At 41.8% G+C, this 71,807-nt stretch overlaps 2 protein-coding genes across 5 annotated transcripts; both read left to right on the forward strand.

Annotated features, from left to right (window-relative positions):
- Positions 1 to 4,875: 4,875 nt before the first annotated feature.
- ZNF615 (zinc finger protein 615) lies at positions 4,876 to 41,675 on the forward strand. Of its 4 annotated transcripts, XM_082862085.1 has the most exons (6): positions 22,866 to 22,933; positions 26,193 to 26,388; positions 27,501 to 27,627; positions 27,905 to 27,997; positions 34,012 to 34,107; positions 39,230 to 41,675. In XM_082862085.1, exons 2-6 carry the CDS (start codon positions 26,374 to 26,376, stop codon positions 41,134 to 41,136), a joined length of 2,238 nt encoding a protein of 745 aa, XP_082718211.1. In that variant the 5' UTR covers positions 22,866 to 22,933; positions 26,193 to 26,373; the 3' UTR covers positions 41,137 to 41,675. The 4 variants fall into 4 exon arrangements, with proteins under 4 accessions (XP_082718212.1, XP_082718213.1, XP_082718214.1 ...); XM_082862086.1 differs by lacking the exons at positions 22,866 to 22,933; positions 26,193 to 26,388; positions 27,501 to 27,627; ... (1 more) ...; positions 34,012 to 34,107; positions 39,230 to 41,675 and adding exons at positions 4,876 to 4,905; positions 5,252 to 5,461; positions 8,292 to 8,418; positions 8,699 to 8,794; positions 12,846 to 16,325; XM_082862087.1 differs by lacking the exons at positions 22,866 to 22,933; positions 26,193 to 26,388; positions 27,501 to 27,627; ... (1 more) ...; positions 34,012 to 34,107; positions 39,230 to 41,675 and adding exons at positions 5,443 to 5,461; positions 8,256 to 8,418; positions 8,699 to 8,794; positions 12,846 to 16,325.
- A 14,226-nt stretch (positions 41,676 to 55,901) lies between these two features.
- On the forward strand, positions 55,902 to 66,624 carry LOC309976901 (zinc finger protein 350-like). Its single transcript, XM_082862727.1, has 4 exons — positions 55,902 to 56,069; positions 57,482 to 57,608; positions 59,413 to 59,505; positions 64,684 to 66,624. Exons 1-4 carry the CDS (start codon positions 56,055 to 56,057, stop codon positions 66,042 to 66,044), a joined length of 1,596 nt encoding a protein of 531 aa, XP_082718853.1. The 5' UTR covers positions 55,902 to 56,054; the 3' UTR covers positions 66,045 to 66,624.
- Positions 66,625 to 71,807: the final 5,183 nt, after the last annotated feature.

A 71,807-nucleotide genomic window follows, 5' to 3' on the forward strand; every position in this document is an offset into this window, starting at 1 on the left:
ATTCAGTTGTCTTTTTGCGACAGAAACGTCTCAGACCCTCGTTGGCCACCGTACCGCGGTGATGAGGGAAGCGACGAAGTTCCGCGAAGTAAGTTCAGCCGTGGATGGGTCGCGATCGTCCCTGGAGGAAGTCAAGTTAGTGGCTGGGTCTCTTCGTGTACAGTGGGGAGGGAGGGCGGGCCTGTCAGCGTCCGCGTTGGGTGATGCGTGTGGAATACAAGCGGGAGGACAGCGTGAATGCGTGTTCTTTTCCAGGGGAGTCCTAAAGTGTGGGTAACAGTGTATGTGTGGTTGGGGTACTTCTGGCTTCAGTCAGGAGATTCTCTTGTGGTTAGTGGTTAAAGATCCCTAGAGGTCAGCGATTTAGTCGCGAGGGCACGTGTTGGGGTCTTTGCCGTTTACTCTCTGTAGGGCTCAGGATTGCGAACTGGAGAGTGGTGTTTGTCCGTGAATGCTGTTTATGATTCGGGTTTTGTTTGGGGCTAAAAGATGGAGTATCTGTTTCGGGGTTAATGGACGGGAGTCTCTGAGATTAACTCGGGTGTTGGTAGTAATCGTTTGGGGGTACAGATGCGTGTATGGGCTGATACTTTGGAGGCCCGAGTACTTTGGCCGCTGCGTGTTGCGTGTTTTGAGCTCCAACCTCGGCCTCTGTAACAGTTGTGATGGACGTTAACGTTACCCTTCTGCCGTTTAGGTCGGTCCGAGTCCTTTCTTCACCACTAGTTTTAAAATCCTCTTTGGCACCCAACATCACCCCTTACTCTTAAACTCTCAGAAATGAAGGTTTTTGGCGAGATGAATGATCCAGAGATCCACCAGATGAATATCTAATAGCAGTATGTTTTACGATATGTAAGATGCAGCTTTTATCCTTTGTCCTACAAGACTCCTGCACATTACTCTTGGATATTTCTTTTCAGATTCTGTCTAAAACCAGTAAAATAACATCCCTGTCACCGTGAGTTCTGTTCCCAAAGGAAAATGCTTATAAAATTTTAGTGTATTTCAGTTTTAGGCGTTTATATTATGTCCTTAATATTCATAATTCAGATAAATTGTGTAAATGGTACTATGATTTTCTCTTTCACTTTATTTCATGGAATATAGATTTACAAATTATTTTAAATGCGTGAACTGGTGGTATTATAAGTAGGTTTATATTCAGTGATTGCATACATCTATATAGAGGTGAAATATTTAAAATACTTAGGTGTCATTTTTTGGAACATTTTATGATTATGCATTTACCTATGGATTTGTTCCCTTGCTTTTCATCTCCAGCCTAGACTACTTATTTTTATTGCAATTGTAAACGTATTATTATTTGCTAACTCCCGTTTCCTTATAATTTTTTACAACATAAAAGAGCAGTTGACTTTATTTATTTTTGGCTGATTTTTAAAAAATTGAAGTATAGTTGATATACAATATCGTGTTTCACATGTGCAGCACATTGATTCAGTTATACATGTATATATAGATATCTTTTTCAGATTCTTTTCCCTTCTAGGTTATTACAAAATACTGAGTATAGCTCCCTGTGCTATACAGTAGGTCCTTGTTGCTTATCTATATTACATATAGTAGTGTGTGTATGTTAATCCCATCCTCCTAATTTATCCTCTCCCCACGCCCCCCAGCAACTAACTTTTTTTTTTTTTTTTTTTTTTTGGCGGTACGCCGGCCTCTCACTGCCGCGGAGCACAAGCTCCGGACGCGCAGGCCCAGCGGCCATGGCTCACGGGCCCAGCCGCTCCGCGGCATGTGGGATCTTCCCGGACCTTCCCAGACCGGGGCACGAACCCGCGTACCCCGCATCGGCAGGAGGACCCCCCAACCACTGCGCCACCAGGGAAGCCCATAATTTTAAATATTTATGTTTGGTCACCTTACTAAATTCTTAAATCTACAATATCTTTCTTTCCACCCAACATTTTAGTGTGAAAATTTTCAGACATACAGAAATATTGAAAGGATTTTATATTAACCACCCATGTACCTACCACTTAGGTTTTATTATTAATAGTACTAGACTTGCTCTACCAGTTAGTTACCTAACCCTCTGTCCATCCTTCTGTTCATGTATCAGTCTTTTGTTGTTGTTGGTTTTGGTATATTTCCAAGTAAGTTGCAGACCTCTACCATTACTTTAAATACTTATTCAATCACATGATTAATTAAAGTTCTACTAACAGCCTTTTACTTGTTTCCTTTCTTTATGTAATGAACAGACATCTTATTTACAAATAATTTTGGCCTGGTGTGGAGTGAAAATTAATTTCGGAGCGAGATGAATCTGGTTTTTCAATCCAAATTCTGCCTCCCGCTCATTGTGCAGTTTGTGTGACCTCTTGTCTGTTTCCGTCTTAGAAAAAAAGAAAAGAAAAGCAATTAAAATCTCTCCCTTAGAGTTATTTTGAAGATTCAAAATACCTTAAATAATGAACTGTGATGGCAGATGCATAACATATCTGAGTAAAAAAGCTGCTAATTTCCCCATATTTGTGGCTTTGTGTTTTGTAAAATTTGTATTTATAACTCATTTTCTCTCTCCCTGCTTTCCTCCTTGTTTTCCCTCTCTATTTTTTTGGAAATAAAACTTCGAAAGCCATGAACTTATATTAATGACCATGCTACAGCAATTTTATTTGAAGTGTAGAATCCTGATATTTCTCTGATATTTTTTTTTCTTCTTTTTTGGCTGCATCAGGTCTTAGTTGTGGCGCAGGCTCTTCGTTGCAGCGTGCAGGATTCTCTCTAGTTGTGGCCTGCGGTTTTTCTCTAAGTTGTGGTGCGCAGGCTCCAGGGCGCCTGGGCTCTGCAGTCTGTGGCACGCGTACTCTAGTTGAGGTGCACGAACTCAGTAGTTGTGGCGCGCCGGTTTAGTTGCTCCGTGGCATGTGGGATCTTAGTTCCCTGACCAGGGATTGATTCCGCATCCCCTGCATTGGAAGGCGGAATCTTTACCACTGGACAACCAGAGAAGTCCCCTTTCTGATTTTTAAAATATACATGCTCTTATGAAAAATATAGTGAAGAAAGTAAAAATGACCTGTCAAGTATCACACCTTTGCCAATATTTCCCTTTCAGAGATTCTTAGAAATGGATTTTTAGGTTACAAGTTGATAGTTTCATTGATAATTTTCGCTTGAATGTTAAATTATTCCCAGGAAACGTTCTTTTTAAACAGACACTTGACCTGTGTGTGCCTTAGAATCGTATAGAATTTTTCCATTTTAATTTTGTAACCAGCCTCCTGACTAAACAGAGGTATAGACATATTAGGCAAATACAATTTGCCTCTCCTTATATTCAAAACTCACCTTTTATTATTATTTTTTCAAATTGCATTGCACTGGGCAATGTATCCAAACTCAGATTCTCAACCCTGCTATTATAGTGTAAAAACAGCCTAAGACAATAGTCAACAGATGCGTCTGGCTGTGTTCCCATAAACCTTGATTTGTAAAAACAGGTGGTCCAGGCCCTGGAGAGTCTGTTACTGACTCTTGATTTAGATGATCATATGGCTTTTCTGCTCCAGTTCAGGGTTGGACACCTGGAGCCCATGGATTAACTCTGTCCCAGTGCCTGTTTTTGTTAATAAAGTTTTATTGGAACCTAGCACACTTATTTTTTTGTTTTTTAAATATGGCTGTTTTTTGGTCACATTGCTTGGCATGTGGAACTTGCCCATCCAGGGATGGAACCCGTGCTCCCTGCAGTGGAAGCATGGACTCATAACCACTGGACCACCAGGGAAGTCCAAAAGTATGACTGCTTTTGAGCTACAGTGGTAGAGTTGAGTAATTACCACAGAAGCCATGTACATTACATTTTCAGTCTCTTTTAACATAGAAATTATGTATGTTTTTAAAAGTTATTAGTTTTATTCTGACACCAGAGATTACAAATAATATACAGCCTTTATTTGTCAAAGTATTACTGTAATTAGTACGTTTATACTCTATCTATACAGAGATCTTAGAACACTCATTCATTTACCCACCTCATAATTTATATGCTATCATGGTAAATTTTAACTCTATTTTTTAAAATTAAATTAATTAATTTATTTATTAATTTTGCCTGCATTGGATCTTCATTGCTACACGCGGGCTTTCTCTAGTTGCGGCGAGTGGGGTCTACTCTTCCTGCGGTGCGTGGGCTTCTCACTGCGGTGGTTTCTCTTGTTGTGCAGCACAGGCTCTAGCCGCGTGAGCCCAGTAGTTGTGGCACACGGGCTCAGTAGTTGTGGCTCGTGGGCTCTACAGAGCGGGCTCAGTAGTTGTGGTGCACAGGCTTAGTTGCTCCGCGGCATGTGGGATCTTCCCGGACCAGGGCACGAACCTGTGTCCCCTGCATTGGCAGGTGGACTCTTAACCACTGTGCCACCAGGGAAGTGGTGGTTAACTGTCTATATTTTTAAAACCTCCTGAGATATGATCATTTTCCCAGCTGGTACTAATTTAGACTTAACTGCTTATTGACCAGTTTAGTTCCTTTTCATTCCTTGGTCCTCTGATAACATTGGAGGACCCTTTCCTTTTGCTTGAAGAACATGTGCATTTGCTGTATTACAGGTCTTCTGATGAAGAATTCTCTCTGGTTTTGCCTGAAAATGTTTTTTTTTTTTAATTGAAGTACAGTTGATTTACAATGTTGTGTTAGTTTCAGGTGTACAGCAAAGTGATTCAGTTGTACGTACATATATATCTATTTTTTTTCAGATTCTTTCCTCCTACAGTTTATTACAAAATATTGAATATAGTTCCCTGTGCTATACAGTACGTCCTTGTTGGTTATCTGTTTTATATATAGTAGTGTGTATATGATAATCCCAAACTCCTAATTTATCCTTCTCCCCCCCGACCCGGGGATGTAAAAAGACTTCTGAAGAGGTACGTGGACGCACGTGGTTTAAAAGAAGAAAAATGTGTATATCCTATCTGTGTGTCCTCTTTCCTAAAGTTGATCTACCTGTGGATTTCCCTGCCAGTGGGGCATTGTGCTGTGCTGGTTCTCCTTCCCACATCCCCTTTCACAGTCTTACTGCTTCCACTTTACAAGAGAAAGATGTACTTCCCAAATATTCGGAATGTTGTGTTTTATTGGCCCAGATGTAAAAGCTTCGTATTAAAAGGACCAATCGACCTTTGGGGGTCTTAATTTAAGATGAGTGGCCAGCAACACTGACAGCATCTAGGCCGAGAGAGAATGTGCCACTCAGAGTAAGTTGCTCTTCAGCCCACAGGTGCTGGCTCCCCAGGAACAAGAGGGATCAAAGGAAAGAAGGAGGAAAAGACTCTGAGACTTAAGTACTGTCAGTTCTGGAGACATCCTTGATTGGAGACTGAGATTTTTGAACAGAAATTTACAGCTGATCCAGAAGAGCTAAAGACAGCATCCCAGTTTGCTGCCATTTCCCAAAGTCCGAAGAAAATGATCCAGGCCCAGGTGACTTTTGGTTTCTTTTATTCTTTCTTTATTCCCCAGTGGCTTTGCCTGTAAAAGTCAGTGCAGTTAAGTAGAAAAGTTTAAATGGATCCTAGCAGGATCTGGAGAAATCTTCGTAAAGTTAGATCAGGAATGTATTATTCATAGGATTCATATGCTGTGACTCGCATTGGGATATAACATGTGAATGTGCAAAATCCTGTGAGTTATATTAGCTGTCAATTTGTATCTAATGTCTCTGACAGCCATCACAAAAGAGTCATAAGTTACATGATAGGCAGTACGACAAACTGTTTCTACTCCCAGCACTTCTGGCACCAAATGTGTGGGTCTTTCCAGACCAACAATCACTTCTCCAACCCTCTAGATACCAGCTGAGCGTCTACAATTTAATTCAATTACGACATTAACTACTGCACTTACTGTCAGTCTCCACAGGTTTAAGGGCTCAATCCCACAGGACTGCCCTCACTTTGGATGCCAAGTATTGGCTTCCCACAGTACCTATACTTCTGACTTGGCTGTAGATCGGGGGTTCCTGAAATCCCTTCCTCAGGTTCCATAAGTTACTGCAACGGTTCACATAACTCAGGAAAAGACTTTGCTTACCTATACTGGTTCATTATGAAGGATACAGCTTGGGAAGAGCCAAATGGAAAGATACTTAGGCAAGATATGAGGGAAGGGACAAGGACCTTCCATGCCCTCTATAGGAGTGTCACACCCCCAGCACCTAGATGTGTTCACCATCCCGGAAATGCTCTGAGCCCTGTAGTTTAGGGGTTTTTTAATGGAGGTCTGATTGGGTAGGTGTGGTAGATTAAATCAGTGGCCATTGTTGATTGGCTCAGTTTCCAGTCCCTCCCCCCTCCCTGGAGGGCTAGAAGTGGGGCTGAAAGTTCCAACCCTCTAATCACAAGGTTGGTTCCCTGGGCAACCAACCCCCAACCTGAAACTCTCTAGAGGTCCACCAAGACTCACTTTGCTAGCATAAACTCAGGTATGTTTGAAAGGGACTTGTTATAAATAACACAGAATGCCCCGTACCTCTATTACTTAAAAAACTCCAAGGGTTTAGGAGAAATTGTGTTAGAAACTGGGGCTGAAGACCAAATACATGTTTCTTATTATATCACATATCATAGGGATCAACTGTGAGGGAAAACCAGACCAGTTCCTTGAGGGATGTTAATGTTTCATGGCACATGGGTCTCAAGTTCACATAAGACTTTGACGGTTCTCCATAGAGGTGATGTGCTGGGTCCTTAACTGCAGTCCTTGACTGTCCTAACTTCTTTTCTTTTTAAATAAATTTATTTATTTTTGTTTATTTATTTTTGGCTGTGTTGGGTCTTCGTTGCCATGCACAGGCTTTCTCTAGTTGCAGCGAGTGGGGGCTACTCTTTATTACGGTGCGCCTGCTTCTCACTGCGGTGGCTTCTTTTGTTGTGAGGCACGGGCTCTAGGGCTTCAGTAGTTGTGGCATGCGGGCTCAGTAGTTGTGGCTTGCGGGCTGTAGAGCACAGGCTCAGTAGTTGTATCACATGGGCTTAGTTGCTCCACAGCATGTGAGATCTTCCCGGATCAGGGATCGAACGTGTGTCCCCTGCATTGGCAGGCATATTCTTAACCACTGTGCTATTGGGGAAGTCCCTGTCCTTTCTTCTTATAAATGTAAAAACGTGTTTCCTACAGCTGTTTCCTCATTTCATCTAATATGGTATTAACCCCGCCTAATGATATACACACATATATGTGCATTGTCTCTGTCTATATATATATATATATATATATATATATATATATATATATATATATATATATATATATATATTCTTTAAAGAATAGTCTTCTTATAAATTTGATCATCTAATAATCTTTTTTTTTGGACTTTTTATTCTTTTTTTGTTTTTTAAATTTTTTATTGAAGTATAGTTGATTTACAATGTTCTGTTAGTTTCTGGTGTATAGCAAAGTAATTCAGTTATATGTATTCATGTTCTTTTTTGTTATGGTTTATTAGAGGATATTTAATAAAGTTCCTGATCATCTAATAATCTTTTATGCTTTATACATGTTTTGTACAGTTTTTTTCTTCTTTTCTTTCTTTACTTTTATTTATTTATTTATTTATTTATTTATGTCCACTTGGCTTGTGGGATCTTAGTTCCCCAACCAGGCATTGAACGCCGGCCACCACAGTGAAAGTGAAAGCACCGAGTCCTAACCACTGGACTGCCAGGGAATTTCCTGTACAGTTTCTCTTATTTTTTTAGTATGTTGACCACTGAAATTAGTATGTATTGTCTTCATCTACTTGTAAGTAGCATATAGTTTGATATTAGTGAATGCTTGTGAGAGATCAGAAAATATGTATTGGTCTCTGCCCCCTGTTCCTGGCACAGAGCTCCTAAAACCCTTGTGATTCCCTAAGTGAAAAGAACACTAGGAACATCTCCTGTTCTAATATTGGTTTTTGACCTCTGTTCCTGACACAGGGCTCCTGAAACTCTTGTCATTTCCTTGGTGACAGGAGTGACTTTGTTCTACCGAGGTGACTCTGAGTGAGCTCCTGGATGAGGGCTGGTAACAGGAAAGACCAAGCCATGATGAGAAGCTTGGCATTTTTAACCCTGCCTTACACATCTATTCCATCTGGAAGACTGTACCATAACATAGTATTTTACTAGGATTCTTATTTTATCACAGCATAATAAGTAAAAACCCCACCAATTTCCTATATGGCAAAAGTGAGCAGAATAAATTCCTTTACATTTTTCCATGTCACCCGAAGAACATCACTTGGCCAAACGTGACTGTGTTATGACAGGAATCCCTGACGTATGACGACGTGACTATGAAGTTCACGTGGGAAGAGTGGCAGCTCCTGGACCCTGATCAGAAGGACCTGTACCGGGATGTGATGCTGGAGAACTATAGCAACCTGCTGTCCATAGGTGAGGATGGCTCCCCTGGGTCCCTCAGAGGGTGCCCGTCAGTGGCCATTCCATTCTCAGCCTCTTAACTCTTCAGACTAACTGCATTCCTCTGCAATGGTCGAGTCTCAGATCCTTCTCTTGCCCCAGACTAGAGGGTATAATAGCCCCTCTCCTGAGAGAAAAGCCTTGAGGTTACAGATGTGAAACCTGTTTATTCCCTCCATGTACCATTATCCCTTTCTGCCGTATCCCAGCCCAGTTCGGTATGTCTAAGTCTTCTATCATTTTTCATGAACAGGGTATCGAGCCAGCAAACCAGATGCTCTCTCCAGGTTGGAACGAGGAGAACAACTGTGGCCAGTAGAAGATGACAGCCACGGTCGAATCTGTCCAGGTGAGTGGGTGAGACCCAGCAAGGTGGGCAGCCAGGGAAGTCGTACTCTGGTCAGGAGAGAAGGCGTCAGAGCTGTGATAGTGTCTGAGGAAACATAAGCAGCCCTACCACGTACCTCTCTTCCGGTGTAAGAACTCTTTTTCTTTGTGGAAGTTAAGAACTTTTTTTCTTTGTGGAAGTCAGAGCTGTGATAGTGTCTGAGGAAACATAAGCAGCCCTACCATGTACCTCTCTTCCGGTGTAAGAACTCTTTTTCTTTGTGGAAGTTAAGAGGAAAATACATCCCTTGTTTTCTTCTGAGATCTGATCCCTGCTTATTTCTAAACCATGAGTGTTGTTTTTTTTTTAATTGTATCTTTATTATTTATTTTCAGTTTTAAATTTTTGGCTGCGTCGGGTCTTAGTTGCGGCATGCAGGATCTTCGTTGTGGCGCACGGGCTCTTCGTTGTGGTGCGCAGCCTTCTCTCTAGTTGTGGCGTGCGGGTTTTCTCTTCTCTAGTTGTGGCGCGCAGGCTACAGGGCATGTGCACTCTGTAATTGTGGTGTGTGGGCTCCAGAGTGAGCGGGCTCTGTAGTTTGCGGCACGCGGGCTCTAGCTGAGGTGTGCAAGCTCAATAGCTGTGGCACTCGGGCTAAGTTGCCCCATGGAACATGAGATCTTAGTTCCCTGACCAGGGATCGAACCCGCTTCCCCTGCAATATAAGGTGGATTCTTTACCACTGGACCACCGGGGGAGTCCCTGATCCCCGCTTATTTCATATGCATCTTATTTTTGTTTGTGTAGTTTTCTTCTTGCTTGGATTTTCAAATCTTCCTCTCCTTCGTTTACCATCACAAGATCTCTGTCTGTGTTACCGCCTCTCTTGCTGTGAAATCCCACTTTCCAGGCCTCTCTGGAAAGAGAACTTTGAGTTCATCATACTCTTCTTACCACTGTACCCTCTTCCTGCCGTATGAGGAAATAACAATTTCCCACCATAACATGCAGCCCCACCTTGGATGCTCTGTCCCCATGATAACCTGGTTTCTGCTGTGCATTTTTGTGGTTCTTTGGTCCCCACACCCTTCCAGGGTTTTCCATACTTTCATTTCCATTTTCTTCTCAGTTCTCATAAGTCTTAAAAGTTTCTTCCATTCCCATGAGTTAAGCTCTTTCTGTTATCTGAAAGAGACGCCCCAAATTGACTTCTCTCTTAATATTGTCTAATGTAAAATTTCTTTCTATGTATTTTATTCTTCATCATGGCAGCTGGCCTGTGACTTCCTAGTTTGTGTGTGAGAACAGAAATCTTCTCTCCATCCTTTTAAAGATTGAGGTTCTCTTTCAGTTCTACACATTTAAAAGAAAAACATGTCTTAGTGTAAAAATTGCTGTAAGGAAAATTAAAGCAGCTAATGGAAGAGTGGGTGTTGGGGCTTGGAACTGCCCTTTTGGAATGGAAGTGGCCCTCTGATAAGGTGCCTTTGAGCACATAGATGAGGGATATGAGTAATCTTCCTGGGTGAGGAGTTTTCCAAATGTGAGACAGTGGGAAGTTGAAAGACCTGAATCTGGAATGTGTTTGAGGAACTTCGGGGAAACTTACATGGGTAGAAGGGAGTGAACAAGAGGGAAAATGACTAGAGTTAAGGGTAACAGGGTAGTAGCTGCGGGTTTTGGTACATAGGTCACAAACTGCCTATCAAGGGCATTCAAGACCTTGATTCTTTTCTGAATAGTTTGAGAAAACAGGATTTTGAGTAGAAGAGTGGCATTATACAATTTTTAAAGTGGATCACTTTGTCTACTTTATAGATGGTAGATATTATTGGGGAGGGGAATGTACTTTTATACTCTTGGTTACAATGTGTGACAATAAAATGATACAGATTAAGGTCATCAAAGATCAAATTATGCATGGGAAAGACTCCAGGAGAGGCTGCACACAAGGTTCCTGGTTGTCCTCTACCAGTGGAGTCATGTGAACAGTGCTAAATTTTCCCAGCAATGATGTTTGAATGTTTGACAACATGTGTGAAGTGCTGCCAACCAGGGAAGCTCACCCAAGCCTGGTGCCTTTAGACCCCAGAATCAGAATGTTACAGTGTTGTGCAAAGCCCCAGGCATACAAAAACGGACATGTACCACAAATCACATTGTTAGCATAAACTCTATGATATGTCCTAAAATCTCATACCTAAAAAGACATTCTCATCAGGTGGGATATTCCAAGGACTCAGAGGTATCCTCTAGGGCCAGTCCTTTCTTTGCAATGTTCAGGGATGGAGTAACTGCATATCATCATTCCCTTTTTGTGTAGGAACATAGGAGAGTATGTTCCAAGTAGAGTATTAGTTGGGAGTGTTTGTTACAGCAGATTTTATCTGTATTTGATGTTAGTGTTAGTGCTTTGCTAGAGTTAGGTAAATGGTGGTCTGCAGAATGAAGAGAGCAAGTTGTTGGAATATGATAAACCTCAGTAGTTTGTCACATTTACCTTGAAATCAGATGCTAAGGAGACACATTCTTATTTGGCATTGTATTTGCTCTATACACCTGGGTCTGCAAGTTTGCACCTGATCACAATTGTCAATGTTTGGTTCTCTTCAATGGGCTTGATTGAATTTTCAAACTCTACATGTTAAAATGGCTAAAGCCTTGGCCCTGTGCCTTGAGCTTTTATGATACATGTTTCCAAACATAGTCTTATCCAGTAATGTCTTTGAATACTCTGGTTTTAAAAAAAATTTTTTTATTTTATATTGGAGTACAGTCGATTTACAATGTTGTGTTAGTTTCAGGTGTACAGCAAAGTGAATCAGTTATATACATATATATACATACATACATATATCTGTTCTTCAATAATCCGTCAATGTTGATGATATCCACATTGCTATTTTCAGATAAGACCTTTTGAAACATTTATATATTCAACCCACTTCTTCATGTTTTGTATGCAGACAAGTAATAACCTCCTTAAGCTTTGTTTCACAATGTGTGCTAGATTTTCTTCTCATTCTGGCCTTCAGTAATATTCTTCACATTATCAAGAGGCATTCCACCTACCCAGTGGCTGAAACCACATAATTCTTGGAATAATCCTTGAGTCTTAACCTCTTCCATGCTTCTCCCATTAAGTCCATCAGTGAACCTTGTCTTTTCTTTGAACATATCCTGATTTCCTCCACCTCTTACATATTCATTGCTCCTTTAACTGTGATTCACAGCCTGCAATTGCCTTCTTTATTTCTTTGCTTCAGTTGTCTATGCCCAGAATTAAACCTGGGTGTCCTACAAATTTAACTCATTTCTGATACTATATATGTGGAAATAGTGTCAGACCCTACAAGTTAAGGGTTCAGTCCCACAAGATTGTCCCCATGTCAGATGTCAGTTGCAACTCCAGATTGTTACCTGTGCTTCTGACCAACTGGCTATAAATTAAAGGTTCTCATGACCCTCTTCTTTGGTTCAATTAATTTGCCAGGGTGGCTCACAGAACTCAAAGAAACATTTACTTATGTTTACCAGTTTACTATAAAGGATACAGATGAATAGCCAGAGGAAGAGGTACATAGGGCAAGGTCTGAAGGATTCCTGACAGAAGAAGAAGCTTCTGTCCCCATGGAACTAGGGAGCACCACCCTCCTCGCACATGGATGTGTTCACCCATCCAAAGGTTGAGCAAATCTTGTTAAGAGTTTTTATAGAGTTTTAATCTCTAGGCCCTCTCTCCTTTCCCAGAGGCTGCAGGGTGGAGCTGAAAGTTCCAACCTTCTAATCACTTAGTCTTTTTGGTGATCAGTCCCATACTGAGGTTATGTAGGAACTCTATGCTAAGTCACCTCATTAGCATAAACTCAGTATTGAAAGATACTCCTGTCACTTAGGAAATTAAAAGGCTTTAGGAGCTCTGTGGAGGAAGAACAAATATATTTCTTATTATATCACACATAGAATTGTCACTAAATAGTTACTTCACATGAAAGCATTTTTTGAAACAGTTTTCTTCCAAATTAAGATTATGAGAGATTGTGGAATGATTCCTTGTTCTCTTCTTTCCTAGAAATCAGGAAAGTTGATGATCCTCTGCAGCATCACTTGCCAAATCACAGCATTCAAAATATTGTGGAACAATGCTGCGAACATAATACACTTGCAAATATTGTTAATCAGAGCAAAAGTCATTTCCTGTTAAAGCAAAATTGTGATATGTTTGACTTATCTGAAAAACCTTTAAATTCAAATTTAAGTTTTGAAAACCAGAAGAGAACCTGTAACTTAGAGAACTCTGCTAATTTTAATGGAGATGGGAAATCCTTTCTCCATGCTAACCACGAGCTATCTTTTACTGAAATTAAATTTCCTGTAAGTGCAAAACCCATCAGCAATAACTCCCTGTCTACTAAGCAACAGAGAACTCACAACATAGAGAAAGCCCATGTATGCAGTGAGTGTGGGAAAGCCTTCTTCAAGATGTCTCAGCTCTTTGATCATCAGAGAGTTCATACTAGAGAAAAACCTCATGGATGCAGTCTATGTGGGAAAGCCTTCTCCAGAAAATCCAGGCTCACTGAACATCAGAGAACTCATACAGGACTGAAACATTATGAGTGCACTGAATGTGATAAAACCTTCTTCGAGAAATCGCAGTTCAACATACATCAGAAAAGTCATATGGGAGAGAAACCTTACACATGTAGTGAATGTGGGAAAGCATTCACCAAAAAGTGTCGGCTCATTTATCATCAGCAAACTCATACGGGAGAGAAGCCCCATGGATGCAGTCTGTGTGGAAAAGCCTTCTCTACAAAGTTCAGTCTCACTACACATCAGAAAACTCATACAGGAGAGAAACCTTACATATGCAGTAAATGTGGAAAAGGATTCATCGAGAAGAGGCGGCTTATTGCACACCATCGAACTCATACAGGTGAGAAACCCTTTATATGCAATGTATGTGGGAAAAGTTTCACCTTGAAGAACAGTCTTATCACTCATCAGCAAACTCACAGAGAAGAGAAACTGTATATGTGCAGTGAATGTGGGAAAGGCTTTTCAATGAAGCACTGTCTCATTGTACATCAGCGAACTCATACTGGAGAGAAACCCTATACATGCAATGAGTGTGGAAAAGGCTTCACCTTGAAGAGCCCTCTCATCAGACATCAGCGGACTCATACAGGGGAGAAACCCTATGTATGTAGTGTGTGTGGAAAAGGCTTCACCATGAAGAGTGATCTTATTGTACATCAGCGAACTCATACTGCAGAGAAACCCTATGTATGCAGCAACTGTGGGAAAGGCTTCACTGTGAAGAGCCGCCTGATTGTACACCAGCGAACTCATACAGGGGAGAAACCCTACGTGTGCAGTGAATGCGGAAAAGGCTTTCCAGCCAAGATCCGGCTGATAGGACATCAGCGAATTCATACAGGAGAGAAACCATATGTATGCAGTGAATGTGGTAAAGGCTTCACAGAGAAGAGTCATCTCAATGTACACCAGCGCACTCACACAGGAGAGAAACCTTATGTATGCAGTGAATGTGGCAAAGGCTTAACTGGGAAAAGCATGCTCATCGCACATCTGCGAACTCATACTGGAGAGAAACCATATATATGCAATGAATGTGGCAAGGGCTTCACCATGAAGAGTACTCTGGGTACACATCAGCAAACTCACACTGGAGAGAAACCATACAAATGCAACGAATGTGGTAAAGCCTTTAGGAAGAAGACATGCCTCATACAACATCAGAGAGTTCACTCAGGAAAAACTTCCTTTGCATGTACTGAATGTGGAAAATTCTCTTTGCGCAAAAATGATCTCATTACCCATCAGAGAATTCACACAGGAGAGAAGCCACATGAATGCAGTGAATGTGGGAAAACCTTCACCACAAAGTCAGGGCTCAATGTTCATCAAAGAAAACATACAGGAGAGAGGCCCTATGGATGCAGCGAGTGTGGGAAAGCTTTTGCCCACTTGTCAATCCTTGTTAAACATAAGAGAATTCACAGGTAGTCACTCTGGGGAAGCCTGTTGCCGGTTGTAGACCCTCAAGATAATAGTATGCAGAGAAGAATCACAATGCAAAGAATGTGGTGTTATCTTTAGTGATCAATTGCCTCATATTTTATGTTGATGAAAAAATTTACAAGACAACTCAGACACAATCAGCCATGGTGAAAATGTTTTAGGACATTTTATTGTCTAAAAAGTGTATACTAAGGGCTTCCCTGGTGGCGCAGTGGTTAAGAGTCCACCTGCCAATGCAGGGAACATGGGTTCGAGCCTTGGTCTGGGAGGATCCCAAATGCTGTGGAGCAACTAAGCCCGTGCACCACAACTACTGCGCCTGCATTCTAGAGCCTGCGAGCCACAACTACTGAGCCCGTGTGCCTAGAACCCATGCTCCACAGCAAGAGAAGCCACCACAATGAGAAGCCCCTGCACTGAAATGAAGAGCAGCCCCCGCTCTCTGCAACTAGAGAAAGCCCACGCACAGCAACGAAGATCCAACGTAGCCAAAAATAAATAAAATTTTTTTAAAAAGTCTATACTGAGATAAAGCCTAAAATGTGAAAGACTAGGAAAGACTTCATTGGTAATAGACTCTATCATATGTGGTCATCATAGATCATGAGTGAATGAATATTTCTAACTGGTAGAAATATAATTGTGGGAAAGCCTTTGCCCAGAAGTAACACCTCAAGAGATGTCAGTTAACACTAGAGAAATACTTTCCTATGGTGATGAATATGGTAGGGTTTGCAGTAATAAATATTGCCTCATCATTTGCCAGGAAATCTGTGCAATAACACATTTAGTATGGTGGCCTTTAACAAAATATCAGACAACTTAATGAAGGAAAGAAGCCTTGGAGAAATGATGAATGAGAACATTGTGTTCCAGGTCTAAACTTAAGGGGTAATACACCTCACAAACAACTGGGGAAAGGATACCTTCAGCCGTATTTCTAGATGCCTTGTCATTGATCTTATAAATTTTACATAGTGGCAGTTACTCTCATCATGGATTAAATTTTAATATATACAGTTCAGGAGTGTTCAATTATTTAATTAGTTTTTGCATTTCTTTGGTTCCAAGTTTAAGTGTTATTTCAGAATATTTGAAGTACTTCAAAATGAAGCAATATATTCATTTCATAAGTATAAGTCAACATATTTGGTGTGTTTAACCAAGTTTATAAGTAGCAGCAGGGGGTTATAAAATTAATATAAATGTGATGTTTTTATAACTTTTAATTTTGAAGTAAGTTTAGAATCACAAAAACTGAAATATTCCAGAGATTTCCTAAATCACCTTCAGTCCACTATTCCCAAAGGTAAAACCTTATATATCCACACAGTTTACTATCAAATAGAGGAAAGTGAAATTGTTACATTGCTGTTAACTACAGGGTTTATTTCTATTGCACCAGTTTTAACGTGGTTTTTAAATACCGCCTTAAACTTTATCACATATGTAGGTTCCTGTAACCAACACCCCAGTGAAAATTCAGAATGCTTTGTCAACACAAACTCCCTCATGCTACATCCTCATTGTCACATCCTTTCTCCAACACTAATACTATAATTTTATCATTTATAGAATATTAGAAAAAGAGAATCGTTTAGGATGTATCCTTTTGAGGTTGACTATTTGAGCTTGTGAAATTGTAGAAAATAGACATATTGGTCTCTGCCCCCGGTTTCTGGCACAGAGCTTCTGAAACCCTTGTAAATTCCTGCATGATAAGAGCATGTGGAGCATCTCTTGTTCTATTGATGGGACTCTGGGTGGGCTCATGAATGGCTCCTGGATGGGTGCTTGTCACCAAAAAAGACTTGGAATTTTCAGCCCACTCCCCATCCTCCAGAGAGGGGAGAGGGACTAGAAAACTAATTGATCAAACTAATTGATCATGCCTAACGTGAGGAAGCTTCCATAAAATCCCAACAATAGTAGGGGCTATGGAGAGCTTCCAGAAGGGTGAACACATTGAAGTACAGGGAGTGTTAACACACCCCCAGCTCTATGGGGACAGAAGCTCCTGTGCCTAGAACACTCCCAGATCTCACTCTGTTTCTCCTCAGCTTGTTGTTCATTTCTGTCCTTTATCGTGTCCTTTAATAAACTAATAAACACAGATAAGTGTTTCCCTGAGTTCTGTGAGATTAATCAAACTCTAGCAGATTAATCAAACCCGACAAGGGGCTCACGCAAACCTCCAATTTCGAGCCAAGTCAGACAAGTTGTAGGTAACTTGGGGACCAGTTATTTGCGATTAGTATCTAAGGTGGGGTGGGAGCAGTTGTGGGACTGAGCTCTTAACTGGTGGGATCTGGCACTATCTCCAAGTAGATAGTGTTAGAATTGAGTTAAAATGTAGGACCCAGCTGACAGGAATTGCTTGGTGTGTGGGAAACCCACACATTTGGTGACCAGAAGTGTTGAAAGTGCGTGCGTGGCAACAGGGTGAGAGTAAAGGAGAAAGACGGGAGGAAGTCTGACTGTAGCTTTTCCCAATACAGACTTCAAGTAAATTCAACCTTAGATCCAACTAGAAACTCTGGGCATCTTCTCTGCCACAGAATATCAGACTGTAATAGAGGCAGGGCAGGTGCGTAGCTGTTAGTGCATGACTGGTAGCCGTCCCACTCAGCCATTGACTGGCATCGCAGTGGGTCCCTTCTCCTTCCCTTCCTCTGTGTAAGCGGAGCCCACATTCATACTGAGGGAAGATGGTTTTTTTGAGACACTAGTCTGCCATCTTGGTCGGCTGGCTTTCCGATTAAAGTCGTTACTCCTTGCCTCAACAGGTCATCTTCCGATTTATTGGCCTGACCTGCGGCAAGCAGAGCAAGTTTGGGCTCTGTCCGTAATAAGACTCCAGGCAAACTGGTAGTACCCAAGGTGTTCCTGCCTAACTGCACAAGGTCACCATCATCTTGTCACTTTTGCCCAAAGTGATGACTAGAATGCATCTCACACCACGTTGGTCTTGGATTTGTTCTGGCCTCTGAAAACTTAAATTAGCTCTGTGACTGAGACTATCTCTTGCAAAGAGAGGAAGGCACTGGGGTGCCCAGAAGACATTTCCATGTCTTCTCACCCAGCAGTCTTAGCAGCTTTTATGGCCACTCCTGTTGTAAGCACCAGAACCTCTAGGAGGTCACAGTGCTGTGTGTCCTCATAGAACCTGTGCAAGTCTTCTGGAATGGAACAAGAGCCCTCAGTGTCTCTAGCAACAGCCAAGGAGGCATTGCGGGGAGAGCGCATCAAAATCAGAAATGGTTTTGGACCAGGTTCAGCCTTTGGCAGCTACTGGAGGAGTCTTCAGAGACTCAATATCTGCTGAGCCTGATTCTGGGCAAGGATCCCCAGTGAGGGGCCTGTGGGGTCAGTGAAGAGGGAATGTGTGTCAGTGACGGCATTTGGGGTTTTATTTGGCTTCAGTCACTGAGGAATGTGGGCGTTGGTGATGGGGCCTTTGATTGAGGCTTAACCTGTAGAGATTAATGATTGAAGGTCTTGTTGGTCAGGGTTTAGGGTCTCTATGTTAGGTCTGCAAGACTCGGTAATTGAAAACTGGATGGAAGGTGTGAAACCAATGAGCACTGCTTCTCCCCTAGGTTAGTTAACGTCCAGCTCATGATCTGGAGAAGCCTGGAATTGGGGGAGGGGTGTCAATGGGCAAGAATGTCTGTGGTAAATTTCAGATTGAATTTGAGGTCAGTGTTGTGTAGGGAGTGCAGAGTTTGTCTGTGTTTGAGACCACAGGAGTCTGGAAGTTTTGAGACCCATAGTCCCAGGCTAGTGGTGTTTAGAGACTTGACCTTTGGATGCTGGAAACATTTCTTTTCAGGTTGTCCAGTCCAAGTCCTTTCTCAAAGTTCTTATTAAAAATTTGTCTCGGGCTTCCCGGGCGGCGCAGTGGTTGAGAGTCCGCCTGCCGATGCAGGGGACACGGGTTCCTGCATCGGTCCGGGAAGATCCCGCATGCCGCGGAGCGGCTGGGCCCGTGAGCCATGACCGCTAAGCCTGCGCGTCCGGAGCCTGTGCTCCGCAACGGGAGAGGCCACAACGGTGAGAGGCCCGTGTACGGCAAAAAAAAAAAAAAAAAAAAAAAAAAAAAAAAATTTGTCTCCTACATACACTCTTATCATTGTATGCACAAAAATCAGAATAATTCACTGTGGTCAAGCGGTATGTATAGGAATAAAGACAGGATTTCTGTTCATCTTACTGCAAAGTTTAGTCTTGGATAGTTCCTTTCAGATTTCTTTGACACAAGTAAGAACAACAATTTTCCTGAGTTCTACTCCTCAGTGAGAGCCATCTCATTAAAAAAACTTTTTTTCAGGCTACCTTTCTAAAACTTGGGATCATCTGTACGAACATACATTCAAGAATCTGCCTATCGTCTAACATGGCTGTATTTCTTCTGCATTGTCTCTGGCAAATAATTGAAATTCCTGTTACTCCACCTTATCACCAGCATTTCATATTTTCAGTTTTTGGATTTCAGCAAGTCTAATACCTGGGTATTTGTATCACACTGCTGCTTTTTAAAAATTATTAGCATTATTCACATTGCTGTTTTAATTTGCATCTCCCTAACAACAAATGATGCAGACCATCTTTTCATATGCTTGTTTGCCATCTGTTATCTTTGATCAAGTGTCTGTTCAAGGTTTGCCTATTTTTGAAATAGGAGTTTCTTGTTGACTTTTCAGAATTCTTTCTATGTTCTGGATACAAGTCCTTTACCAAGTATAGGACTTATAGGATGAATGTGTTGAGATTCTTTTTTTTTTTTTCTGAACAAAGTGTAAAGTTTTTTTTTATTATGTGTAACATAGGCAAAATTATTTAAGTCAATAAAATTTTAAGGAATTTCACATGTTCTGATTCTTTCCACTGCCAATCACCTTAGTTCCTCCAAAGTCATAATCTTCAAGATGAGATAGCCCTTTCAAAAAAGAAGTTTTGCTCAATCCACACAATTCTTTTAGTTGAGCTTCTTTGATCTCCAGTAGAATACAGACACACTTCAAAATTCTCCACCTGTAATCTTTGGGATCCAATTTCCTCAAGCAGTTTACTTTAGGACCATGTTTAGGGTCAGGAGAGAGATCTGCCCGCTTCAGAGTTTGACACCCTCTAAAAATTTATTAAGTTCAAATCATATTCACTCCTAAGCTATCACACCTTAGAACAGTAGAGATCATTGGGATATGCCAATACCTTTTTAAAATCCTGACACTGTGTTCTCAAGATAAAAGCCTAAAAAAAGAAGCCATCTTTGTTTCATGTCAACATTAGAGTATGAACTCGATATAGCTGATAATTTAAAAACTTAATATATAAGGAAAATTATCAGCTCTATAGTCCTGGAAGCAATCTTTATGTTTATCAATACATCCCCATCACTTGAATCTGTTTTAGGTATCATGTCCCTTCTTCCCTGTACCAAAACTCATACTAAACAATGAGTTCTGGGTTGCAAAAGAGGATTTTTGCACCTGTCTATAAGGAGAGTCTTTTGAGATTTTTTTTCTCTTTGTTTTTGTTTGTTTTTTGCCTGTGGACTTCCAAGTGTTCCAGCAGCATCTGCTGAAAAAGTCTATATTTCGCCATTGAATAACCTTTGTATATCTGTCAAACGCTTGAGTATACTTGGCTCATGTGGGTCTTTTTCTGGGATCTTTGCTCTGTTCCATTGATCTATGTGTCCTTTCACCAATACTACTAAAGTTTTATAAGTCTTGAAATCTCTTGGTGTGAGCCCTGTATGATGGTTCCTTTTGGTCAGAAGTTGTTTTGCTATTTTCAGTGGAGAAACCTGGCAAATAATACCTTTGCCAGTAGATCAGTGTTGTCATTTTGATATTCTATACCCATAAATATGTGGTGTCTTTTCCAAAATGCATAAATCCCTGTTTAATGAGGAAAACAGACCAACCTAAAAGAAGGTCAATATACAACATACCTGATCAGTACTCCTCAAAATAATTAAGGACATGAAAAAAAGACTGAGGAATGGTCACGGAACAGAGCAATTCAAGGAAACATGATGTCTAAAGGCAGCATTCTTCCCTGGGTTGAATCCTAAGACAGAAAAAGGACAGTACTGGAAAAATTTATGAAATCCAAATAGAATCTGTAATTTAGTTGAGTGTCATACCAATGTCAATTTCTAAGTTTGACAAATGTACCATGGTTACATAAAATATTCACATGAGAGGAAGTCAAATGAAGGTATATGTGCACTCTTTGTAGTACTTTGTCACTTTCGTGTAAATCTAAAATTTCCCCAAAATAAAAATTTATTTAAAATAGGTATAATCTATGTCAGTTATATCTCGGTAAGGCTGTAAAAAAAAAAAAAGACGTAATCTAATTTTATCACTTACATTCTCATAAACATTTCCATATTATAAAATGTTTTGTATATCTCTATATAATTAATATTAAGTGGCTGTAATAATATCATGGGTGAACTAGTAGAATGGTAACTTGAGTCACATATAAGAGGTATGCATTAAAGTGGGGTATGCTTGAAAAACATAACATATTCAACTATGTTCACTTTTTATTATGATCCTCTCATTATTGAAATTCTCACTCCAAGATTTGTTGTACTGTTTTTCTTATAAGTCCCAGACATCTCCATCTACTTTTAATCCTAGATAGTTTATAATTTTGCAATTATATTTGATGTCTTTAAAAAAATCCATATGCTATAAATTTTGTACACAACAGAAATTCATTTTAACAGCTTTATGGTCATAATTTACATATAACATTTACCAGTAGTAAGCATACAACTCAGTGACATTTAGCAAGTTCATAGAGTTGTGCCACTATCGCCACGATGCAATATTTAGAAAATTTCATAACCCACAAGAAGTAACTGGATAGTTGTTTTGTCATTAAGTTTTGAGAACTCTTGATATATTCTGAATACAAGTCTTTATCAATAGATGTTAAATGTGTCAATATTTTCTCCCAGTCTCTGGCTCTACTCAATACTTTATTAAAGCTGTGCTTAGAAATACAAAAGTTTTTAATTTTAATAAAGTCCAATTTATTATTTTTCCTTTTATGGCTCATATTTTGTCTTGTCACAACTCTCTGGCTAACTTAGGTTGCTCTTCGCTTCTCTAAGTTTCATACTTCTTCTACCTCTTAAATTTAGGTCTGTGATCTATTTCGAGTTAATTTTGTATATGGTTAGAGTTATGGGTCTTAATTTATGTTTTTGCAAATAGGTATACAATTTTTCCAGCATAATTTGCTGAAACAACTAACCCCATGGAATTATCTTAGTGTCTTGACCAAATAGATATTGACCTTAATACTTTTGGACTCCATTCTGGTTGTGCCTTTCTCATTGGTTCCAGACCTTTACTGGCCTCATTTTTAAAGTGGCCTTTCCCCGAGGCTCCAATCCCAATCAAAATGTAGGCTTCATCCCTGCCGCTCTTTTCCTCTTGAACGTGATGGCCTGTTTCACACTGTGCCAGTTTCTCGAAATCTTATTCGGTCCTTAAAAGCCGCTTCCTGCGAGAAATGTTCCTCCAAAGTTTTTGGGGGGATGTCCGATTACCGGATGTACTGCCGTTTCTCATTCCAGGAGTTCGTTCTCTGCTGCTATACCGACACCTGAACCCTTGGTCTTTTTCGAAACCCGCCCCCCTCCTTTTTTAATAAAGGCCTCGGCGATGTTACTTGTCTCCCCAGTGCGTCGAACGCCGTTTAGGTAGCTCCATATTTGCCTCGCAAACCTCGAGTCTCTGAAAATCTGCTAATTTTCTGAAGAATTGAAGTGACAGGCAATGAAATAATTTCAGTGGCTTCTCACCTCCCGGACCATCCAGGGCTCCCGGCCCCAAACCCGCCCCTTGGCCTTCTGTACGTCAGGTGTCCCAACATGGCCGCCCCGTGGGGCCGCGGAGAGCTGGGCGCGGACATATTGCCTTTTAAGGTAATACCAGAAATCCAGTCCGCGTTTCTTCAAACGCTTCAGACCGTCTTCGGCCGCCGTAGACCGACGAAAAATCTGGGCGACAGGGGCAGAAGTAGAAGCGGTTCGTGGAAGTGTTACGTTTTAGGCTCTGCTTGTGGACTGGAGAAAATCGGGTCAGTGTGTGCATTTGTTCCTTGAAGTTTTGTGGTTTTGTCCCATAGGAGGTTTGTCCCTGTGGACGTGTCGTCCACAGGGTGGAATGGTGTAGTGTGGACTTAACGGAATTATTGAGGGTCTGGTGGGAAGCACTGATGTGGAGGTATTTGAGAGGAACCAGGAGCGTTTGTGACGCGCGTACCTGTCGTTGGGGTGCTTTGGGAGCTGTTCGTTAGAACGATTAAGAATCTGTAGAAGGGATTCCCTGGCGGATTCGGCGCTTTCACTGTAGTGGCCCGGGTTCGCTCCCTGGTCAGGGAACTAAGATCCCGCAAGCCACGCGGCGCCCCCCACCCAAAAAAAATCTGTAGAGATCAACGATCGTGACCGGACCGGCCTGATATGGGGGTCTTTGCGGCTCACTCTATTTCTAAATGATGCAGGTGGTATTTACGATGGTAAGAGATTCAGATTACGGGAATCAATATGGCGCTCAGAGATGTTGGGGCCTGGCTGGATGGTCATCATATGAGGGTATCTGGCCCAGGTTTCGGATTAATAAGGAAGTGTGTAGTCAGTGTCTGTGGTACAGAGAGTCTTGTGAGGCCTGAGGCTGGTCCCCTAGGAGGCCTGGCTGGTGGCTGCGTTGAGATTCCAACCTAGTAGGCTGGGAAGGAAGGTGGTGCAGCCCGGGACGGTAGTGTAGTTCTAAACCTTCTGCTTTTTAGGCTTTTATCTGCAGACCGAGGGACTAAGCCAGCCTCCTCTATGTGTTGCGTATCGTGTATCGCTGTTTTCGCACTGCAAAGGCAGAATTGAGTCCTCGTGACAGATCTTAACCCTCAAAGCAGAAATGGATAGTATCTATCCCTTTGTTACCGACCAGGGCTCTTGGCCTCCTTGGTCCATAGAAGTTGATCAAAGGCCAGATAAGAAATTCAGGCCAGGCTTTATTGTGGTCCCTACAGCAGCAGGGGGGAGCGAGAACATGTAAGAGGTTCCCTTGCTTGTTCGCTCTCTGAGGTGGGGTTGGGGGGGGCATCTGGTTCCTTATATGCGGTGAGGGTAGGTGTATGTCCGGGGGTTGGGCCGGAGGGACGGCTTAGATGGTTTGCCCATGCTTTAGGTGGTGTTGTGTGCAAGGGGCATGGCAGTACCTGCTCTTGCTTCGGATCCCCTGCTTTTGCTCTTGGTTCTTCAGAAGTGGCGGTTGGGTTTCTTCATTTCTTTGTATCTTGTTGTCCAGAATTGGACTCCTCTGTGCATACACAAAGTTATTTTTAGTCCCTTATAGTTTCTTTGTATTTTGTTGCTGGAGGAGAGGTGTGTCCAGATGCAAGCGCTGCAGCAAAGTGTTCCAGGTCCCAGCCTGTCTCACCTTTGCAGAAAATGTTTGTCGAGGCTTGCTCTCACCAGCGGCAGTGGACACTTGCTTTTTTGTCTGACATGCGTTCCCACTTTCTTCTTTGCTAACAGAACCGCCGTTTTGTTTAGTTATCCATCCTTCCGACAGGGTGACCCATATCCCAATACTGGTTGGTCTTAGTTAATCCTGGTGGTTCCAGTTCCCGTTGCTAGTGATTGAATTAGTACAAAATGAGCTTAGGTACGTGGTGCAGTTCTAGCCAGCAATATATGTGAAAATCTGCTTGGGGGTTTCTGAGTGAAAAATTTTAAATAAGTATTATAATTCTTTGAATCTCTCTTTCCATGTCAAGGATGATATTCTCTGAATATAACCTTAATTTTCTGTCCAGTTTCTAATGTTTATAATTCATTCCTTTTTTTTTTAATTAGAAAAAAAATGTTTTGGCTGCCACCTAATGGCGTGCAGGAAACTTAGTTTCCGCACCAGGAATTTATCCTGTGCCCCCTGCAGTGGAAGCCTGGAGTCCTAACCACTGGACTCCCAGGGAATTCCCTTGCTGTATATGTTTCAAGGCTATATTGTTAGGTACCTAGAAATGGCAAATTTCTTAAAATGTGGTGAATTGAACCTCTTACTAGTAAGCTTTGTTTCTCTTCTCTGTAGTAATTTTTGGGCTTTCTGGTGCATTTTTTCAGAGAATATAGATTATCTGTGGTTACTCTTTCCATGGTTTATCTTTTTCTAACCTTTTATTCTCCAGCTGTCCATATCACTATGTTTCAGACATGTCACCTAGAGTAGCATGTTCTTGGGTTTTATTTTATTTTATTATTATTGTTTTGGCCACACTGGACAGCATGTGGGATCTTAGTTCCCTGACCAGGGATCAAACCCAGACCCCCTGTATTGGAAGTGTGGAGTCTTAACCACAGGACTGCCGGTGAAGTCCTGGGTTTTAAATTTTAATCCAGTCTGACAGTTTCGAGGCATTTGTATTTGATGTAATTAACTGGAATCTTTGTTCTGTTTATACTGAATATAATTCATTTAAAAAATTTGTTTTATTGGAGTATAGTTGATTTAATATACTTAATATAATTCTTAGTGTTTTGTTTTAAAACAGTCATATAAGTGCGCGGTATTTGCCCCACTTGTTCTCTATTCCTTATTCTCTTTTTTGCCATGTTTTGAATGAATTTCTTCTTATTCTGTTTCCCCCTTCTGTTAGGATGGAAATTATATACTTTAAGATAATTGTTAGTTTTCATCATGACACTAGAGATTACATACAGTATGGAAGCTTTCTTTGTCAAATTCTTATGTTAGTACTTTTACACTCTTCTCTAACAATGCAGGCGTCTTAGAGCATCTCAACTCAATTTACCACTTTCCAATTTATTTACAATATTGTGTGCTTTAAAAAATGTATTTAAAACCTAAGATATCATCGTTATTGTTTATAAGACAGTGCTTCTGGTTTGCCCAGTACATTGGTTTTCAAACTGAAGTGTGTGTACTCACAGGGTGTATAAAAACGCTTGAGGAGGTTCCTGAGTGCACACGGTTTAAAGGAAAGCAGTGCCCAGCGCCTCTCCTCCCATACGCTCCCTTTTGTATAATTGAGCTGCCTGAGAGTCTCCTGCTCCTGAGGCCTACTGCGGGGATGGATCTCGTTTCCCTCATCTCCTTTGACAGTCACCGCACTTCAACTTCATGGAATAAAGGAATACCCCCACCACAGTCAGAATCTTAGGCTTTTTGGGCAGAGGAATAAAGTCGTCTGGGGTAAAAATGGGACACTCGGCCATGCTGTGGGCGTTGGGCTAAGGTGAGCGCCCAGGAGCAGCGTTAGCATCTGGGTCTAGAGGAAATGTACCCTCAGCTTGAATTTTCTCCTCAAACCACAGGTCCTGACTCCCCAGGAGCAAAAGAATCAGTAGAAGGAGGAAGAAGTTACAGGATTTGGTATCAGCATTACTGGGGACATGCTTGATTGAAGACAGGTATCAGAACAGAAATTTAGAGCAGATCCAGAAGACACAGCGACAGAGCCTCCTTGCTGCCAGCTGTTTTCAGAGACGGAAGAAAATGATCCAGGCCCAGGTGACTTTGGTTTGTTTTATTCTTTCCTTTGTTCCCGAATGGGTTTGTTGTCTGAGTCATTCTAGCTAATTATTGCATGTAAGGGTGTCTTGGGGACCCTGGGTGTCTTTGTAGCCTGCTTCTGAAGTGAGGGTGATCCAGGGGACCCTAGAAATTGCAGCCAGTGTCTAAAGCGAGGGCAGTTCTATGGGAACTGTTTCCTCAGGCTTTGCAATATGACTGACTCTTGGTTTCCATGTTCAAATCTGGATTCTTAATCTACCTTTTTTCTTATATTGCTTTTATTTTTGTTCATTACACAGCTGACTTAAGGATATATTTAAAGGCTGAAATCATAACAAAGTACACATATCAAAAAATAAGTTTCTTCTTCATACACTTTAAACATGCTTATTAAACAGTTAGTTTCTTATAATTCTGGCTTCTTGAGTCATTTCCCAGAAGATTCTGATTAACTGGCTATAAAGATTTAGTCATCCCAATTTCATTGACTTATGCGTTAGTCATATATATATATGAATGTGGCGTTTCTAGGTTAACAAGAAGGTTTAACTTTTATACGTTATAGAACGTCTAATGATAAATGGATGGATGACTGACTGCACAATTATATTTAGTTGGATCCTTGTATTTTATTAGGCTTTTGCTTGTTCCCTGTGCCTTAAAAACAAACAAACCGGGGCTTCCCTGGTGGCGCAGTGGTTAAGAATCCGCCTGCCCATGCAGGGGACACTGGTTCGTTCCCTGGTCTGGAAAGATCCCACATGCCGTGGAGCAGCTAAGCCCGTGCACCACAGCTACTGAGCCCGCGTGCCACAACTGTGAGACCCGTGTGCCTGGAGCCCATGCTCTGCAACAGGATAGGCCACCGCAATGAGAAGCCCGCACACCGCAATGAAGAATAACCCCTGCTCGCCGCAACTAGAGGAAGCCCGTGCACAGCAGTGAAGACCCAACGCAGCCAATCAATCAATCAATAAACAACAACAACAAAAACAACCCCCTAGATATATAGATCCAGCCTATAAAGTAGAAATGAGAAGAAAAACTTTTAACATTTCTTCCATATCATCAAAAGGACATCACTTCATTAAACACCACTGTTACTATAGGAAACCCTGACGTTTGACGACGTGACTGTGGACTTCACGTGGGAGGAGTGGCAGCTCCTGACCCCTCCTCAGAAGGACCTGTACCAAGAGGTGATGCTGGAGAACTATAGCAACCTGCTGTCTGTGGGTGAGGACGGCTCCCCTGTGCCCTTCAGAGGGTCCCCAGTCAGTGGTGTTTCCTTTCTCGGCTTCTGAAAGCTCTGGAGTGTCTATGATGCTCTGAAGCGGGAGATTTTCAGTCCCCTCTCTGGCCCATGAGAAGTGGGTATTCTCCCTTCTCCTGAGAGCACAGCATTTACTCTGTAGGTCGTGAAATTGTTTTGTCCTCAGCTGTAGTATTCTGTCTTCACAGACCCCAAGCCCAATTCACTGGGTCTAAATATTCTATCATTTCTGGTGAATAGGTTATCAAGCCAGAAAGCCAAACGTACTCTCTAATTTGGATCACGGAGAACCATGGATGATGGAAGATGAAATCCACTGTCGAACCCATTCAGGTGAGTGAGAGACCAGCAAGGTGACAGGCGTGGAAATCACACTGTAGTTGGTCAGAGAAGAGTCACAGCTGTGGGGGGGTTGGACGCTGGGTGAGCAGTGCCTCCGTGCATCTCTCTCCCGATGTCAGACCTCTTTTTCTTTGTAGGAGTTTAGAGAAAAATATATCCCTTCTTAGGGAAGACTCTTGTCTTTTCCGGGATCTGTTTCTTCTTTATTTTACCCCCATCTTGATTTTTGTTTACATAGTTTTCTTTTCCCTGGATTCTCATATCTTTTCCTTCTTCTTCATACAATTCCACCTCCTTTTCTATGAAACTCCACCTTCCAAGGCCTCTCTCCAAAGAGAAAACTTTGAATTCCTCACTGTGTTCTAGCTGCTGCACCTTTCTGTCCCACTGGTAATGTTGATTTCCTTTGTCACATTCACCCCATGTTGGCTGCCGGCCCCAAAAGTAAACTGGTCTTCACTGTGCCTTGTCCCCACTCTAAGGTTCTCCAAAGGTTTTGTTTTCCATTTTCTCCAATGATCTTCTAACCTTCAAAGTTTTCTTCATTGTCATAAGCTAAGCTCCTTAGGGTCACTGGAGAAGACTCCCAAATTCATCTCTCCCCAGTGTGCTCCACCACAGACTTGGGACCTATATAACTTACTCATGTTGATGGCAGCTCTCCTGGGTTCTGAATAACTGCCAGGACCCAGGATCATCTTCCCTCCCAGAAAACCACTGTAAGTTTACATTCTCCCTTACTCTTATGCAGCCTCCATCCTGGCCATTCAGGCATTACCTCATATGTTCCCCATCTGCAGAGCTGTCTTATGTAAATGCATCTGCTATTCATGAAGAATTTTTAACTAGAGACGTTATCTTAACATGCTACGTTCTCAGTTCCGGTCTCAACCTGATCATAACTCTTCCTTATTTCAAATTAATTCCTTTGTGTATTTATTAGTTTTAAAATTTCTTCTCGTTGATTGTAGACCTTACTGTCTTCATTTCCCTAAAATTTTCATTTTTCTTTCCATTGTATTCTGATGACATTTATCCCAGCTAATCAAACTACTTGGCAGTTAAAGTTCTTCTTCTGTCCATGAACTCCATGATATTGACATCATCATGCTCACAAAGAGATATATTTCCACCCTCTTTCTTAAATTCTCCCTAATGTGTTCCATATATGTGATTGATATTTTGATTCATTCCTCTACATTTTTATGATAGCCTGTTGTATGCTGGAAGGTAAGACCAGTGAAAAACAGTATACATATAGGTCACAAGTTTTTAGTCTAAGAAAAAAGAGTCAAGAAATTAATCAAGTGTTTTGGGGGCTGGTGGTATGAGATAAAAAAGAATAAAAATAAGCAAATAATATATCTAATGGGTGAAAAGTGCTGTGATAAAGATTAAGTAACAAATTATTAGAGAAATGCAAATCAAAACTACAGTTAGGTACCACCTCACACCAGTCAGAATGGCCATGATGAAAAAGTCTACAGGGAATTCCCTGGCGGTCCAGTGATTAGGACTCCATGCTCTCACCGCCAAGGCCCCGGATTCAATCCCTGGTCGGGGAACTAAGATCTCACAAGCTTGTGGGGTGGCCAAAAGAAAAAAGAAAAAATGTCTACAAATAACAAACACTGGAGGAGGTGTGGAGAAAAGGGAACCCTTCTACGCCATTGGTGGGAGTGTAAATTGGTGCAGCCACTATGGAAAACAGTATGGAGGGTCCTCAGAAAACTAAAAACAGAGTCACCATATGATACAGCAATCCCACTCCTGGGCATATATCCAGACAAAACTATAATTCAAAAAGATACATGCACTCCTATGTTCATAGCAGCACTGTTCACAATAGCTAGGACATGGAAACAACCTAAATGTCCATTGAGAGATGAATGAATAAACAAGATGTGGTACATATACACAGTGGAATACTACTCAGCCACAAAGAAAGAATGAAATAATGCTATTTGCAGCAACGTGGATGGACCTAGAGATTATCATACTAAGCGAAGTAAGTCAAAGAGAAAGGCAAATACCATATTGTATCACTTATAGGTGAAATCTAAAATACGACACAAATCAGCATATCTACAAAGCAGAAACAGACTCACAGACATAGAGAACAGACTTGTGGTTGCCAAGGGGGAGGAGTGGTGGGGGAGGGATGGAATGGGGGATTGGGGTTAGCATATGTAACCTATTACATGTGAAATGGGTAAACAACAGGGTCCTACTGTGTAGCACAGAGAACTATATTCAATATCTGTGATAAACCATAATGCGAAAGAACATGATTAAGAATATATTCGTATACCTGAATCACTTTGCTATACAGAAGAAATTAGCACAACATTGTATATCAACTATATTTCTGTAAAACTTAAAGAAACAAAACTTTAGTCAGCATAACAGACGAGTAGGTGCTGGGCTCCTCTTTAGGCTGGGAACACCTCTCAGATAAGGTGCCTCTGAGCCAAGAAATGTGGGAAGTTAGTAGGCTGCCGGGTTAGGAGTTTTCCAAGTAGAGAGGCTAGCGGGTATAAAAGGCTGAGCCACGAATGAGTTTGAGAAACATTAAGGAGCCTGTGTGGACAGAGCAGAGTGTGCTTTCGGGAAAGTGGTGGGTATAAGGCCAAAGAGGCAGTAGCAGTGGGGCGGGGTGGGGGTGGGGGTAAGATTGGTCACGTATTCCATTTCAAGGAAGCGCGATTTTACTCCCTAATAAGATGAGAAAACACGAGGAGAGGACCTCCCTGGTGGCACAGTAGTTAAGAATCCACCTGCCAATGCAGGGGACACAGGTTCGAGCCCTGGTCCAGGAAGATCCCACATGCCATGGGGCAACTAAACCCGTGTGCCACAACTACTGAGCCTGCGTTCTAGAGCCCGCAAGCCACAACTACGGAAGCCCACGTGCCTAGAGTCCATGCTCCACAACAAGAGAAGCCACCACAATGAGAAGCCCGTGCACCACAAGGAAGAATAGCTCCTGCTCGCCGCAACTAGAGGAAGCCTGCACGCAGCAACAAAGACCCAACGCACCCCAAAATAAATTAATTAATTGATTAATTTAAAAAAAAAAACACGAAGAGTTCTTGAGTACTGGAATGACATGAAATAATTTACATTTTTCAAGGAATCCTTTTGGCTTCTGTGTAGAAAGCAGACAGTAGCGGGCAGGGGGCAAGCAGGAAAGCCTTGTAGGAGGCTATTGCAAAAAACATGGTGACAGGGAGAATGGTTGACTGCAGCATGTGTGGAGGGTTCAGTGTTGGTGAGGTTCTGGATATGCTGCATGTAGAGGGCAAATGAGATTTCACATTACGTAAATACAGGCTGGGAGAGGAAAAAATGGATGAAGATTGTTGGTAAGGTTGATACTGAATGCAAGACCGTGTGCCTGAAGCACAGTGAGGTCAAATACTGAAACGTCGGAGTTGGGAGCAGAGAACGGTTTACTGCCTGACCGTGCCAGGAGTCAGGTGGCTCATGCCTTAAAAAGTCTGGAACTCCTTGAAGGCTTTCAGCAAAGCCTTTTAAAGGCAAGGTGAGGGAGGAACCTGGGTAGTTATTGCACACTTCTTGGTGGTGTTGGATTCTTTGTTCTTGCAGCTGTCATGTAAGTCAGGTCATGGTCAGGTCACCATGTTTTTGTAAACCTTGAACAAGACAAATGTTATTCTCTGTTCAGGTCAGGTCACGGATGTTCTTGTATATTTCAAGCTATAGGCAGCATTCTTTTACAAAATGTACAGAGCCAGCATGACTAAGTACAGGCAACAGAGCACGACGGTTAAAGTGAGGTTAAAGTAAAAGGAACAGATCTGATATGGAGTCAGATTTGTTCTTCCCTATTACAAAAGCAGAGCAGTTCCTCAAGGGATGTTAACGTTTCATGGCACATGGGTCTCAAGTTCACCTGGGTCTCAAGTTCACATAGGACTTTGATGGTTCTCCATTGAGGTGATGTGGTGAGTGAGGTCCTTAACTGCAGTCCCTAACTGTCCTTCTCATAAATGTAAAAACATGTTTCCTGCAGCTGTTTCTTCATTTTATCTAATATGATATTAATCCTGCCTAATCTATACACATGCATCAGTCAGTGTCCATATGTGTCCATATATATTCTTTAAAGAATAATTTCTTTACAGATTTGATCATCTAATAACCTATTGTGCTCTATACATGTTTTATACAGTTTCTTTTGTTTCATTTAGTATATTAACTACTGAAATTAGCATGTATTGTGATTCTGCATCTGGAATCTCTTCATTACTGGTTTTGGTATTGGCTCAACTGCTAATGGTGAATTTAGGAATCTGTATTATTCACATACTTATAAGAATCATAGAGTTCAGTATTAGTAAATAGATGCTTATGAGGTAATAGAAAATATGTATTGGTCTCTGCCCCCTGTTTCTAGCACAGAGCTCCTAAAACCCTTGTGATTCCCTAAGTGATTAGAACGCTAGGAACATCTCTGGTTTTAATATTGGCCTTTGACCTCTGTTCCTGACACAGGGCTCCTGAAACTCTTGTCATTTCCTGGGTGACAGGAGTAACTTTGTTCTAGCAAGGTGACTCTGAGTGGGCTACTGGATGAGGGCTGGTCACCAGAATGACCAAGCCATTTTGAGAAGCTTGTCCTTTTTATCCCCACCCCCTGTTCTCTCGAGAAGGGAGAAGGGTTGAAAATGGAGTTAATGATTGATCATGCTTACATGATGAAGACTCCATGAAATCCCCAAACTATGATGTTCAGAGGACTTCTGGGTTGGTGAACATGTGGACGTGCCCTAAGATGGTGTGGAAGCATGGCATCCCTTCCCACATATCCTTCCCTACACATCTCTTCCATCTAGATATTCACCCATATCCTTTATCATAGCCTTTAATAAAGTGGTAAACATAAGTTCTCCAGAGTTCTGTGAGCCCCTCTAGCAAGTGAATTGAACCCGAGGAGGGGGTTATTGGAACCTCTGATCTATAGCTGGCTGGTCAGAAGCACAGGTGACAACCTGGATTTGTGATTGGTGTCTGAAGTGGGGGTCGCGAAGTCTTACGGAACTGAGCCCATAACCTGTGGGATCTGACGCTATCTCTGGGTAGATAGTGTCAGAATTGATTTAAATTATAGGATACCCAGCTGGTAGGGCAGAGAATTGCTTGTTCTGGGGAAAAAGTCTCCACACATTTGGTGACCAGAAGGGTCAGAAACGAAATGTTCTGTGTGGGTAATAAAGGAGACTCGCAGGGAAGAAGCACACAGTGGAGGACTGGGTTTTCACTGCACGCGAAGGAAACGAGACTGGGTTTTTTCTTTACAAATGCTCACATGTATAGAGATTGCACATGTTTTTACATCAGCTAGAAGAATTAACGGTACGTTACCAAAACTTCTTTGAATTTTCAACTTTAGTTGAATGAATGGAAGACTGCACAGTAACGTAATATCTTACTAGCATTCTTACTCTATCACACCGTGTGAAGGAAAAAAACCCACTAATTTCCCATATGGCAAAAGTGAGCAGAATAATTTCCTTTACATTTTTCCATATTACCCAAAGGACATCACTTCGCTAAATAAGACCATGTTATGACAGGAATCCCTGACATGACGACGTGGCTATGAAGTTCACATGGGAGGAGTGGCAGCTCCTGGACCCTGGTCAGAAGGACCTGTGCCGGGATGTGATGCTGGAGAACTATAGCAACCTGCTGTCCGTGGGTGAGGACGGCTCCCCTGGGTCCCTCAGAGGGTGCCCGTCAGTGGCCGTTCCATTCTCAGCCTCTTAACTCTTCAGACTAACTGCATTCCTCTGCAATGGTCGAGTCTCAGATCCTTCTCTTGCCCCAGACTAGAGGGTATAATAGCCCCTCTCCTGAGAGAAAAGCCTTGAGGTTACAGATGTGAAACCTGTTTATTCCCTCCATGTACCATTATCCCTTTCTGCCGTATCCCAGCCCAGTTCGGTATGTCTAAGTCTTCTATCATTTTTCATGAACAGGGTATCGAGCCAGCAAACCAGATGCTCTCTCCAGGTTGGAACGAGGAGAACAACTGTGGCCAGTAGAAGATGACAGCCACGGTCGAATCTGTCCAGGTGAGTGGGTGAGACCCAGCAAGGTGGGCAGCCAGGGAAGTCGTACTCTGGTCAGGAGAGAAGGCGTCAGAGCTGTGATAGTGTCTGAGGAAACATAAGCAACCCTACCACGTACCTCTCTTCCGGTGTAAGAACTCTTTTTCTTTGTGGAAGTTAAGAACTCTTTTTCTTTGTGGAAGTCAGAGCTGTGATAGTGTCTGAGGAAACATAAGCAGCCCTACCACCTACCTCTCTTCCAGTGTAAAAACTCTTTTTCCTTGTAGAAGTTAATAGGAAAATATATCACTTTGTTCTCTTTTGAGATCTGATCCCTGTTTATTTCATATGCATCTTGTTTTTCTTTAAATAGTTTTCCTCTTCCTAGGATTTTCAAATCTCCCTCTTCTTCATTCACCATCACAGGATCTCTGTGTTACCACTTGTCTTGCTGTGAAATTCCACTTTCCAGGCCTCTCTGGAAAGAGCGAACTTTGAATTTATCACTCTTCTTACTAGTGTACCTTCTTCCTGCCCAGCTAGGAAATAATGATTTCCCACCATAACATCCAACCCCACCTTGGATGCTAGAAAAGATGTTTTTACCATGCTACATGTTAGAACTAGGTCATAACTTCTGTCTGCTTCAAATAACTTCCTTCATAGTTTTGCTAATTCAGATTCTCCTGTAGTTCTTAGATGTTATCATTGTATTTATTTTCCTAAAGTTTCTGTTCTCACTTTATATTTTTTAACAGTTTTATTTAGATTTAATTCATATAATATCAAACAAGTTATCCATTTAAGTTATATAATTCAGTGGTGTTTTATTATATTCACATAGTTGTGCAACCATCACCACCATCAGTTTTGGAGTATTTTATATGTATATATCCTTCTAGTAGCCTTTATTATTATAGCTTTGCAGTAAGCTTTGAAATTGGAAAATGTAAATCCTCCAACTTTTTCAAGCCTATTTTGAGTATTGTGGAGCCTTTGAATTTCCATCTGAATTTTCGAATCAGCTTGTGAAATTCTACAGAAAAAAAAATTTGCCTGGGATTTTGATAGGGATTATATTGAACTGTATGTCAATTTGGGGAGTCATTCCATCTTAACCATATTTAGCATTCTGTTCCATGATCATTGAATCTTTTTAAATCTAATTAGGCCTTTAATGTCTTCCACAATGTTTTTTTAACTTTCAGAATATAATTTTGTATTTCCTTTCTTAAATTTATTCCTAAATAAACTGGTATTCTTTTATATATTATAGTAAACGGAATTGTTTCTTGATTGCATTTTTAGATTATTCATTGCTAGAATGTAGAAATAAAATTGATTAATTTCGTGTCATATTCTGATGACACTTAGTCCCAGTTAACCCTGTTTCCTGCCATATGTGATTACACTTTCTCTTTCAATGATCCCGTGATATGATATCATCTTGATTATAAAGAGTAAAGAGTTTTTGTCCTCTTCTTTTTTTTTTTTTTTTTTTTTTGGCTGCATTGGTTCGTAGCTGCGGCATGCAGGATTTTCCTTAAGGCATGTGGATCTTTCATTGCGGCACATGGCTTCTCTCTAGTTGTGGCGTGCGGGTTTTCTCTTCTCTGGTTGTGGCACATGGGCTCCAGAGCGTGTGGGCTCTGTAGTTTGTGGCACGTGTGCTCTCTAGTTGTGGCGCTTGAGCTCAGTAGTTGTGGTGCGTGGGCTTAGTTGCATGTGGGATCTTAGTTCCCCGACCATGGATCGAACCCGTGTCCCCTGTATTGGAAGGTGGATTCTTTACCACTGGACAACCAGGGAAGTCCCCTAAGTATTCTTAATATGTTCCATACATATGATTGGCTTCTGCAATTGATGTGCTAGCTTTACTCCTTTAAAACTTGCATTTCGAGAGCCTTATAGCATAATAGTTTTGAAGCTAATAGCAATACAAAAAAGGAAAAATATATATATCTTGTCCCTTCACACAGAGTACGTTCTAAATTGAAATACTCTATAATGAATAATAAACAAATGTGTAACTAACATGTCTTAGTGTAAAAATTGCTGTAAGGAAAATTAAAGCAGCTAATGGAAGAGTGGGTGTTGGGGCTTGGAACTGCCCTTTTAGGAATGGGAGTGGCAATCTGATAAGGTGCCTTTGAGCACACAGATGAGGGATATGAGTAATCTTCCTGGGTGAGGAGTTTTCAGAATGTGAGACAGTGGGAATTTGAAAGACCTGAATCTGGAATGTGTTTGAGGAACTTCGGGGAAACTTACATGGGTAGAAGGGAGTGAACAAGAGGGAAAATGACTAGAGTTAAGGGTAACAGGGTAGTAGCTGCGGGTTTTGGTACATAGGTCACAAACTGCCTATCAAGGGCATTCAAGACCTTGATTCTTTTCTGAATAGTTTGAGAAAACAGGATTTTGAGTAGAAGAGTGGCATTATACAATTTTTATAGTGGATCACTTTGCCTACTTTATAGAAGGTAGGCATTATTTGGGAGGGGAATGTACTTTTATACTCTTGGTTACAATGTGTGACAATAAAATGATACAGATTAAAGTCATCAAAGATCAAATGTGCATGGGAAAGACTCCAGGAGAGGCTGCACACAAGGTTCCCAGTTGTCCTCTACCAGTGGAGTCATGTGAACAGTGCTGAATTTTCCCAGCAATGATGTTTGAATGTTTGACAACACGTGTGAAGTGTTGCCAACCAGGGAAGCTCACCCAAGCCTGCTGTCTCTAGACCCCAGAATCAGAATGTTAGTGTTGTCCAAAGCCTCAGGCATACAAAAAACGGGCATCTACCACAAATCACATTGTTAGTATAAACTGTATGTTATGGCTTCAGACCTCATGTCTAAAAAGATACTCTTATTAGGCAGCATATCAGGGACTCAGAGGTTATCTTCCAGTCATCAGTCATGGCCACTCATTTCTTTGCAAGATGCAGGGATGGAGTAACTGCATACCAACGTTCCCTTTTTACATAGGAACATAGGGTATGTTCCAGCTAGACTATTAGTTGGAATCTTGGTTACAGAAGCTTTCTTCTAAATTTGAGGTTAGTTGGGATTAGCAGATGCAAACTATTTTATGTAGAATTGAATAAACAATACAGAAGCTTTCTTCTAAATTTGAGGTTAGTTGGGATTAGCAGATGCAAACTATTTTATGTAGAATTGAATAAACAATACAGCACAGGGAATTATATTCAGTATCCTGTAGTAAACCATAATGGATAAGAATATAAATATATATATTTATGTATGTATAAATGAATGACTTTGCTGTACACCAGAAACTAATACAATATTTTAAATCAGCTACACTTCAATAAGAGAAATTCTAAAATATTCAAATTAGTGCTTTGGTAGAGTTAGGTGAATGGTGGTCTACAGAATGAAGAAGGATGGCAAGATGTTAGACTATGATAACCAGTCTTTCAGTAGTCTGTCACACTCACCTTGAAATCAGATGCTGAGGATCCACATCTTACTCATCATTGTATTTTGTTCTATATACCTGGATCTTCAGGGGACCCGTGATCACAATACTCAATGTTTGGTTCTCTTAGGTGGGCTTAATTGGATTCCAAACTCTACATGTTGGAATGGCTAAAACCTTGGCCCTGTGCCTTCACCTTTATTCTACATGTTTCTAAACACAGTCTCATCCAGTTCTCTATCTTTGAATAATGTATATTGATGATATCCACATTGCTATTTTCAGATAAAACCTTTTTAAAGATTTATATATTCAACCTGTTCATGTTTATATAGTACTTGGGTATGTAATAGTCATCTTTTTTTTAATTAATTAATTTATTTTTGGCCATGTTGGGTCTTCATTGCTGCGTGTGGGCTTTCTGTAGTTGCAGAAAGCGGGGTCCACTCTTCGCTGCGGTGCACGGGCCTCTTTTGTTATGGAGCAGAGGCTATAGGCACACGCTTCAGTAGTTGTGGCACATGGGCTTAGTTGCTCTGTGGCATTCGGATCTTCCCAGACCAGGACTTGAACCCATGTTCCCTGCATTGGCAAGTGGATTCTTAACCACTGCATCCCCAAGGAAGTCCCTGTAATAGTCATCTTAAACTTTGTTTCACAATACGTGCTAGATTTTCCTCTCATTCTGGACTTCAGTAATATTCCTCACATTATTAAGAGGCATTCCACCTACCCAGTGGCTGAAACCACATAATTCGTGGAATAATCCTTGAGTCTTAACCTCTTCCATGCTTCTCCCATTAAGTCCATCAGTGAACCTTGTCTTTTCTTTGAACATATCCTGATTTCCTCCACCTCTTACATATTCATTGCTCCTTTAACCATGATTCACAGACTGCAATTGCCTTCTTTATTCCTTTGCTTCAGTGGTTTGTACCTAGAATTAAATCTGGGTGTCCTAAATTTTGACTCATTTCTGATACTATCTATGTGGAAATAGTGTCAGATTCTACAAGTTAAGGGTTCAGTCCCACATGGTTGTCCCAATGTCAGATGTCAATTGCAAGTCCAGATTGTTACCTGTGCTTCTGACCAACTGGCTGTAAGTTGGAGGTTCCCATGACCCGCTTCTTGGGTTCAGTTAATTTCCAAGGGTGGCTCTGAGAACTGAGAAACATTTACTTATGTTTATAACCAAGTGAAGAGGTACAAGGTCCGAAATGAAGAGGTACAAGAAGGCAAGGTCTGAAGGATTCCTGAATGCGGGAGCTTCTTTCCCCAGAACTGGGGTGCACCACCCTCCTGGCACATGGATGTGTTCAACCATCCAAAGGTTGAGCAAATTTTGTTAAGAGTTCTTATAGAGCTTTAATATCTAGGCCCTCTCTCCTTTCTCAGAGGCCAGTGGGTGGAGCTGAAAGTTCCAACCTTCTAATCACTTAGTCTTTCTGGTGGTCAGTCCCATCCTGAGGTTATGTAGGAACCCTATGCTAAGTCACCTCATTAACATCCTAAACACTTAGGAAATTACAAGGCTTTAGGAGCTGTGTGGAGGAAGACCAAATATATTTCTTTTTATACCACACATAGAATTGTCACTAAATAGTTACTTCACATGAAGGCAATTTTTGAAACAGTTTTCTTCCAAATTAAGATTATGAGAGATTGCGGAATGATTCCTTCTTCTCTTCTTTCCTAGAAATCAGGAAAGTTGATGACCTTCTGCAGCATCACTTGACAAATCACAGCATTCAAAATACTGTGGAACAATGCTGCGAACATAATACATTTGCAAATATTGTTAATCAGAGCAAAAGTCATTTCCTGTTAAAGCAAAATTGTGATATGTTTGACTTAACTGAAAAACCTTTAATATCAAATATAAGTTTTGAAAACCAGAAGAGAAGCTGTAACTTAAAGAACTCTGCTGAGTTTAATGGAGATGGGAAATCCCTTCTCCATGCTAACCATGAGCAATCTTTTACTGAAATTAAATTTCCTGTAAGTGCAAAACCCATCAGCAATAACTCCAAGTCTAGTAAGCAACAGAGAACTCACAACATAGAGAAAGCCCATGTATGCAGTGAGTGTGGGAAAGCCTTCTTCAAGATGTCTCAGCTCTTTGATCATCAGAGAGTTCATACTAGAGAAAAACCTCATGGATGCAGTCTGTGTGGGAAAGCCTTCTCCAGAAAATCCAGGCTCACTGAACATCAAAGAACTCATACTGGACTGAAACATTATGAGTGCACTGAATGCAATAAAACCTTCTTCAAGAAATCGCAGTTCAATAAACATCAGAAAAGTCATATGGGAGAGAAACCTTACACATGTAGTGAATGTGGGAAAGCATTCACCACAAAGTGTCTGCTCATTTATCATCAGCGAACTCATACAGGGGAGAAGCCCCATGGATGCAGTCTGTGTGGAAAAGCCTTCTCTACAAAGTTCAGTCTCACTACACATCAGAAAACTCATACAGGAGAGAAACCTTACATATGCAGTGAATGTGGAAAAGGCTTCATCGAGAAGAGGCGTCTTATTGCACACTGTCGAACTCATACTGGTGAGAAACCCTTTGTATGCAGTGAATGTGGGAAAAGTTTCACCTTGAAGAAGAGTCTTATTCCACATCAGCGAACTCATACTGGAGAGAAACCCTATACATGCAATGATTGTGGAAAAGGCTTCACCTTGAAGAACCCTCTCATCAGACATCAGCGAACTCATACAGGAGAGAAACCCTATGTATGTAGTGTATGTGGAAAAGGCTTCACCATGAAGGGTGATCTCGTTGTACATCAGCGAACTCATATTGCAGAGAAGCCATTTATATGCAGTGACTGTGGGAAAGGCTTCACTGTGAAGAGCCAACTGATTGTACATGAGCGAACTCATACCGGAGAGAAACCCTACGTGTGCAGTGAATGCGGAAAAGGCTTTCCAGCCAAGGCCCGGCTGATTGGACATCAGCGAACACACACAGGAGAGAAACCCTATGTATGCAGTGATTGTGGAAAAGGCTTCATTCAGAAGGGCAATCTCATTGTACATCAGCGAACTCACACAGGAGAGAAACCCTATGTATGCAATGAATGTGGCAAAGGCTTATCCGCGAAAAGGAAGCTCATTGCACATCTGCGAACTCATACTGGAGAGAAACCATATATATGCAGTGAATGTGGCAAGGGCTTCACCGTGAAGAGTACTCTGGGTACACATCAGCAAACCCACACTGGAGAGAAACAGTACAAATGCAACGAGTGTGGTAAAGCCTTTAGGAAGAAGACATGCCTCATACGACATGAGAGATTTCACTCAGGAAAGACTTCTTTGCATGTACTGAATGTGGAAAATTCTCTTTGTGCAAAAATAATCTCATTACCCATCAGAGAATTCACACAGGAGAGAAGCCATATGAATGCAGTGAATGTGGGAAAACCTTCACCACAAAGTCAGGGCTCAGTGTTCACCAAAGAAAACATACAGGAGAGAGGCCCTATGGATGCAGTGAGTGTGAGAAAGCTTTTGCCCACTTGTCAATCCTTGATAAACATAAGAGAATTCACAGGTAGTCACTCTGGGGAAGCCTGTTGCCGGTTGTAGACCCTCAAGATAATAGTATGCAGAGAAGAATCACAATGCAAAGAATGTGGTATTATCTTTAGTGATCAAGTACCTCATATTTTATATTGATGAAAAAATTTACAAAACTACTCAGATACAATCAGCCTTGGTGAAAATATTTTAGGACATTCTATGTCTAAAAAGTATATACTGAGATAAAGCCTATGAGTGTGAAAGACTAGGAAAGCCTTCAGTGGAAATAAACCCTATCATATGTGATCATCATAGAACATGAATGAATGAATGTTTCTAATTGGTAGAAGTATAATTGTGGAAAAGCCTTTGCCCAGAAGTAATACCTCAACAGATGTCAGTTATCACTAGAGAAATACTTTCCTCTGGCAATGAATATAGCAGGGTTTGCAGCAGTAAATATTGCTTTATCATTTGCCAGGAAATCCGTGCAGAAACCCATTCTATATGGTGGACGTTAACAAAATATCAGACAACTTAATGAAGGAAAGAAGCCTTGGGGAAATGATGAATGAGAGCATTCTGTTACAAGTCTTAAGGGATACTACACCTCACAAGCAACTGAAGGATACCTTCAGCCATATTTCTAGTTTCCTTGTCATTAATCTTATAAATTTTACATAGTGGCAGTTACTCTCAACATGGATTGAATTTTCATTATTTAACTTTTGCATTTCTTTGGTTCCAAGTTTGTGTTATTTCAGAATATTTGAAGTACTTCAAAATGAAAAATGTACTCGTTTCTTAAGTATAACAACAGATCTGGATGTGTTTAACCAAGTTTGTAAGTACCATCAGGGGGTTTATAAAATTAATATAAATGTGATGTTTTTATAACTTTTAATTTTGAAGTAAGTTTAGAATCACAAAAACAAATATTCCAGAGATTTCCTAAATGCCCTTCAGCCCACTACTCCCAAAGGTAAAATCTTATAATAACCACACAGTTTACTGTGTGGTTATATAAGGTCAAATAGAGGAAAGTGAAATTGTTACAGTGCTGTTAACTACAGGGTTTATTTCGATTGCATCAGTTTTAACATGTAGTAGTTTTTGTTTGGTTTTTATATATCTCCTTAAGAAATTTCATCACATATGTAGGTTCCTGTAACCAACACCCCAGTAAAAATTTAGAATGCTTTGTCAACACAAACTCCCTCATGCTACATCCTCATAGTCACATCCTTTCCCCGACACTAACCCTTGGCATCACAGATCTTTTTGTATCCATAATTTTGTCATTTATAGAATATTAGAAAAATAGGGCCTCCCTGGTGGCGCAGTGGTTGAGAGTCCGCCTGCTGATGCAGGGGACACAGGTTCGTGCCCCATTCCGGGAAGATCCCACATGCTGCGGAGCAGCTGGGCCCGTGAGCCATGGCCACTGAGCCTGCGCATCCGGAGCCTGTGCTCCGCAACAGGAGAGGCCACAGCAGTGAGAGGCCCGCGTACAGCAAAAAAAAAAAAAAAAAAATCATTTAGGATATATCCTTTTGAGGTTGACTGTTTGACCTTGTGAAATTGTAGAAAATAGACATATTGGTCTCTGCCCCTAGTTTCTGGCACAGAGCTTCTGAAACCCTTGTAAATTTCTACATAAGAGTGTGTGGAGCATCTCTTACTCTATTGATGTGATTCTGGGTGGGCTCCTGGATGGGGGTTGGTCAACAGAGAGATCCAGCCATGATTAGAAGCTTGGAATTTTCAGCCCACTCCCCATCTTCCAGAGAAGGGAGAGGGGCTAGAACTGGAGTTACTAATTAATCATGCCTATGTAAGGAAGTCTCCATAAAATCCCAATAGTAGGAATTTTGGAGAGCTTCTACATCGGTGAACACATTCAGATATGGGGAGAGTAACACACCACAGCACAGGGACAGAAGCTCCTGTGCTTGGGACCCTCCCACATCTCGCCCTATTTTTGTCATTTAGCTGTTCATCTGTATCCTTTATCATATACTTTAATAAACTGATAAATGCAAGTGTTTCCCTGAGTTCTGTGAGCCATTTAGCAAAACTAATTGAACCCAAAGAAGAGGTTGTGGGAATCTCCGGTTTGTAGCCAAATCAGACAAGTTGTAGGTAACTTGGGCACCTGCTGTGTGTGATTGACATCTGAAGTGGGGTGGAAGCAGTCTTATGGGACTGAGCCCTTAACCTGTGGGATCTGACACTATCTCCAAGTAGACAGTGTTAGAACTGAGTCACAGTTAAGGATCCAGTTGGTGTAGTGAAGAATTGCTTGGTGTGGTTAAACGCCCCACCCCCGATATTTGGTGACAGACGTGTCAGAAGTGTTGCAAGTGTGGCAGTAGCACGAGTAAAAGAAATACAACTATGGATTTTTCCACTATAGACCTCAAGTAAATTCAAACTTGGATCCATCCAGAAGCTCTCTGCACATCCTTTCTGCCACAAGAATATCAGAGTTCATGCAACTGGCCGTACCCAAGGTATTCCTGCCTAAGGGTTCAAGGGCACCATCAGTTTGCTGGTTTTGCCCAAACTGATGACTGAAATGCATCTCATACCACGTTGGCCTTGGATAGGTGCCGGCCCCTGAAAATTTAATTTAGCTCTATGCCTGTGACCATTTCTTGCAAAGACAGGAAGGCAGTGGGGTGCCCATAAGACATTTCTGTGTCTTCCCACCCAGACAAGTGATAGCAGCCGTTAAAGCTGCTCCCGTCCTAAATGCCAAAACCTCTGTGAGGTCATGGAGCCATGTGATGTCATAGGACCTGTGCACGGCCAGAACTCGGACTTCTGAAGCTAACCCAGAGCCCTCGCCAGACACACTCCTCCCAGGCGCTTGGCTTCCCTAGCAACAGCTACAGAAGTACTTCAGGGAGAACACATCACAATCAGAAGTGGTTTTAGACCGGGTTCAGCCTTTGGCAGCTTCCAGAGGAGTCTTCAGAGGCTCAAGATATGCTGAGCCTGATTCTGGGTGAGGATCCCCAGTGAGGGGCCTTTGGGGTCGGTGAAGAGGAATGCGTGTCAATGACTGTGTTTGGGGTCTATTTGGGTTGAGTCACTGAGGAATCTGGGCGTTAGTGATGGAGCCTTAAATTAAGGCTTAATCTGAAGTGTTTAATGATTGAAGGTCCTGTTGGTCAGGGTTTAGGGTCTATATGTTAGGTCTGCAAGATTCGGTAATTGAAAACTGGATGGAAGGTGTGAAACCAATGAGCACTGCCTCTCCCCTAGGTTAGCGATTTAATATCCAGCTCATGATCTGGAGAAGCCTGGAATTAGGGGAGGAGTGTCAATGGGAAAGAGTGTCTGTGGTAAATTTCAGATTCAATTTGAGGTCAGTGTTGTGTAGGGAGTACAGAGTTTGTCTGTGTTTGAGAGCACAGGAGTCGGGAAGTTTTGAGACCCATAGTCCCAGGCTAGTGGGTGTTTAGAGGCTCAACCTTTGGATCCTTCCCCAAGGTTCCTTTTAAAAATTTGTCTCCTACATACACTCTTCTCATTGTCCCCACAAAAATCAGAATAATGCACCCTGGTCAAGTGGTGTGTATAGGAATAAAGACAGGATATTTGTTCATTTTACTGCAAAATTTACTCTTGGGCATTTCCTTTCAGATTTCTTTGACACAAGTAAGAACAACCATTTTCCTGAATTCTACTCCTCAATGAGAGCCATTTCATTGAAAAAAATTTTTTTTCAGACTACTGTTCTAAAACTTGGGATCATGTGTATAAACATACATTCAAGAATCTCGCTATCTTCTAGGCTGTATTTTTTGCATTGTGTCTTACAAATAATAAAAGTTCACGTTATTTCATCTTATAACCAGTATTTCATATTTTCAGTTTTTTGAATTTCAGCAAGTCTGATAGTTGGGTACTTGTATCATATAGCTGTGTTTTTGTTTGTTTTGTTTTGTTTTTTGCGGTACACAGGCCTCTCACTGTTGTGGCCTCTCCCGTTGCGGAGCACAGGCTCCGGACGCGCAGGCTCAGCGGCCATGGCTCACAGGCCTAGCTGCTCCACGGCATGTGGGATCTTCCCAGACCGGGGCACGAACCCGTGTACCCTGCATTGGCAGGCGGACTCTCAACCACTGCACCACCAGGGAAGCCCTCATATAGCTGTTTTAATTTGCATCTCCCTAATAACAAATGATGTAGACCATTTTTTCATATGTTTGTTTGCCATCTGTTATCTTTGATCAAGTGTCTGTTCAAAGTCTTTGCCCATGTTTAAAATTGGGGTTTCTTATTGTTGACTTTTTAAAAATAAATTTATTTATTTATTTTTAATTTATTTTTGGCTGGGTTGGGTCTTCGTTGCTGCGTGCAGGTTTTCTCTAGTTGAGATGAGCAGGGGCTACTCTTCGTTGCGGTGTGTGGTCTTCTCATTGCAGTGGCATTTCTTGTTGTGGGGCGTGGGCTCTAGGAGTGCAGGCTTCAGGAGTTGTGGCAGGTGGGCTCAGGATTTGTGGCTCGTGGGCTCTAGAGCACAGGCTCGGTAGTTGTGGCGCATGGACTTAGTTGCTCCGCAGCATGTGGGATCTTCCCGGACAAGGGCTCGAACCCATGTCACTGCATTGGCAGGCAGATGCTTAACCACTGCGCTACCAGGGAAGTCCCTTACTTTTGACTTTTAAGGATTCTTTCTATGTTCTGGGTATCAGTCCTTTACCAGTATAGGACTTATGGGATGAAAGTGTTGAGATACTTTTGAGATCCTTTTTTTTTTTTTTTTTTTTTTTGCCAATGGACCACTAAGTGTTCCAGCAACATTTGTTGAAAAGTCTATTTTTAAATTTATTTTTGGCTGAGTCAGGTATTAGTTGTGGCGTGTGGGCTCTTTGTTGTGGGCACGGGCTTCAGAGCATGTACGCTCTGTAGCTTGCAGCACGCAGGCTCTCTAGTTGAGGCGTGTGGGCTTAGTTGCCCCATGGCATGTGGTATCTTAGTTCCCCAACCAGGGATCAAACCCACGTCTGCTGCATTGGAAGGCGGATTCTTAAGCACCGGACCACCAGGGAAGTCCCTGAAAAGTCTATCTTTCTCCTTTGAATAACCTTTGTACCTCCATCAAACACTTGAATATACTTGACGTATGTGGGTCTTTTTCTGGAATCTCTGTTCTGTTCCATTGATCTATGTGTTTGTTCTTTCACCAATACTATTAAAGGTCTATAAGTCTTGAAATCTGTTGATATTAGCTCTATATGATGGTTCTTTTTGGTCAGAAATTGTTTTGCTATTTTCAATGGAGATACCTGGCAAATATTACCTTTTCCAGTAGAACAATTTTGTCACTTTGATTTTCTATACCCCTAGATATGATATTAGCAAGGGACTTCAATTCAGAGGTGTCTTTTCCAAAATGCATAACCCCTGTTTAATGAGGAAGAGAAGGTCAATATACAAAATACCTGGGACTTCCCTGGTGGCGCAGTGGTTGGGAATCTGCCTGCCAATGCAGGGGACACGGGTTCAATCCCTCGTCCAGGAAGACCCCACATGCCACGAAGCAACTAAGCCCATGCACCACAACTACTGAGCCTGTGCTCTAGAGCCCGTGAGCCACAACTACTGAGCTCACGAGCCACAACTACTGAGCCCAGGTGCCACATCTTCTAAAAAAGCCTGCGTGCCGCAACTACTGAGTCAGTGTGCTGCAACTACTGAAGCCCACGTGCCTAGAGCCTGTGCTCTGCAATAAGAGAAGCCACCACAATAAGAAGCCTGCCCCCCGCAACCAAGAGTAGCCCCCGCTCGCCATAACTAGAGAAAGCCCACGCACGCCAATGAAGACCCAACGCAGCCAAAAAAAAAAAAAAAAAAAAACCTGACCAGTATTCCTCAAAATAATTGAGGACATGAAAAAGAAAAGACTGAGGAATGGTCATGGAGCAGAAGAATTCAAAGAAACCTGATTTCTAAAGGCAGTATTCTTCCCTGGTTTGAATCCTGAGACAGAAAAAGGACAGTAGTGGAAAACTTTGTGAAATCCAAATAGAATCTGTAATTTAGTTGTGTCATACCAATGTTAATATCTCAATTTGACAAATGTACCATGGTTATATAAAATATTCACATGAGAGGAAGTCAAATGAAGGTATATGTGCACTCTTTGTAGTACTTTGTGACTTTTGTGAAAATCTAATATTTCTCCAAATAAAAGTTTATTTAAAATAGGTATAATCAGGACTTCCTTGGTGGTCCAGTGGTAAAGAATCCACCTTCCAATGCAGGGGACATGGGTTCAATTCCTGGTAGGGGAACTAAGATCCCACATGCCACGGGGCAACTAAGCCCGCGTACCACAACTAGAGGGAGAAAACCCACATGCCACAACTAGAGAGAAGCCTGCGTGCCACAACAAAAATGTCCCGTGTGCCTCAACAAAGATTCCGCATGGCACAGCTAAGACCTGATTCAACCCCCCCCCGAAAAAAAAATTAAAGAAAATAAATATTTAAAAAATAAAATAGGTATAATCTATATCAATTATATCTCAATAAAGCTGTAAAAAATAGGTTTGATCTAGGGACTTCCCTTGCAGTCCAGTGGTTAAGACTCTGTCCTTCCAATACAGGGGTTTTGGGTTTGCTCCCTGGTCCAGGAACTAGTGCCCCAGCCAGTAAATTAAAAAAAAAAAAAAAGCTTTGATCTAGTTTCATCACTTAATCTCTCATCATAAACATTTCCATATTATAAAATGTTCTTGTATATATATAATTAATATTACGTGGCTGTAATAATATCACAGGTGTAATAATATGGCTGTAATAGTATAATAGGATGGTAACTGGAGTCACATAAAAAGTTATGCATTAAAATGGGTATACTTGAAAAATGTAACTGATTCAGTTATGTTCAGTTTATATTATGATCCTCTCATTATCCAGATTCTTACATTATCACTCCAAGATTTGTTGTACTGTTTTTCTTGTATGTCCCAGATATCTCCATTTATTTTTAATCCAGGTAGCTTATAATTTTGCAATTTTAGTTGTTGTGTTTTAAAAAATATTCATACCCTATAAATTTTGTAGTATAGAACAGCAATTCATTTTAACAGCTTTATGGTCGTAATTTACATATAACACTTACCAGTAGTAAGGGTATATAATACAATGACATTTAGCAAGTTTATAGAGTTGTGCCATCACCATGATCCAATATTTAGAAATTTTCGTAACCCCAAAAAGTAAACTGGGTATAATGAGAATCTACCGTATAGCATAGGGAACTCTACTCAATGCTCTGTGGTGACCAAAATGAGAAGGAAATCCAAAAAACAGGGGATATATGTATACATATAGCTGATTCACCTTGCTGTACAGTGTAAACACGATACTGTAAAGCAACTATACTCCAATTAAAATTAAAATAAGATAAAATAAAATTCTATATAAAAAGAAAAGTAACTGGATAGTTGATTTGTTGAGTTTTGAGAACTCTATTCTGAATATAAGTCCTTTTGTCACATGTTAAATGTGTCAATATTTTCTCCCAATCTCTGGCTCCACTCATTACTTTTCTTAAAGTTGTGCTTAAAAATACAAAAGTTTTTCATTTTAATTAAGTCCAATTTATTATTTTTTCTTTTATGTCTCAACCTTTATTGTCTTGCTGCAGAACTCTTTGGCTAACTTAAACTTAGGTTCATGGAGATTGTCTCCTAAGTTTCATACTTTTACCTCTTATATTTATGTCTGTGATCTATTTCCAGTTAACTTTTGTGTATGCTTAGAGTTATGGGTCTTAAGTTATTTTTCTGCAAATAGGTATACAATTATCCCAGCCTCTTTTGTTGAGAAGACTTACCCCCATGGAAGTATCTTAGTGTCTTGACCAAATAGCTATTGATCTTAACACTTTTGGACTCTCAATTGTGGTTGTGCCTTTTTCATTGGCTCCAGACCTTTACTGGCCTCATTTTTAGTGACCTTTCCCCGAGGCTCTAATCCCAGTCAAAATTTAGGCTTCATCCCAGCAGCTCGTTTCTTTTGGACCTGATGGCCTGTGCCATACTGTGCCGGTTTCTCGAAATCGTATTCTGTCCTAAAAGCCACTTCCTGCAAGAAATGTTCCTCCAAAGCTTTCTGGGGGATGTCCGATTACTGGGTGTATTGCCGTTTCTCTTTCCGGGAATTCGTTCTCTGCTGCTATATCGACAGCGGAACTCTTGGTCCATTTGGAAACCCGTTCCCCTACTTTTTTAATACAAGGTGTAAAATAAAGGCCGCGGCAATATTACTTTCCTGCCCAGTCCGTCGAACGCAGTTTAGGTAGCTCCATATTTGCCTCGCAGACCTCGAGTCTCTGAAAATCTGCGAATTTTCTGAAAAGTTTAAGTGCCAGGAAATGAGATATCATCAGTGGCTTCTCACCTCCCGGACCATCCAGGGCTCCCGGCCCCAAACCCGCCCCTTGGCCTTCTGTACGTCAGGTGTCCCAACATGGCCGCCCCGTGGGGCCGCGGAGAGCTGGGCGCAGACATATTGCCTCTCTGGAAAATACCGGAATCCGCTCATCCGCCTTTCTTGAAACGCCTCAGACCGTCTTCGGCCGCCGTAGGCAGGCGAAAAATCTGGGCGACGGGTCCAGAAGTAGAAGTGGTTCGCGGAAGGTTAAGTTTAGACTCTCCTTGTGGGCTGGAGAAAATCGGATCAGTGTGTGCATTTGTCCCTTGAAGTTTTGCGTGTGTGTGTGTGTGTGTGTGTGTGTGTGTGTGTGTGTGTGTTTTCTCACAAGAGGTGTGTCTATGACAGCGTGACGTGACTCCTACAGGGTGCAAATGGTGTAGTGTGGACTCACGGAATTATTGGAGGGTCTGGTGGGAAACGCCAAGGTGGAGGTATTTGGGAGGAACCAGCAGAGTCTGGCACGTCTATCTGTGGTTGGGTTACTTTGGTGGGGAGTCGTTAAAACGGTTAAGAATCTGTAGAGATCAGCGACCGTGTCCTGACTGGCAAGGTATGGGGTCTTTGCGGATCATTCTGTAAAGGATGCAGGTGGTATTTACGATGGTAACAGCTTCAGGTTTGGGAATTAATATGGGGCTCAGTGATTTGAGGCCAGGGTGGACGGGATGTCTGGTCCAGGTTTCGGATTAATTAAGGAGTGTGTAGTGTCTGTGGTACAAAGAGGCTGTGAGGGCTGAAGCTCTGGACGCCTGGCTGGCGGTTTCGTTGAGGTTCCAGCCTCCACCGCTGGGAAGGAAGGTGGTGCAGCCCAGGACAGGAGTTCGAAACCTTCTGCTTTTTAGGCTTTTATCCAGGGGGATGAGTAACTGCAGATCGAGGGACTAATCCAGCCACACCCGTCTGTTACGTATCGTCTATGGCTGCTTTCTCAATGAGAAGGCAGAATTGAAACGTTGTGACAGATCTTAACCTTCAAAGTAGAAATATATAGTATCTATCACTTTGTAGAAAGTGTTTGCCAACGCCTGCACTCGCCACTTAATATATAGCCGTGGACACTGTTGCTTTTTTGCCTGACAAACATTCCCTCCTTCTTTGCTAATATAATCTCTGTTTTTAGTTATCCATCCTTCTGGTAGGGTGACCCATATGCCAGTACTGGTTGGTCTTAGTTAATCATGGTGGTTTCAGTTCCCGTTTCTAGTGATCAATTAGTATGAAATGAGCTTAGGTATATAGTGCAGTTCTAGCCAGCAGTATATGTGAAAATCTGCTTGGGATTTATGGGGGGGAACATTTTGTCTTTTACATAAGTAATTCCTTGTGTCTCTTTTTCCACGTCGATGATGATGTTGTCTGAATATAACCTTAATTTTCTGTCCAGTTTCTAATGTTTATAATTCATTCTTATCTCAATGCATTGTCTCTACTCTCCAGTACAAAGGAGGAAAGTGAATGGGGTGGTAGTGGACATCTGTGTCCTTCCTGTTCCCTGCCCTAAAATTCACCTGCTAGATGGTCTGGAGTTAACATGTTTCCAGGATGGAAGGATCATAAAATTATGAGTTCATCCAGGATTTCAAATTTAATGAAATAAAAATATTCATTGTATTCTTTCAGGGCAAAAAAAATGTCTATTTTATCTCAGTTATGTCCCCTATTAATTCCTTATTTTTTTTATTTGCACCAGGTTTCTTTCTATCTCACTACAAATGGATATGTGTTGTTGGTCTTTTTAAAGAACAGGCTTTTTCAAAAAGTTTATTTTATTGAAGTATAATTGATTTACAATGTTGTGTTAATTTCTGATGTACAGCAAAGTGATTCAGTGATACATATATATACATTCTTTTTCATATTCTTTTCCATTATGGTTTATCACAGGATATTGAATATAGTCCCCTGTGTTATACAGCAGCATCTTGTTGTTTATTCATTCTATGTATAATAGTTTGCATTTGCTAATCCCAAACTCCCAATCCATCCCTCTTCTAGTTCCCCTCTTCTAGGGCAACCACAAATGTGTTCTCTGTGTAAAGAACAGGCTTTTTCAACTCTTCCATTTATATATTTTTTAATACTTATTTATTTTGGATGCACTGGGTCTTAGTTGCAGCAGGTGGGCTTGTTAGTTGTGGCTCACGGGCTCCTTAGTTGTGGCATGTGGGCTCCTTAGTTGCGGCTCACCAGCTCCTTAGTTGCAACTCGCTGGCTCCTTAGTTGTGGCATGCAAACTCTTTTTTTTTCTTTTTTTTTTTTGCGGTACGCGGACCTCTCACTGTTGTGGCCTCTCCCGTTGCGGAGCACAGGCTCCGGACGCGCAGGCTCATCGGCCATGGCTCACGGGCCCAGCCGCTCCGGGGCACGAACCCGTGTCTCCTGCATCGGCAGGCGGACTCTCAACAACTGCGCCACCAGGGAATCCCGAGAACTCTTGTTTTTGTTTTTTGTTTTTGCGGTACGCGGGCCTCTCACTGTTGTGGCCTCTCCCGTTGCGGAGCACAGGCTCCGGACGCACAGGCTCAGTGGCCATGGCTCACGGGCCCAGCCGCTCCGCGGCATGTGGGATCTTCCCAGACCGGGGCATGAGCCCGTGTCCCCTGCATCGGCAGGCGGACTCTCAACCACTGCGCCACCAGGGAAGCCCCCCCAACACCATTTTTAAAAAGAGACATCCTTATCCTCTTCTCTGTAATGCTACTTTTGTTATCTAGTCTCTATATATGCATCTCTGTTTATAAGCATTTGATTTTGTTCCATTTGTCTATCATTGTACTAATATTGTACTGTCATAACTAAAGTAATTTTAAGTCCTCATAATTGATAGATGGATATAGTTATCAGCTTAGGATTTTGATTGAGGTTTCATTGGATTTATATATATATATGGGAAACATGACATCTTTATTTTTTAAAAAGTTTTATTGGAGTACAGTTGATTTACAATGTTGTATTAGTTTCAGGGGTACAACAAAGTGATTCAGTTATACATAAACATATATTCATCCTTTTTCAGATTCTTTTCCCATATAGATTATCACAGAATACTGAGTTGAGTTCCCTATGCTATGCAGTAGGTCCTTGTTGGTTACCTATTTTATATATAGTAGTGTGTGTATGTTAATCCCAAGATCCTAATTTATCCCTCCCCTCTACGTTTCTCCTTTGGTAACCATAAATTTGTTTTCAAAATCTGTGAGTGTGTTTCTGTTTTGTAAATAAGTTCATTTGTATCATTTTTTAAAAATTAGATTCCACATGAGTGATATAATATCGTATTTGTCTTTCTCTGTCTGCCTTACTTCACTTAGTATGATAATCTCTAAGTCCATCCATGTCGCTGCAAATGGCATTATTTCCTTCTTTTTCATGGCTTAGTACTATTCCATTGTATCTACGTACCACATCTTTATGCGTGCCACTGTCAATGGACATTTGGGTTGCTTCCATGTCTTGGCTATTGTAAATAGTGCTGCAATGAACATTGGGGTGCGTGTGTCTTTTTGTATTATGGTTTTTTCTGGATATATGCCCAGGAGTGGGATTGCTGGGTCACATGGTTGTTCTCTTAAAAAAATCTAAAAAGAGAACATACTGTTGTTCTCCATAGTGGTTGTACCAATTTACATTACCACCAACAGTGTAGGAGGGTTCCCTTTTCACCACACCCTCTCCAGCTTTTATTGTTTGTAGAATTTTTGATGATGGCCATTCTGACCAGTGTGAGGTGATACCTCATAGTAGTTTTGATTTGAATTTCTCTGATAACTAGTGATGTTGTGCATCTTTTCATGTGCTTTTTGGCCATCTGTATGTCTTCTTTGGAGAAATGTCTATTTAGATCTTCTGCCCATTTTTTAAAAATACATTGATTTTTTAAAAAACTAATTTATTTATTTATTTATTTTTGGTCGCGTTGGGTCGTCATTGCTGCGCACAGGCTTTCTCTGGTTGCAGTGAGCAGTGCAGTGAGGAGTGGCTACTCTTTGTTGTAGTGCACGGGCTTCTCATTGCGGTGGCTTCTCTTCTTGTGGAGCACAGGTCTAGGTGCGTGGGCTTCAGTAGTTGTGGCACACAGACTCAGTAGTTGTGGCTCACGGGCTCTAGAGCGCAGGTTTAGTAGTTCTGGTGCACGGGCTTAGTTGCTCCGCAGCACGTGAGATCTTCCCAGACCAGGGATCAAACCTGTGTCCCCTAAACTGGCAGGTGGATTCTTAACCACTGCACCACCAGGGAAGTCCCATTCTGCCTTTTTTTTTTTTTTTTTTTTTTGCGGTACGCGGGCCTTTCACTGTTGTGGCCTCTCCCGTTGTGGAGCACAGGCTCCGGAGGTGCAGGGTCAGCGGCCATGGCTCACGGGCCTAGCTGCTCTGTGGCATGTGAGATCTTCCTGGACCAGGGCACGAACCCATGTCCCCTGCATCAGCAGGCGGACTCTCAACCACTGTGCCACCAGGGAAGCCCCTGCCCATTTTTTGATTATGTTGTCTGGGGTTTTTTTTTGACATAGAGCTGCATGAGATTAATCCCTTGTTGGTCACTTGGTTTGCAAATATTTTCTCCCATTCTGTGGATTGTCTTTTCTTTTTGATTATGGCTTCCTTTGCTGTGCAGACACTTTTAAGTCTTACTAGGTCCCATTTGTTTATTTTTGTTTTTATTTTCATTACTCTAGGAGGTGGATCAAAAAATATATTGCTACAATTTATGACAGAGTGTGCTGCCTGTATTTTCCTCTAAGAGTTTTATAGTGTCCGGCCTTACATTTAGGTCTTTGATCCATTTTGAGTTCATTTTTGTGTATGGTGTTAGAGAATGTTCTAATTTCATTCTTCTACATGTAGTATCTAGTTTTCCCAGCACCACTTATTGAAAGACTGTCTTTTTTCCATGATATATTCTTGCCTCCTTTGTCATAGATTAATTGACCATAGGTGCGTGGGTTGACATGACGTCTTTAAAATGCTTGGTTTTCTGAATCGTATTCATAGTTCATCATTCCATTTATTTAAGTCTGTTAAAATTTCTGTCAGTATTCCTACTTATCATATATTTTTTATATTCTTCAAAATGATTTTGTTTATAAATTTTGTTTGTTGGTGACCTATTTGTTCTGTCAGTTAATGGGATAAGCGTGTTAAGTCTTCAACCGTTAGTCTGGATTTATTTCTTCTTGGCTTTTTGGATCCAGTCTGGATTTATTTCTTCTTGTTTTTTTGGGTCCATTTTTGCTGTATATATTTCAAAGCAATATTATTAGGTGCATAGAAATTGCAAATTTCTATAATGTGCTGAATTTAACCTCTTACTAGTAAGCATTTTTCTTTCTCTGGAGTAACTTTTGGGCTTTCTGGTCCATTTTGTCTGAGAATACACCAGAGTGTCTGTGGTTACTCTTTCCATGGTTTATCTTTTTCTAACCTTTTATTCTCTAGCTTTCCATATCATTATGTTTCATACATGTCACCTAGAGTAGCATGTTTTTGGGTTTTGCGTAATTAACTAAATTCCTTGTTCTATTTATACTGAATATAATTCTTAGTATGTTTTGTTTTAAAATAGTCATCTAAGTGTACTGTATTTGCCCCACTAGTTCTCTATTCTTTCTTCTCTTTTTTTTTGCCTGTTTTGAATGAATTTCTTCTCATCCTGTTTCCCCCTTCCATTAGGTTGGAAATTATGTACTTTGAGACAGTTGTCAGTTTTCACCATGACACTAGAAATTACATACAGCATGGAAGCTTTCTTTGTCAAATGTTTACGTTGATTAGCACTTTTACACTCTTCTCTGACAGGGGTCTTAAAAATCTCAACTTTATTTACCAGTTTCCAATTTATTTACAATATTGTGTACTTTTAAAAAATGTATCTTAAACCGCCTAAGGTATTATCATCATTGCTTAATAAGAGAATGCTTCTGGTTTGCCCAGTACATTGGTTTTCAAACTGAAGTGTGTGTACTCACAGGGTGTATCAAAACGCTTGAGGAGGTTCCTGACCGCACACGGTCTAAAGGAAAGCAGTGCCCAGCGCCTCTCCTCCCATACGGTCCCTTTTGTATAATTGAGCTGCCTGAGAGTCTCCTGCTCCTGAGGCCTGCTGCGGGGATGGATCTCGTTTCCTTCATCTCCTTTGACAGTCACCGCACTTCAACTTCATGGAATAAAGGAATACCCCCACCACAGTCAGAATCTTAGGCTTTTGGGGCAGAGGAATAAAGTCATCTGGGGTAAAAATGGGACACTCAGCCATGCTGTGGGTATTGGGCTAAGGTGAGCGCCCAGGAGCAGCGTTAGCATCTGGGCCCAGAGGAAATGTACCCTCAGCTTGAATTTTCTCCTCAAACCACAGGTCCTGACTCCCCAGGAACAAAAGAATCAGTAGAAGAAGGAAGAAGTTACAGGATTTGGTAGCAGCATTACTGGGGACATGCTTGGTTGAAGACAGAACAGAATTTAGAGCAGATCCAGAAGACACAGCGACAGAGCCTCCTTGCTGCCAGCTGTTTTCAGAAAACAGAAGAAAATGATCCAGGCCCAGGTGACTTTTGGTTTGTTTTATTCTTTCCTTTGTTCCCGAATGGGTTTGTTGTCTGAGTCATTCTAGCTAATTATTGCATGTAAGGGTGTCTTGGGGACACTGGGTGTCTTTGTAGCCTGCTTCTGAAGTGAAGGTGATCCAGGGGACCCTAGAAATTGCAGCCAGTGTCTGAAGCGAGGGCAGTTCTATGGGAACTGTTTTCTCAGGCTTTGCAGTATGTCTGACTCTTGATTTCCATGTTCGAATCCGAATTCTTTCTTTTTAATTAATTAATTTATTTATTTATGTATTTATTTTTGGCTGCGTTGGGTCTTCGTTGCTGCACGCGGGGTTCTCATTGCAGTGGCTTCTCTGTTGCGGAGCATGGGCTCTAGGTGCACGGGCTGCAGTAGTTGTGGCACGCGGGCTCAGTAGTTGTGGCTAGCAGGCTCTAGAGTGCAGGTTCAGTAGTTGTGGCACGCAGGCTTAGCTGCTCCACAGCATGTGGGATCTTCCCGGACCAGGGCTCGAACCTGTGTTCCCTGCATTGACAGGCAGATTCTTAACCACTGTGCCACCAGGGAAGTCCCCAAACCTGAATTCTTAATCTACAGTTTTCTTTTCTTTTCTTTCTTTTTTTTCCCCACACCACATGGCTTGCAGATCTTAGTTCCCTGACCAGGGTTGGAACTGGTACCCCCTGCAGTGGAAGTGTGGAGTCCTAACTACTGGACTGCCAGGGAATTCCTGGCAGTTTATTTCCTGGCAAAATTAATATATTGCATTTATTTTTGTTCATTACACAACTGACTTAAGAATATATTTAAAGGCTGAAATCATAACAAAGTACACATATCAAAAAATAAGTTTCTTCTTCATACACTTTAAACATGCTTATTAAACATTTAGTTTCTTATAATTCTGGCTTCTTGAGTCGCTTCCCAGAAGATTCTGATTGACTGGCTCTAAAGACACAGTCATCCCGATTCCACTGGCATATATGTTTGTCCCATACATATATATACATACATATATATGTATGAATATGGTGTTTTCTAGGTTAACAAGAAGATTTAACTTCTACATATTATAGAAACGTCTATGAGGGACTTCACTGGTGGTCCAGTGGTTAAGACTCTGTGCTTCTACTGTAGGGAGCACAGGTTCGATCCCTGGTTGAGGAAATAAGATCCCGCAAGCCACGTGACGTGGCCAAAAAAAAAAAAAAAAAGAAATGGCTAATGATAAATGGATGGATGACTGACTACACAATTACAGTTAGTTGAATCCTAGTATTTTATTAGGCTTTTGCTTCTTCCATGTGTCTAGATATACAGATCTAGCCTATAAAGTGGAAATGAGAAGACAAACTTTAACATTTCTTCCATATCATCAGAAAGAGATCAGTTCATTAAACACCACTGTTATTACAGGAAACCCTGACATTTGAGGATGTGGCAGTGGACTTCACGTGGGAGGAGTGGCAGCTCCTGGCCCCTCCTCAGAAGGACCTGTATCGGGATGTGATGCTGGAGAACTATAGCAACCTGCTGTCCGTGGGTGAGGACGGCTCCCCTGGGTCCCTGAGAGGGCCCCCAGTCAGTGGGGTTTCCTTTCTCAGCTTCTGAAAGCTTTGGATTGTCTGTGATTCTCTGAAGCAGTAGATTCTCGGTCCTGTCTCTGGCCCAAGAGAAGTGGGTATATTCTCCTTTCTCTTGAGAGAAACGCCTTTATTTTGTAGCTGTGTATAATGCTGTGATTTATATTAAGAAATATATATATTTGGTCTTCATCCCCAATTCTGGCACAGAGCTCCCAAAATCCATGGAATTTCCTAAGTTATAAGAGGGTAAAGGAGAAATGGGTGTCTTTTGTTATTAATATAAGGGACCCTTACCACGGCATGTGAGTTTATGTTAATGAGGTGATTTTGGGAAAGCCACTCGATAACCTAAGATTGCGGGCTGGTCGCTGAGCTCACCACCCATGATTTAGAGGGTTGCAAATTTCAGTCCCGCCTCCACCCCACCTCTGGGGAGAACAAAGTGGCTGGAGATTAAGTCATAACCACCAAAGCCCGATGTTTTTTTGACAATTAGAACATAGTTTAATAAGTCCTTGGTCAGAGGAGTTTGATTCTTCTCTGCATACCTGTATATGCATACTGCAAACAAAATGCTTTAAAAATGATCAACACAATGACCACAGCTTGTACCATTTTAACTACAATAATGAATAATTTCCATATCTGCTATAACATATAAAGAGTTTCTACTAAACAATTGGTCATTTATAATTTAAAAATCAGCAGCAACTGTGAGGGTCTCTTGTCACACCCATCTTCTCTGTGCATTTACCATTTTCCAGCTCTCTCCCCCATTAAGTCAGTGGTTCTCAACTGGGGCCAATTTGGTTCCCAGGGGACATTTGACAATGTCTGGAAATATTTCAAAGCCTCATGATTTAATCCGTCATGGCTATATAGTGAAGCCTCCATGAAACCCCACAGGGACAGGCTCGGAGAGCTTTCAGATTGGTGGCCACTTGGCGGTGCCAGGGGAGGGGTGCCCCCAGAGAGAGCATGGAAGCTCTGTGGCCTTTCCCACATGCCTTGTACTGTATTCTCTTCCATCTGGCTGTTCCTGAGTTGTACCCTTTTATTTTTTTATTGATTTATTTTTAAGTTTTTAATTTTTATTTATTTTTTTATTGTAGTAGAATTGCTTTACAATGTAGTGTTAGTTTCTGCTGTACAATGAAGTGAATCAGCACTGTGTATACCTATATCCCCTCCCTCTTGGACCTCCCCCCTTCCCCACCACATATAGGTCATCACAGAGCACCGAGCTGAGCTCCCTGTGTATCCTTTTATAATAAACTGGTGACCTAGTAAGTAAACTGTCTTCTTGATTTCTGTCTACTGCTCTAGTGAATTAATCGAACCTGAAAAAGGGAGTCATGGGAACTTCTGATCTATTCATGATTGATCAGAAGCCCAGGAAACAGCCTGAATTTACAGTTGGTGCCAGAAATGCAGGAGCAGAGCCGAAGTCTTATGGGAGTGTACCCCTAACCTGTATTATCTGACCCTATCACCAGGTAGATCGTGTCAGAATTGAATTAAATCGGAGGACACCCCGTCAGTGTCAGTTGGTGTTGCAGAATTCCTTGATGTGTGGAAAACCCACATATCTGGTGTCAGAAGTGAAGTAGAAGGATTGACAGGAGAGGAGACTCACAGAGGGGTGTGTTTTTCCTTCAAAATGTGAAAACCGTATTGTCCTCAGAGGTAGGATTCTGTGGTTTTCATGGACCCCATGTGCCATTCACTGCGTCTAAATCTTGTATCATTTTCCATGAATAGGTTTTCAAGCCAGCAAACCAAAGGTACTGTCCAAGTTGGGTCAAGGAGAACCATGGACGATGGAAGATGAAATCCACTGTCAAACCCGTTCAGGTGAGTGAGAGACCAGCAAGGTGACAGGCCGTGGAAATCCCGGTGCCAGACCTCTTTTTCTTTGTAGGAGTTTAGAGAAAAATGTATCCCATCTTAGGGAAGATTCTATCTTTTCTGGGATTTGTTTCTTCTTTATTTTACCCCCATCTTGTTTTTTGTTTGCATAGTTTTCTTTTTCCTAGGGTTCTCATATCTTTTTTTAAAAAATAAACTTATTTATTTTTTGGCTGCACTGGATCTTCGTTGCTGCATGCAGGGTTTCTCTAGTTGCAGCAAGTGGGAGCTACGCTTCGTTGCTTCATGCAGGGTTTCTCTAGTTGCGGCGAGTGGGGGTTTCTCTTCGTTGCAGTGCATGTGCTTCTCATTTCAGTGGCTTCTCTTGTTGCGGAGCACGGGCTCTAGGCACGTGGGCTTCAGTAGTTGTGGCACACAGACTCAGTAGTTGTGGTTCGCGGGCTCTAGAGCACAGGCTCAGTAGTTGTGGCGCATGGTCTTAGTTGCTCTGTAGCATGTGGGATCTTCTCGGAATGGGGCTCGAACCCGTGTTCCCTGCATTGGCAGGCGGATCCTTAACCACTGCACCACCAGGGAAGTCCCCGGATTCTCATATCTTTTCCTTCATACACTTCCACCTCCTTTTCTATGAAATTCCACCTTCCAAGGCCTCTCTCCAAAGAGAAAACTTTTGAATTCCTCAATGTCTTCTGGTTACTGCACCTTTCTGCCCCACGGGTAATGTTGATTTCCTTCCTCACATCCACCCCATCTTGGATGCCGAGCCCCAAAGTAAACTGGTCTTCACTGTGCCTTGTCCCCGCTCTGAGGTTTTCCAAAGGTTTTGTTTTCCATTTTACTCAATGATCTCCTAACCTTCCAAGTTTTCTTCATTCTAACAAGCTAATAAACTCCTTTGGTTCCCTGGAGAAGACACACAAATTGATCTTTCCCCCATGTTCTCCACCACAGACTTGGCTTCTATATAATTTACTCATCTCAATGGCAGCTCTCCTGAGTTTCCAGTAGCTGCAAGGACCTAAGATAATCTTCCCTCCCAGGAAACCCTAGAGGATTAGGTTCTCCCTTATTCCTGTGCATCCTCAATCCTGGCCATTCAGGCATTACCTCACATGTTCCCCACCAGCAGAGCTCTCTTCTGTTAAGGGGTCTGCTGTTCATGATGATTTTTTTTTTTTTTTTTTTTTGTGGTACGCGGGCCTCTCACTGTTGTGGCCTCTCCCGTTGCGGAGCACAGGCTCCGGACGCGCAGGCTCAGCGGCCATGGCTCACGGGCCCAGCCGCTCCGCGGCACGTGGGATCCTCCCGGACCGGGGCACGAACCCGCGTCCCCTGCATCGGCAGGCGGACTCTCAACCACTGCGCCACCAGGGAAGCCCCATGATGAATTTTTGACTAGAAATGTTATTTTAACATCCTGTGTTCTCAGTTCCAACCTCAACACAATCATAACTCTTGCCTACTTTGAATTATTAATTCCTTTGTGTATTTACTGATTTTGAACTTTCTTCTCGTTGATTGTTGACATTACTATTGTCTTCATTTCCCTAAAATTTTCCTTTTTCTTCCCACTGGATCCTGATGACATTTAGTCTCCACTAACCACATTTTCTGGCAGTTAAAATTCTTCTTTCCATGATCTCCATGATATGATATCATCTTGCTCAGAAAGAGATAGATTTCCATCTTCTTTCCTAAATTCTCCCCAATGTGTTCCATACATGTAATTTCTTCTTTGATTCATTCCTCTATTTTTCAAAATCTTTTTTCTTTTCTTTTTTTCATGCCTCTGTATTTTCTGATAGCCTAGTGCATGCTGGAAGGTAAGAACAGTGGAAAAAAGTATACAAATTATCACGAGTTTTTAGTCTATGAGAAAGGAGTTAAGGAATTGATAACAATAAACAAATAATATACCTAGGGGGTGAAAAGTGATAAAACTTTAGTCAGCATTATGGAAGAGTAGATGCTGGGGCTCCTCTTTTAGGCAGGGAACACCTCTCAGGTAAGGTGCCTCTGAGCCAAGAAATGCGGGAAGTTAGTAGGCTGCCGGGTTAGGAGTTTTCCAAGTAGAGCGGCTAGCAAACTTAAAAGGCCACGCCACGAATGAGTTTAAGAGACATTAAGGAGCCCATGTGGACAGAGCAGAGTGTGCTTTCAGGAACGTGATGGGAATAAGCCGAAGAGGCAGTAGCAGTGGGGACGGGCAGGGGCGGGGGGTGGTGGATAAGGTTGGTGATGTACTCAATTTCAAGGAATCGAGATTTTATTCCTAATAAGATGAGAAAACATGAGGAGTTCTTGAGTACTGGAATGACATGAAATAATTTACATTTTTCAAGGAATCCCTTTGGCTTCTGTGTAGAAAGCAGACCATAGTGGGCAGGGGGCAAGCAGGAAAGCCTTGTAGGAGGCTATTGCAAAAAACATGGTGACAGGGAGAATGGTTGACTGCAGCATGGGTGGAGGGGTGAGTGTTGGTTGGATTCTGGATATGCTGCTTATAGAGGGCAAATGAGAGTTGACACTTAAATAAATATGGGCTGAGCGGAAAAAACGGATGAAGGTTGATGTTAAGGTTTTGGGGCCAAAATTACTTTCAGGGATGTAAAGCAGCATGACTACATCATGAGTGCTTGGACTTGGCCCTGTGCTTTAGGAATAAGAAGTCTTGATTTTTTTTTAAATTGAAGTATGGTTGATTTGTATTAATTTCTTTTTTTATTAATTTATTTAATTTTTTAATTTTAATTTTTATTTTTGGCTGTGTTGGGTTTTGGTTGCTGTACGCGGGCTTTCTCTATTGCAGCGAGCAGGGGCTACTCTTCATTGCAGTGCACAGGCTTCTCATTGCAGTGGCTTCTCTTGTTGAGGAGCTCGGGCTCTAGGCGCGCAGGCTTCAGTAGTTGTGCCTCGTGGGCTCTAGAGCGCAGGCTCAGTAGTTGTGGCTTACAGGCTTAGTTGCTCCGCGGCATGTGGGGGTCTTCCCGGAGCAGGGCTCGAACCCGTGTTCCCTGCATTGGCAGGCGGATTCTTAACCACTGCGCCATCAGGGAAGTCCCTATCACAGGATATTGAATATAGTTCCCTGTGCTATACGGTAGGACCTTGTGGTTTATCCATTCTATATGTAATAGTTTGCATCTGCTAATCCCAGACTCCCAATCCATCCCTCCCTAAAATCTTGTTTGTTAAGGTGAGTTGAGCAGGTCGATGAGGGATGCAAATAGTAGTTTCCCTGGGTGAGGAGTGTTCCAAAAAAAATAAACCTGGAAAATTCAAAGGCTTGAAGCAAGAGCATGTCTGAAGAACTTTCGGAAGCCTGTTTGGATGGAACATAGAGAGCATGACTGGAGACATAGGGTCAGTGGGGTAGAGGCTGGGGGCTGGGGAGCAGGTCACTAAGGGCCTTTCAAGGATACATCAAGACCTTGATTTTTTAACAAATTAACTTATTTTTTATTGGAGTATAGTTGATTTACAATGTTGTGTTAGTTTCAGGTGTACAGCAAAGCAATTCAGCTATCTGTCGATCTATTTATATTCTTTTTCAGATTCTTTTCCTTTATAGGTTATTACAAAATATTGACTATCGTTCCCTGTGCTGTACAGTAGGTTCTTGTTGTTTATCTATTTTATATGTCGTAGTGTGTATATGTTACTCCCAAATTCCTAATTTATCCCTTCCCCCCACCTTTCCCCTTTGGTAACCATAGTTTGTTGTCTATGTCAAGATCTTGATTTTATTCATAATGAGATGAGAAAAGATTAGGGAGTTTTGAGTAGAGGAGGCTTGATGTGATATAATTGGTGCTAAAAGGTTCCGTTTGGCTAATGTGTAGAAAATAGACAGGCACTGGCAGGGGAGGGACAAGAAAGCCAGGGAGGAGGCTACAGCTGTGGTGTGAGAGAGAGTGATTGGCTTCGTGAGGGTGGAAGGAGTGGGTGCCTGTCCCATTCTGGGTGTATCTTAAAGGAGGTCAGGCAGGATTGATCATTGTGCTGGATATTGTGTGTGAGCGAGAGAAACAAATGCTGAGGAGTTTTGTCGTGGTGAAGGAGAAGAGTGGAGTTGTCAGTGACTGTGCCGGAGGTGACAGGTGGAGGAGACCTAGCCTGGGAAACCAGTTCTGTTTTGGAGATTATAAGTTAGATGTGCTTGGAGTTCTGTGCTGTGTCATTTCTTTATTCCCCTCATGGAGACCACAACAATGGATCCATGGGGAGGCCTGTCTCCCTCCAAAATGAGCCCTGGTTTCCTCCACCTCTCTTCCTCTCCATCGTTCCTTCCCACCAGGTTTTCCAACCTGCAGCTGTTTTCCTTGTGTCTATCTCTGCCCTGTAAAGTGGTTTTACCCACCTATAGTATGGGCTCCGTGAACACGAGGAGTATGTTTGCGAATCCCCAACACTAGCACTGTTCCTGGTACACAGAGGTGATCAGTAAGGATCTGTGGAATGAATGAGTCCATCCCTCCCCAGTTTGGATGAGGTGGCCCTGCAACCTGTGGTCTCCTGCTCACAGGAAATTGCTTGTATTTTACAGTCTCTCCATGTTTTGCAAGGCTAGTATTTAGAAAGTATTCAAATCTATATTCATTTTGAATTGTCCAACCCTGTGTTTTACACAAACTACGTTTACCTTTTGGTTGGTTTGTATTGTTTGTTCCAATGTGCAGGGAACATTAAACATGGAATTTTATTTACACTTATATAATAGGAACATCACTAAAACGACTCCTCGCATCAAGGTTTTTTTTTTAAATTAATTAATTTTTGGCTGTGTTGGGTCTTCGTTGCTGTGTGTGGGCTTTCTCTAGTTGCGGCTAGTGGGGGCTACTCTTCATTGCAGTGTGAGGGCTTCTTATATTTGGTTTTTGTTCATTTACAGTGTCTTCTCTTGCTGCAGAGCATGGGCTATAGGTGCACAGCCTTCAGCGGTTGTGGCCCGTGGGCTCAGTAGTTGTGGCTCGCAGGTTCCAGAGTGCAGGCTTGGTAGTTGTGGCGCATGGGCTTAGCTGCTCCGCGGCATGTGGGATCTTCCCGGACCAGGAATTGAACCTGTGTCCCCTGCTTTGGCAGGAGGATTCTTAACCACTGCACCACCAGGGAAGCCCTGCATCAAGGTATTTTTAAGAAATTCATTTTTCTTCTCTTTCCTAGAAATCTGGAAACTTGATGATCACCTGCTGGAGCACTTACAAAATGAGAGCATGGAGAAGAGACTAGAACAATGGCATGAACAGAACCCACGGGAATATTTTGTTCATCAGAGCAGAACTCATTTTCTGTTCAGGCAAAATCATGATGTGTTTGACTTACATGGAAAAAGTATGAAATCAGATTTAACTTTACTTCCCCAGAGCAGGAGCTATGAAATAAAGATCCCTGCTGAGTTTACTGGCGATGGGAAATCCTATCTCCATGCTGACAGTGAACAATTTCATACTGAAATTAAATCTCCCGAAAGCCAAAAACCCATCAGCTCTAAGACCCAATTCAGCAAGCATCAGAAAACCCAAAAAATAGAGAAGCCTCATGTATGTGGTGAATGTGGGAAAGCTTTCATCAAAAAGTCTTGGCTCACTGATCACCAGATAATTCATACAGGAGAGAAGCCCCATCGATGTAACATGTGTGGGAAAGCATTCTCTAGAAAGTTCATGCTCACTGAACATCAGAGAACACATACAGGAGAGAAACCTTATGAATGCACTGAATGTGGTAAAGCCTTCCTCAAGAAATCACGGCTCAATATACATCAGAAAACCCATACCGGAGAGAAACCATATATATGCAGTGACTGTGGGAAAGGCTTCATCCAGAAGGGAAATCTCATTGTACATCAGCGAATTCACACAGGCGAGAAACCTTACATATGCAATGAATGTGGAAAAGGCTTCATCCAGAAGACTTGCCTCATTGCACATCAGAGATTTCACACAGGAAAGACTCCTTTTGTGTGCAATGAGTGTGGAAAATCCTGTTCCCAGAAGTCGGGTCTCATTAAACATCAAAGAATTCACACAGGAGAGAAACCCTTTGAATGCAGTGAATGTGGGAAAGCCTTCACTACAAAGCAAAAGCTCATTGTTCATCAAAGAACTCATACAGGAGAGAAACCCTATATCTGCAATGAGTGTGGGAAAGCTTTTGCCTACATGTCTTGCCTTGTTAAACATAAGATAATACACACAAGAGAGAAACGTGGAGATTCAGCCAAGGTGGAAAATCATCCCTCAGAGAGTCACAGCTCCTCACAGACTAGTGATGTTATGCAGGAGAAAACCCCTGTAAATTCAGTGACTATGCAGGTGCCTTCAGTGGCCCCTCAGACATCAGTAAACATAAGTGAACTCCTAGCAAATAGGAATGTAGTCATAGTGGGACAACCTGTGGCCAGATGTGCACCCACAGGAGATAACAGAGGTTTTGCACAGGAGAGAACACTTATGAATGCATTGAATGTGGTTGTGCCTTCAGTGGTCAATTACATCTTATTTTATGTCACAGAAAACCAGTAGAAAAAAAACTCAGAGACATACTATGTGAAAAAGATATAAATTATTGAGCAAAAAATTTTAGCTTATATGGTGGCTGAAAAAGTATATACTGAGAGAAATTGTATAAATGCTGAGACTGGGAATGCATGATGTACTCATCCAATTAGATACATGCATTGATACAGAGACATAATCTGATGTTAACCCAAGCACATACACATCAATTGCTCTGTTGTGTCAGTCAAATGAATGAAAGAAGGCTGAGTTCAACTAAGTGGAGAAAATAGTTGAAGTTTTTAAACATATAATTTGTATGTGGAAGGTTGCTATGAAAAAAAAACACAACAGGGCTAATATTGGATTGGTGGGATACTGGGCGTGTATATATCAATTCAGTTTCTGGAAGGCCAAGGTGAAGCATTAATTGAAAACTGGGATGTCTATCTTAGACTCTGAGAAATTTACATTGTGCAAATAGATTGAGCCAGTTTGATTGAGTCTCAGATTGAGTCATTTTGTTCATTTACTGAGTATTTGTCGAATACTTCATTTTTACTGAGTCCTGTTCTAGGAGCTGAGGATACAGTGGTGACCAAACCCGAAAAAGTCTCCTGGAGAGAGCTTTGAGGTAACTGGATTATCTTTAAGTGGTACCTTTACACACCAGGTAATCTAGTAAGAGGATGTAAATAGGTACACAAGGTGAAATAGACATTTTCTTAGTCCCTTCTGGTTACTGTAAGAGAATACCATAGCCTGCGTAGCTTATAAAAACAGAAATTTATTTCTCACAGTTCTGGAAGCTACAAAGTCCCAGATTAAAGTGCCAGCAGATTCGGTATCTAATGAGGGTTCCTGGTTCATAGAAGACAGTCATCCCACTGTATCCTCACATAGGGGAAAGGGCAAAGGAGCTGTCTGGGATGTCTTTTATAAAGGCACTAATCCAGTCATGAGGGCTCCACCCTCTTGAACCAGTCACCTCTCAAAGGCCCCACTTCTTAATACCATCATATTTTGGGTTTTGTTTTTATTTTAATTTTATTGGAGTATAGTTGATTTACAATGCTGTGTTAGTTTCAGGTGTACAGCAAAGTGATTCAGTTATACATATACATATATTCATTCTTTTTTAGATTCTTTTCTTCTATAAGTTGTCACAGAATATTGAGTAGAGTTCCCTGTGCTATACAATAGGTCCTTGTTGGTTATCTATCCTATTTATAGTAGGTGTGTATGTTCATCCCAAGTTCCTGATTTATCCCTCCCCCCCCCCCCCCACATTTCCCCTTTGAATACCATCATATTTTGGATTAGGCCTCCAAATATGAATTTTGGGAGGCATAAACATTCAGTCCTTAGCAGATATGGAGTATTGGTTCAAGGGGTTATGATAATTTCTTGTTTAAGTTGTATATTATTTTGAGGGACGGCAAGGGCTACTCTTAACGGATTTTAAGCACTTCAGGATACAAGTTATTTTTTTAATGCCCAAGTCTTATCCCCCCAGTAGATTAAAAATCCCTTGATTTTCCTATTTAAATGTTAAAGTTTTAACAACAATCTGTTCCTCAGTTGCACTAAACCACATTTCAGGTGGTCACAATGTGACTAGTGGGTACCACATTGGACAGCACAGCCAGTGAGCAAAACTTTGTAGCTGACTATGTGGCCGAAAAGTATATACTGAGAAATCTGTCATTTCCATCATCCTAGAAAGTTATACTGGAGAGCCCTGGTTTACATGATTTTATATTTCCCAGCACAGAAAAATAAAAACCAATTATCTATTGATTTGGAAAGTGAATGAATGAGCTAGTGGACTAATCAGAGTGTTCTGTCATTGAAGGGAATGAGCCATTGGAAGGCAGTCCTAAAGAACACAGCTGTCTTCCCCAAATTGTATGTGATTAGAGACCCAATAACAATATAAACTGGGCAAAGCAAAAAAGGAAAAACGATCCTCAGAATACAAAGGATAGGAATCTTAGTCTCTAAGAATGGAGGAGAAAATAGGAGATGGGAGGTGACATTCTTTTTTTTTTTTTTTTTGCGGTATGCGGGCCTCTCACTGTTGTGGCCTCTCCCATTGCGGAGCACAGGCTCCGGACGCGCAGGCTCAGCGGCCATGGCTCACGGGCCTAGCTGCTCCGCGCCATGTGGGATCTTCCCGGACCGGGCAAGAACCCGCGTCCCCTGCATCGGCAAGCGGACTCTCAACCACTGCGCCACCAGGGAAGCCCGGGAGATGACATTCTTAAAGGATGTTGTGGAGAAGAACCTTTGTCCACAGGACTATCACTCTTGAGAGCTGCCACCATTAAAAAAATTCCAGCTGCACTGTTACCTGCTGAATTGAGATGTGTTTTCATTATTCTTTCTCCCTCTTCTGGGAGTGGGGCTCTTGGCCTCTCACTAGCCAGAGTACTTTTCCTTAATCTCCTAACTATCCTGTAGTTATCCTAACTATTCTAGTTATAAATAGTTGGGTCTTGTTAATAGGAAAGGAAATGGAAATTTGCCGTGTTGTGGCCGGCTCAGAATTCAATCTGAAACGCTGGATTATTGGGTAATTCCCTCCTTCAGATGTATTTTAAAGCACCAACACTGTGTGAGATGCTGTATTCCACACTGAAGATACATCAATGAACAACAGAGGCAAGGGAACAGCCTTTAAGGACCTTATAATATGAGGGAGAGAGTCAATGGATTATATGTCAGCAAGTGAGTAATGGTAATTTATAGTAATGTATTGGTAATAATGGGGGAGGCCCTCCCCCCAAGCTTTTCTCTATATAATTTGAGCCAAGACTGAAGTACTGAGGGGAGTCACCCATCATAATATTGGTAACCAGAGAACATTCCAGGACTGTTTCTAATGATTGTATATGACAGGCTTTCTGCCTCAGATTCTCCGAGAAACTTATTGCAAATTTCCCAGCCAAGTACCCGACCTCCTAATAAGGCTGGAATCCAGGACTGCATTTTTAACTATGGCCTTATGCACACCTAATTTTGACGTTCTTTGCCCTAAATCTTGGATTACTGTCCTCATCACCACCCGCAGGTTGTGCTTTTCCCAGCGACTCGAGACCTTGAATGGCCTCACTGCTAGTGGCCTTTTCCTAAGTGCCCCCCGCCCCCGCCGCCCCCCATCACAACTTATATTAGCCCCAGCCGCTCTTTTCTCTCGTTACTAGCCAGCCCCGTACTGTACCAGCTTCTGGGAATCTTTTTCTGTTTTGTTTTGTTTTTCTTTTTTGCGGTACGTGGGCCTCTCACTGTTGTGGCCTCTCCAGTTGCGGAGCACAGGCTCTGGACGCGCAGGCTCAGCGGCCATGGCTCACGGGCCCAGCCGCTCCGCGGCATGTCGGATCTTCCCAGACCGGGGCACGAACCCGTGTCCCCTGCATCGGCAGGCGGACTCTCAACCACTGCGCCACCAGGGAAGCCCTTTTTCTGTTATTAAAAACAGCTTTCTACAAACTATTTTCCGGTCAGAAGCCTTCCGTGGCGTCCGTTTACCGGAGGTTATTATCTTTTCCCTTTCTAGGAGTGCGTTCTCCGCTGCCATGCCAACAACTCATACTTGTCCGTTTGGAAACTTTTTTTTTTTTTTTAATACAAAGTAGATAATACACGCCGCGGCCGTATTACTTGTCTGCCTAGCCTGCTGAAAGCAACTTAGCCTTGCATCATTTTTGCCTCGCGAAGATTGAGACTGAAAATTTACCTATTTTCTGCGAGAGTCGAAGTACCAGGAAATTAGATAATTTCACTGGCTTCTCACCTTCCCGGCCATCCCTGGCTCCTGGTACCCAAACCCGCCCCTTGGCTTTCTGTACGTCAGGTGTCCCAACATGGCCTCCCCCTGGGGCCGCGGAGAGCTGGGCGCGGACATATTGCCTCTCTAGGAAATCCCGGAAATCCGGTCGTCTCGTTTCCTCAAACACCGCATATCCACTTCGGCTGCCGTAGACGGAGCCGGACAGGTCTAGACGTCAAAGCAGTTCACAGAAGTACGACGTTTAGGCTCCTTGTAGGTTGGGGAAATCAGGTTAGTGTGTGGTTTTGTCCCTGGATTTTTTTTTTTTTTTTGTCACAGTGGTGCTTTTGTTTCGCCCAAGGGTGACGCGTGGACTTGGTGCAATCTGGACCCATGAGATTTTTGCCGGATGGCAGAGGGGGAGGGTAGAAGTGCGGAGGTGGATGTATTTAACGCGAAGCAGGAGAGTACCTGCTTTGAGGTACTTGAAGGGAACCGGACGCGGGTTTTGTCTATGGTTTATGTTGGGGAGTGTCCTGGGAGTCAGTACGATTAGATTCTGTAGAGATCATTGCTCTTCCAGCTGTCAGGGCTTGCGGTTCTGCAGATCACTCCGCTTGCAGGGCTTACGTGTGGCATTGACGATGATCGCAGTGTCGGGTTCAGGCTGAGGATTTAATTTGGGGCTCAGTGGTGTTGGGGCCTGGCTGGATGGTCATCATATGAGGGTGTCTGGCCCAGGTTTCAGATTAATAAGGAAGTGTGTAGTCAGTGTCTGTGGTACAGAGAGGCTGTGAAGGCTGAGGCTTTGGACGCCGAGGACCCCTGGCTGTAGTTTTTGGGTTGAGGTTCCAACTTCGGCTGCTGGGAGGGAAGACGGTACAGCCCAGGGCAGTAGTTCGAAACCATCTGGTTTTCAGCTTTTTTGTGTGTGGGTTTTTTCTTTTTTAATACATTTTATTGAAGTATAGTTGATTTACAATGTTGTGTTAATTTCTACTGTACAGCAAAGTGATTCAGTTATACATATATGTACATTCCTTTTCGTATTCTTTTCCATTATGATTTATCACAGGATATTGAAAATCCCTGTGCTATACAGTAGGGCCTTGTTGTTTATCCTGGGCTTTTAGCTTTTAATCAAGGAGTTGATTACAGACTGAGAGACTAAACCAGCAATTTCAATCTGTTTTGTATCGTCTCTGATGCTTTCGCACAGCAAAGGCAGAATATAGTCGTGACAGAGACATTTTGGCCTGCAAATTTGAAAATCTGTGTCTGTTCTCTTTGCAGAAAATGTTTGCCAACACCTGCACTCACCTTCTAATATTGATATATTGTAACGGCACCGTTACTTGCTTCCCTGACATACATGAACACTTTGTTCTTTGCTAACAGAATCTCCATTTTGTTTAATTATATATCCCTATGGCATGGTGACCTATATCCCAGTTTATTAGTAAGTCCCGGTTGGTCTTAGTCAGTCATGTGGTTCGAGTTCCCATTGCTAGTGATTGAATTAGTACTAAGAAATGAGCTTAGGTATATGGGGCATTTCTAGCCAACTGTGTATGTAAAAATCTGCTTTGGGGTTTCTGGGGGAGCATTTTCTCTTTTAAATAAGTAATGCCTTGAATCTCTTTTTTCGTGTTGATAATTATACTGATGAAAATTTTCTGCCCTGTTTTCTAATGTTACCTTATTCTTATTTCAATGCATTGGCTCAACTCTGCAATACAAAATTGAAAAGTGGGGTGGTAATGGACGTTTTTGTCTTGTTGCTTACTTATAAATTCACTTGCTATATTTTCTGAAGTCAACATGTTTTCAAGAGGGTAAATCTAGTATTTCAAATTTAATGACATGAAGGTATTCATAGTATTCTTTCAGGCAAAAAAAAAAAATCTGTATTTTATCTGAGTCATAACTCCCATTAATTCCTTTTTCTTTTCTTTCTTTCTTTTTTTTTTTTTTTTTTTTGCCCACGTGTAGCATGTGGGATCTTAGTTCCCCGACCA

Source organism: Leucopleurus acutus (assembly GCF_964270905.1).
Source record: "Leucopleurus acutus genome assembly, chromosome: 20".
NCBI lineage: Eukaryota > Metazoa > Chordata > Mammalia > Artiodactyla > Delphinidae > Leucopleurus > Leucopleurus acutus.

Excerpts from the sequence above, each read along its gene's own strand:
- ZNF615 (XM_082862085.1), top strand. Across the intron at positions 27,998-34,011 it reads CCACTGTCGAACCCATTCAG|GGTATCGAGCCAGCAAACCA; the intron begins GTGAGTGAGAGA and ends TTTCATGAACAG. Across the intron at positions 34,108-39,229 it reads CCACGGTCGAATCTGTCCAG|AAATCAGGAAAGTTGATGAC; the intron begins GTGAGTGGGTGA and ends CTTCTTTCCTAG.
- LOC309976901 (XM_082862727.1), top strand. Across the intron at positions 57,609-59,412 it reads TAGCAACCTGCTGTCCGTGG|GTTTTCAAGCCAGCAAACCA; the intron begins GTGAGGACGGCT and ends TTCCATGAATAG. Across the intron at positions 59,506-64,683 it reads CCACTGTCAAACCCGTTCAG|AAATCTGGAAACTTGATGAT; the intron begins GTGAGTGAGAGA and ends TCTCTTTCCTAG.